This window comes from Muntiacus reevesi, chromosome 1 (genome assembly GCF_963930625.1).
Source record: "Muntiacus reevesi chromosome 1, mMunRee1.1, whole genome shotgun sequence".
In the NCBI taxonomy this organism is placed as follows: Eukaryota; Metazoa; Chordata; class Mammalia; order Artiodactyla; family Cervidae; genus Muntiacus; species Muntiacus reevesi.
In genome coordinates, this window is record NC_089249.1 from 72755815 (window position 1) to 72825765 (window position 69951).

Below are 69951 nucleotides of genomic sequence, written 5' to 3' on the forward strand. Positions count from 1 at the left end.
ACAATTAGAATAGTCACAGCAAATTATACATTTTTTAAAAAATCTGGCGAATACTGTAAGCATCATGACATCTGGAAGAATGACATAAGATTCGTATGAATTTCTCAACCACAAATTGACTCTTGCCATGGGTGCTTGCTATCCATTTCTGCAAGGATTAAATCACGTGCTGCTGCAGCTGCTGACCCTCAACACCCCCCGGAAGGAGTTCAGGGCAGAGAGCAGAAATGAGGCACTCTGTGCTCCTGGAAAACTGGCAGGACAGGTCTTTAGATAGATATTCTCAGAAGTTGATTTTATGAGTCCAGTTCTTCTATCCCCTCATATCTAGAAAAACACTAAAAACCTTCACAGTGATGACTGTTTCTTGTGACTAGCAGAACCTTTCTGAAAAATAAAGGGGCTTGATTGCATGTGTTTCTCCTTTACCAAGGTCACACACACATGACCTTCCCCTCTTCCTCTTTGGAGCAGGGTCTTGGAGCTCTCTGAGGTGTTGTCTCCTGGGAGGCAGTCCTCATTTTGCCCCCAGTAAAACTTAACTCACAATTCTCACATTGTACACTTTTTTTAAGTCAACAAATTCGCTGCCTGAAACAAGTGTAAAAGAGTTTTCGCCTTTACCTTTTTGTGGCTGCTTATTTTTTCTCCCTCCACATGTCAATGATTTTATAATATGAATATTACTTTTTATAGAGAATGGGCTTCCCTGGTAGCTCAGCCAAGACCTATCAGTTTTTCCTCTGGCATGATTTTGATCAGTCCTTTTATTATTGACAGATTAGAATGTTTCATTCATTTCAGTTTCTTGTTGTATCAGTTTTTTGTTTGCTGTCAAATTTGAGAAATCTGTGAAATTTCTTATATGAGTTGTAGGATTTGAGGAGATTGTTCAGTAAGTAATCTTAAATATTCTTTGAGTTGATGGCACTCATTGACCAGACTGTCATAAGTCCTCATTTTAGTGTACGAATGGGAATTTTATGCAGTCTCCATCAGTGTCAATCTTTTATGTCAAACCAACAAGAAATTTAATATTTCACCAATATATTCACATGATTTTCCCTCCTGGTAAGCTGGATTATTAAACAATTCAAGCACTTGTTTATTCTGTTCAAAATTTTTTTATTCCTCTTATTGAATTGGGGCTTCCCAGGTGACTCAGAAGGTGAAGAATCTGCCTGCAATGGAGGAGACCCAGGTTTGATTCCTGGGTTGGAAAGATTCCCTGGAGAAGGGAATGGCTACCCACTCCAGTATTCTTACCTGGAGAATCCTATGGACAGAGGAGCCTGGTGGGCTACAGTCCATGGGGTCACGAAGAGTTGGACAACTGAGTGACTAACATTTGTTGGATTGCCTTTTTTGATAATCTGAAAATTTTTGTTTCAATTTGCTTCTCAATTTCAAAATAATTTCTACTGATTTCATGGTTCATTTTTATTACTTTTGTTTCATAAATCCATTAATTTCTTTTATTGAAATATAATTATATAACATTGTGTTAGTTTTAGGAGTACACTACAGTGATTCCATATTTGTGTTTATCGTGAAATTATCACCACAATTCATCACCATGTATAGTTATAATTTTTTTCCTAGGATGAGAACTTTTAAGATCTTTAACTTTCAAATATACAATACAATATTACTAATGATAGACACCATGCTGTACATTATATCTCCAGGAAGTTTATTATTTTTTTGGCCATGCTGCATGGCAAATGGGATCTTAGTTCCCTAATCAGGGATGGAACCCATGCCCCCTGCAGTGGAAATGTGGAGTCTTGACTACTGGACAGCCCAGGAAGTCCCAGGACTTATAACTGGAAGTTTGTATTTTTTACCCCCTATTCTGCCTCTGACGTCACCAATCTGTTCTCTGTACCTATGAGTCCTCTATTTTTCAGATTCCACATATAAGTGACACCATATTGTATTTGTTTTTCTCTATTTGACTTATTTCACTTAGCATGATGCCCTCAAGGATGACCCATGTTGTTGCAAATAGCAAGATTTCAGTCTTCTTTAAAAGAATAATTGAATAATATTCCATTGTATATATACACACACCATATTTTCTTTATACATTGATGGATATTTAGGTTGCTTCCATGTCGTGGCTATTGCAATAGTGAACATGGGGTTCATATATCCTTTTAAGTAGTGTTTTCATTTCCTTTCGATAAATACTCATAAGTGGAATTGCTGGATCATATGGTAGTTATATTTTAAATTTTTTGAGGAACTTCTATACTGTTTTCCAGGAGACAGGGATCAAGACCATCCTCATGGAAAAGAAATACAAAAAGGCAAAATGGTTGTCTGAGGAGGCCTTACAAATAGCTGTGAAAAGAAGAGAAGCAAAAAGCAAAGGAGAAAAGGAAAGATATTCCCATTTGAATGCAGAGTTCCAAAGAATAGCCAGGAGAGATAAGAAAGCCTTTCTCAGCGTTCAATGCAAAGAAATAGAGGAAAACAACAGAATGGGAAAGACTAGAGATCTCTTCAAGAAAATTAGAGATATCAAGGGAACATTTCAGGCAAAGATGGGTTCGATAAAGACAGAAATGGTATGGACCTAACAGAAGCAGAAGATATTAAGAAGAGGTGGCAAGAATTCACAGAACTGTACAAAAAAGATCTTCACGACCCAGATAATCACAGTGGTGTGATCACTCACCTAGAGCCAGACATCCTGGAATGTGAAGTCAAGAGGGCCTTAGAAAGCATCACTACGAACAAAGCTAGTGGATGTGATGGAATTCCAGTTGAGCTATTTCAAATCCTGAAAGATGATGCTGTGAAAGTGCTGCACTCAATATGCCAGCAAATTTGGGAAACTCAGCAGTGGCCACAGGACTGGAAAAGGTCAGTTTTCATTCCAACCCCAAAGAAAGGCAATCCCAAAGAATGCTCAAACTACCGCACAATTGCACTCATCTCACACGTTAGTAAAGTAATGCTCAAAATTCTATAAGCCAGGCTTCAGCAATACGTGAACCAAGAACTTCCAGATGTTCAAGCTGATTTTAGAAAAGGCAGAGGAACCAGAGATCAGATTGCCAATATCTGCTGGATCGTCGAAAAGGCAAGAGAGTTCCAGAAAAACAACTATTTCTGCTTTATTGACTATGCCAAAGCCTTCGACTGTGTGGATCACAATAAACTGTGGAAAATTCTGAAAGAGATGGGAATACCAGATCACCTGACCTGCCTCTTGAGAAACCTGTATGCAGGTCAGGATGCAACAGTTAGAACTGGACATGGAACAACAGACTGGTTCCAAATAGTAAAAGGAGTATGTCAAGGCTGTATATTGTCACCCTGCTTATTTAACTTATATGCAGAGTATATCATGAGAAACGCTGGGCTAGAAGAAGCACAAGCTGGAATCAAGATTGCCAGGAAAAATATCAATAACCTCAGATATGCAGATGACACCACCCTTATGGCAGAGAGTGAAGAGAAACTGAAAAGCCTCTTGATGAAAGTGAAAGAGGAGAGTGAAAAACTTGGCTTAACGCTTAACATTCAGGAAACTAAGATCATGGCATCTGGTCCCATCACCTCATGGGAAATAGATGGGGAGACAGTAGAAACAGTGGCTAACTTTATTTTTTTGGGCTCCAATATCACTGCGCATGGTGACTGCAGCCATGAAATTATAAGACGCTTACTCCTTGGAAGGAAAGTTATGACCAACCTAGATAGCATATTAAAAAGCAGGGACATTACTTTGCCAACAAAGGTCTGTCTGGTCAAGGCTATGGTTTTTCCAGTGGTCATGTATGGATGTGAGAGTTGGACTGTGAAGAAAGCTGAGTGCTGAAAAATTGATGTTTTTGAACTGTGGTGTTGGAGAAGACTCTTGAGAGTCCCTTGGACTGCAAGGAGATCCAATCAGTCCATCCTAAAGGAAATCAGTCCTGGGTGTTCATTGGAAGGACTGATGCTGAAGCTGAAACTCCAATACTTTGGCCACTTCATGTGAAGAGTTGACTCACTGGAAAAGACCCTGATGCTGGGAGGAATTGGGGGCAGGAGGAGAAGGGGATGACAGAGGATGAGATGGCTGGATGGCATCACCGACTCGATGGGCATGAGTATGAGTAAACTCCGGGAGTTTGTGATGGACAGAGAGGCCTGGTGTGCTGCGATTCATAGGGTCGCTAAGAGTCGGACACGACTGAGCGACTGAACTGAACTGATACTGTTTTCCAGAGAGGCTGTACCAATTTCCATTCCCACCAACAGTGAACAAGGATTCCTTTTTCTCCACATCCCCAGCAACACTTATTGCCTCTTGTCTTTTTTAAAAAAAATTAATTTATTTTTTATTGAAGGATAATTGCTTTACTCTTGTCTTTTTGATAATAGCCATTCTAACATGTGTGAGGTGATATCTCATTGTGATTTTGATTTGCATTTTCCTGATAGTGATATTGAGCACCTTTTCATGTACCTGTTGGCTGTTGTATGTCTTCTCTGGAAAAACATTGATTCAGATCCTCTGTCCATTTTTCAGCCAATTTTTTTTTTTTGACTGGGCTGTGTGACATGCAGGATCTTAGTTCCCAGACCAGGAATTGAACCCATGCCCCTTCAGTCGAAACTCCGAGTCCTAATCACTGGAATACCAGGGAATTCCCTCAAATTTCTTTTGAAGCTTTGTTCATGCTAAGTCGCTTCAGTCATGTCCGACTCTGTGACCCCAGGGACTGTAGCCCACCAGGCTCCTCTGTCCATGGGATTCTCCAGGCAAGAATACTGGAGTGGGTTGCCATTTCTCCTCCAAGGGATCTTCCTAACCCAGGGATCCAAGCGGCATCTCCTGCATTGCAGACAGATTCTTTACTGTCTGAGCCACCAGGGACAAAAGCCTTTACCCTGCATTCCTTCGTCCCCCTTCTTCCTGAGTCAACCTCACACCTTTTCCTCAGAGAGGCAGCCTGGGTTGAGAAAAGAACACTAACTTTCGAGCTCGGACAGTTATCTCTCTTGGCCTTTAGTCTCCTCTTTGGTGATGGGGATAATAACCACCTCCATATAGATGTGGCTGTGAGAACCGGGTGGAAAATGTAGAGGAAGTATCCCAATCCACAGGGGACTGGTTACTTCATCTTCCTTCCTCTCTGGGCTCCAGGGAAGAGGCTGGGGAAGGAAGGGTGCCAGCAATAGGAAAGCCCAAACCCTTCCCCCATCACCCCTGGAGCTAGGAGGATTGTCGCTGGGAGGACAGCTACTCTTGCCTCCCCCTCCCTCTGATCTCACCTCCAACACTTTCAGCCTGCTCCACTCCCTCAATTTGTCCCGAGAATCCCAAAGGAGCTAAGTTGGGAAATCTGGGGAAGGAATGTGAAGCTTGCCAGAGTTGAGTCCTTTTAAAAACAGCTGGGGGTGACCTGGTTTCCCTTCCCCCACTCCCCTGAAGCTTGTAACGGCCCTCGGCAGCTCTAACTCCACAGCCGACCCTTCAGTCCCAGGCAGTGACTGGCTCTGCAACACAAACGTCAGGGTGGAGTGAACTCCAGAAACGTGGGCTGTGGAGAGAAGTCTAGGGGTGGGGAAGTGGCTCATCGGACTGCAGTCACCACTTCTTTTTGGTCCAGGAGTTCAGTTTTATCAGTAGTTGGTCGGGTGGAAAGGATTTTTTGAGGCTAGGAGCAGGTATGGCTGGGTGGGGGGGTGAGGGGGGGGTGGGGGGGTTGGGCAGCTCAATTCTCTCCCTGCAGGTTGGGAGCGGGTAGGGTTTAGTCACTAAATCCTGTCTGACTCTTGCGACCCTATGCACTGTAGCCCACCAGGCTCCTCTGTCTATGGGATTCTCTAGGCAAGAATACTGGAGTGGGTTGCCTGTTCCGTCTCCAGGGAATCTTCCTGACCCAGGAAACGGACAGGGTTCTCCTGCATTGCAGGCAGATTGGGAAGCAGAGGTGCCAAACCAAACTGCGAAAATCCTAAAAAACTCCTAAAAAGCTTTCCAGAACAGTTCATATAAACAGGGAAGCGTTTGGCGGGTTCCCAAAGCCAGGTCCATAGATTTCGATTTCAGATAGTCTGGTAGAGTATACATTTTATTTTGAATAAACTCTTCCAGGTAATTCTGAGCTGGAGGTCTGAAGTCAACATTTTAAGGACCTGCTCCTTAAACTACATACATATCCTCACTGCTGGAAGTCCTTTCTTTGGTCAAACTAGAATCTGCTGTTTTGAAAGTTTTTTCGGGGGATCCTGCTTGCTTCTCTGCAGACTAAATTCTCATCAGGGTTTGGCTTAGCTCCTCACACTGGGGCAACGGTAACCATGGTAACCTAAATGGGGAGTAGGGGAAAAATCGTGAACCTGGGCCTGGCTCTTGGAGGGGCTGGCGGCAGTTAGACCAGGACCCATGCTAAGGCCCTTGACAATTTAGATCTTGACCTAAGAGTTCAGCCAAAGCAAAGTGAAGAGCGGGGCGCACCAGAGAGGGTCATTCTTTCAGAGATACGGTTCCCGGCTTCAGCGCCGGCGGGAATGGACACGGGCAGAGGTTCGGGTTCCTGAAGCCACTGCGCTCGCCCCTCCGCCAAACTGGAGCGGAGAGGCGGGGCCCGAACGGGCCGGGGGCGGGGCCTGGACGTGGAGCGCGCGTTCTTGGTTACTATGGTAACACGTCAACACCCTGCGCGGAAGTGGTGTTGTGGGCGGCAGACGCGGTGGAGGCGCCGAGTTAGGGCGTGCGGCTGAGATGGTGAGGTCCCGGGTACGCAGGAGAACCTCGGATGGGGACCTCACGTGTTTTCAATTGTGTTGGGGTTCTGAGCGGGGACAATGAGGATCTGAGAGGGGGAGAGAAGTTGGGTGTGGGGGTCAGAAGGCCCAGGAACAAGGATGACAATCCTAGAAGAGGCTAGGGAAGTCCGGTGGGGGATCCAAAAGAGAAATAAGGAGTGGGGTCGATCGCGATTGGAAATGTAATCTGGGGCTGAGCCGAGGTGGAAAAGTGCTGTCGCAATCCTCATCCCCCTCCCATCTGGCTGGGGATTGTGGGATGTGACGTGGGAAAACCACTGGTGAGGAGGCCAGATAACAAGTTAGGTTCTGCCTATATGAACCTATGTGCAAAAGAGACACTGGATCCCCGGGTGGAGAGCACACCCAGGAAAAGGACAAGCCTTCGTCTTTGTTCAGTTGACAGGTGTTAGAGTTAACCTGTGCCCACCCTGTTCCAGCCGCGTTCCAGCTCTGTCTTGTTGGATTTGAGCTGAACATCCAGGATCTCAGGACATCTGGCGCTGCAGTTTTTTAAGGGCTGCACTCTCTGTGTTCAAGGTCAGGGCACCATGTCTGACTAGTAGTGCTACAATGTGTAAGTCACCTAATGTCCCTGAGCCTCAGTTTCCTCTTGTTAATGGGGCTCTGGGTCACTCACAGGTACTCAACAAACATTTGCAAACCAATAAGTGAATGAATGAATAGGGTACCAGATTTGAAAGTCCCTGGAAAGGGATTGGGGCTTCCCTGATAGTTCAGTTGGTAAAGAATCCACCTGCAATGCAGGAGACCCCAGTTGGAGGGATTGAGACTGGTCTAGCAGGCCTGCAGTTCCCTGGGGTGGACAGGCTGACAGGAGGGCTTGAAAGGACAGCATGCCTGAGAGAAGGTAAGAAAGTAATGTCTGGGATCCAGGGAGGATGGTGTGGTCCCTGAGGGATAAGTGAGATGGGGCAGAGGGTAGGTGTTGGAGCCTTGGGTTCCTGGAAATAACCTTAGAATTTCTGGGTGCACACACGATGGCAAAGGTAGCTCCTTCCGTGTACTTGTGGACACACTTCATGCTCAGAGGTCACTCTGCTTTTCTGGGACTAAGTGGTTCAAATTCAGGGTCCCCAAGTTGGAGTTTCTAGAAGAGCTTTGTTAATGATAAAAGAAACACATCTCCAGAGGAGAGCAGTTCCCAACTTCTGAGGACTTTCTGCAATGTTGCAGCGGGCGTCTCCTTTCACTTATGGTTTTTATGATGCATATTTATCCCTGGATCTCCATATTTATCTCCACCCGGGGATCTAGTGTCTCTTTTGCACATAGGTTTATGGTCCTGGTGCTGTGTCTGTGAGGTCCTAGCATCGCACTTGGCATCTAAGGGCTTACAGGAAGTGTTAGTTCTCTTTTTCTCCTCTTTCGAAAATGTCTTATCTCCAAGTCAAATGAATGAGTGAGTTGCACCTGGGTTAGACTTGTGGGCTTCAGCTCACCCAAATCAGGGACTCCCCATCCAAGGGCCGCTCAGAGTGGGGCTTTGGTTTGTTGACTGAACCCTTCTGAAATCCCTTGGACAGGACAGGGCATATGGGTACCTTTGAGAAGTAGTGGGTCAGTTTAGTGATCTCTGACCTTTGGCAGGCTAGGGATGTGTGTGTGTGTGTGTGCGTGTGGTGCTACTTACTAGCTTTTCAGATTGGAGGAGTGGGGAGAGGTGATGGTTTGAGACAGGGTCACAGTTAGGCACACCTCTAGGACTCTTACAAAAACAATAAATAACATCCCCCAGAAAGAGGGACAGGGCCTTGGTGTTGAGTAGGATGTCATCTTCAAATGGCAACCCACAGATGGCCAACCTGATCATATTTGAGGAGAGAGATGACCTTGAGTGAAAGGCAAGATGCCTGGTACATGGGCACCCCCACCTTCTTCGTAACCAAAGCCTACGGAAAAGGAGGTAGAATCAGGTCAAGAGCGTGAAGCCTGTGGTGAACCTATGTGCAAAAGAAACTCTCGATCCCTGGGTGGAGAGCACACCCAGGAAAGGACAAGTCTTGGTCTTTGCTCAGTTGACAGGTGTTACAGTTCCATCAGGGAAACTCCACACTGCTCTGTTCCAGCCCCGTTCCAGCTCTGTCTTGTTGGAATTGAGCTGAACATCCCAGATTTCAGGACATCTGGCACTGTAGCTTTTTAAGGGCTGCACTCTCTGTGTTCAGAGTCAGGGCACCAGGTCCACTGCTTTGTTTTGTAAAAACAGTGCCCCCTTCCCCTGTCTCAGCCATAAAGAGAGTTACCTTTTCAATGCAGATCATTATTCAATATGAGAAATACCTGAAGATGCTAATGCTCCCCTGAAGTTACTGTTAAACATTTTTGTGAACTTTCTTTCAGTGATACATTTCTGTTTCATAGGAGCGTTTTTACTGCAGTACTTGCTTATTTCTTATAATCTGCTTTCTTTCAAACTTGACACTTTAGGGAGATCATCCTGTATCTATAATGATGTGAAAATCATATTCTGGTTAACCAGTTAATCTTTCTGCATCAGAGTCTCTCCCAGAGCCCCGAGAAGGGGCTGAATTCTTACAGACCTAGGATGGGATACTGTTTGAAGAGATAAGGAGTCAGTTAGGTCACCAAAAGGAAAATGTAAACGTAGGGCTGGCATCTTTTTCTGTCCCAATCCTCATCTTCCCCAGTCATCCTCGTCTCCTCAAAGGTCTTCCCTTCCCTACCAGAGATGCCTTCCCTCAAGGGAGATGAGCACCCTAGGCACAGCTCAGCTTCTTGGGCATATTTATAATTTGTCAAGTCATGCAAGAAATAAAACCAGCCCCTCACCTCCTGGAAGAACCTCTTGGCTACTGCCTCTGGCCCCAGAGGGATCTAACTTTCCATTTCTGCTTGTTTCTTCATTTTTTCTAGTACTTTTACACAGTGACCTCCCTAATCCTTCTTGTTGCTTTTGGCAAAACTGGTTATTCTAACCCTGGTGTAAGGCTTGTGGCTTCAAAGTCAGCATTTCCCCAGTGAGGTTTCTCAGCCACCCAACCCCAGAGCTCAACGCTTCCTTCTGCTCTGCCCAGCGGCTGCTTTTCTGTGGTCATCATCTGTTTTCCTTCCTCTGTTCTGACTTCGAGGCTCAGGAAGTCGAGTATTTCTTGTGTGACTTCCTCTTGACCTGGGCACCAAGGGCACAGGAGGGAGGTGACACAGTCCCAGCCTTGGAGGATCCTACATTCTGGTGGACACCTGGGCCTAAGGGGAAGGCTGCAGGAGCCCTTGAAAAGAAACAGGAAAACAAATGCAAAACAACAATAATGCTTTCCATCTGTGCTCCAAAGCCCTTTCACATACGTTATTTTCCCTGGCGCAGACCACATACGTGATGTGGAAAACGTGGGGTGGTGGTGTATTCTGGAAAGGCTACCATCTCAGTCTGGTCTGCAGATCCCAAGAGGTCGTCTTGCTTGGTTTCATTCATTCGTTCTTCATCAAATGCATATCGAGGTCCTACTACATGCCAGACTCTGCACCTTTCCCCTTAGAACTGACACCATCTCTTTTGATCTTATGCTTTCCATCTTTTCAGGTTATTCCTAATGCTTTGCCTCAGTCCCACCTATTGTGGTTTGTATTCGTTTCTTCTTCTTCTATTTTTGGTGGAAAGGAGAGCTGTTGCTCCCCACTCTCCATATAATAACCCTTCAGAGTCTGTTATTAGGCATCGTTGGGGCTCCTGTATTTACCTTTTCATGAATTCAAGCTTTTCTACTCTGCTGTATTGGGGCTGACAGAGGCTGTAAAGCAAGGCTCCCTCTGTGAGCCTTTTGCTGGCTGTGCCAGGCTGGGACGGAAGGGCACACACAGCCCTGCTTGTATGGAATGGAGCCAGCGGAGAATAATCGCCCGATTTGGTGCGAAAAGCTGACACAGGTGGAACAGGTGCTGCAGGGAGTTCTATGTGGTCACAGCAGATTAGAGAGAGCATTCAAAACACATCGTCCAGTGTTTCGTGACCTGGAATGCATGGTCATTTCCCTGTCCTCCCTGTCCCCTTGACGGCTGCTCGTTCCCAGGCTTCGTAGACCTGACGCGTCCAGCCCTTTGCACCGAGGTCTTCCAGCTCCGAGAACTGCAGGAGATGGGGGCTCCTCCAGAATGAGATTTAGGGTAAGCCTGGCGTTGTCCCACAGTCCTCACAGAAACCGCCCCCTGGAGACAGACTTTTCTTTAGGCTGATCTTGGGGAATGGAGGTTGAATTAGTCAGGGTTCTTGGTTATAAACAACAGAGCCAGAACTCGAATTTAGAGAGAAGGGAATGTATGGAGAGAATTTTGGAGAGTGCACAGAACTCATGCCAAGGCTGGGCGGCTAGGCTTGGAAAATGAAAACACACAGGAACCGCAGCCAGAACTGAGGCCCAAATCACAACCCAGCACTGGCCTGGCAAAGACCCTTGATGCCACCCCCAGGGCTGGCACCTTCATCATGGCAGCTGCTCCTGGTGCCCTTATCAGCCTTGCCCCAGACACAGGGTGTGACCACCACTGCTGCCTTTGTCAGAAGGGGTTTCCACGTTCCCCTTCTTACATCACTAGTTCCCTATTCATCGTCAGGCTTGGGGGATCTGATGACTCACCTACGTCCTTTGCCCAGGCTTGGAAGGCAGCTATCTGATGTTTTCAGCCTCTACACTCAGAGATGATCCCTGTCTCCTTCAGCTCATTAGATGGGAGAGACAAGGATCAAACCTAGAAGAATACTGGATGGCTAAATACTGATTCGTGCATGTTGAAGGGGCTTCCCCAGTGCTCAGCGGTAAAGAATCTGCCTGCAGTGTGGGAGACGCGGGTTCAATCACTGGGTCAGGAAGTTTCCCTGGAGGAGGGCATGGCAACCCACTCCAGTATTCTTGCCAGGAAAATCGACTGTAGCCTGGCGGGCTACAATCCATGGGGTCGCAAAGAGTGAAGTGACTGAGCATGCGTGCACGCACATGCACATTCAAGCAGTCCTGGGAGTGCAAGAGCCTCGTGGTGGACACAGCTTCAGGGTGAACCTGGTTGCCTGGTTGTGGCCGGCAGTCGTTCATCCACTGAAGTTTATCAGGCATCAACCGTGCTGGCTGTGTGCTAGGTACTTTTCAGCCTTAGTGTCCTTGGGTCCCTACGTAACCTTGTGAGATGTGGGGACACGGAGGAGGTCAGCTGTGAAGGGGGCTTGGTGTTCAGATGAGGAGGCTGGAGGTGACAAGGACACTGTGCATTTCTGGAGAGGAGAGCCCCTGTGGCCTCACAAAAGACTGTGCTTGGGGGGAACGAGAACCGGGCTGACTCTGAATCATCCTCCTGCCATCCTGTGTCCTTCTGCCTTCCTTCCCTGCTGTGCAATGGCTTGGACCTCTTCAGCTCAGAAACCTCAGAAGTCCTCCTTCTTGCTGGGCTGGTGTCTAGGGAAGCCACGGCCGCTGTAGGGCATCTCCTGTGTTTCAGGATTTACCCAGGTGCTTTCCCATACTCTGACCCCACCTTCCCTCAGCACGGGCTGGTGAAGCGTCTGCCTTGCCCGGGGTGCAGATGGTGGTTGGTACTGATGAGCCCAAATTTCTGCCTCTCCCTGCAGCCATTAAGCACAGCTGGCGTGCTGAGCTCCGCCTCTACTGCTTCCAACAGGTCAAGGAATAGGTCCCGCTATCGGACCAAAGCCCTGAACTCCGAGGTGGATGAGAGCCTTTTTGGAGCTATCAAGGTAAGCCTCACTCAGTCCCGCCAGGGAGCTGTCCCCTGGAGGCGGTGACCTAACTGGCTAGTGTTGCTCAGGACAAAGCTAGCCCTGGACAGGTCACCCCCTCTCCCAGGGAACTCTCAGACTGAAGGCAGTGGGGGTCTGAGGCTCCAGTGGACAAGCTCAGACACTGTGTGGGGCCCATGTAAATAGGCCACTTGGTTTCCTCCACCCTTGAGGTCTTCACATCTGTGCAGATTTTGAAGATCTGTTATAATGCTGAAGGGAGGCTCAAGTGCTGAACACTCGGTGTTTGCTATTTGCTCAGCGAACGCCCTGTGATGGAAACGTTTGAGTGCCAGCAGCCCAGGCTTGCAGATATAGAACAACATAATTGTTGTTCGACATAATCCCCCCTCCATCCAAGAACAGTGCAGAGTAGAACCCAAATCATCCTTCTTTCCCAGTTGCTCAGCTAAAACAGTTACTTTGCTTTGGAAAACAAGCAAGTATTTATTTGTAAATATCACCCAGTCTAAGAGGTTGATGACTAGAGGAGAGCCAGAGAGTTACTTGGAGTGATCTTGGTTGCACATGACATTCAGAAGGTGGAAAGGGACACGAGAGAGAGAATGAGATGTGGAGAGAAGAGCGCTGAGAGACTGAGAAAGAGAAGGGACCCTGGAGTTATTAAGAGAGTAAATCCTAAGAGTTCTCAGCACAGAAAAATTTTGTCTGTTTTTTAAATTTTGTGTCAATATGAGATGATGGCTCTTCTCTAAACTTACTGTGATTATCACTTCACGATGGCAAATGGGATAGATATGCTATACCTTAAACCTCAACAGTAGGGTCGTCTAGTCAAGGCTATGGTTTTTCCAGTAGTCACGTATGGATGTGAGAGTTGGACTATAAAGAAAGCTGAGCACTGAAGAATTGATGCTTTTGAACTGTGGTGTTGGAGAAGACTCTTGAGAGTCCCTTGGACTGCAAGGAGATCCAACCAGTCCATCCTAAAGGAGATCAGTCCTGGGTGTTCATTGGAAGGACTGATGTTGAAGCTGAAACTCCAATATTTTGGCCACCTGATGTGAAGAGCTGACTCATTTGAAAAGACCCTGTTGCTGGGAAAGATTGAAGGCAGGAGGAGAAGGGGACACCAGAGGATGAGATGGTTGGATGGCATCACGGACTCAATGGACATGAGTTTGGGTAAACTCCGGGAGCTGGTGATGGACAGGGAGGCCTGGCGTGCTGTGGTTCATGGCGTCACAAAGAGTCAGACATGACTGAGTGACTTAACTAAACTGAAACAGTAGGTCAACTATGTCCCGATAAGACTGGAAGGAAAAAAAAAGTAGAGAAAAGGGAAAAAGAAGAAAGACACCAGTAGTGGTTTAAGTACTGGTGTGAATACCACTGGCTGCAGGTGGACCAGGGAGAGAAGAGTTGATGTCCACCCTTTGTTGCTGTGTTATGTCCAATTCTTTGTGACTCCATGGACTGTAGCACACCAGGCTTCTTTGTCCTTTACTATCTCTGGGTGTTTGCTCAAACCCATGTCCATTGAGTCAGTGATGCCATCAACCATCTCATCCTCTGTTGCCTCCTACTCCTGCCCTCAATCTTTCACAGCATCAGGGTCTTTTTGATGTCTACCCTTACCCTTCACTCTTCTCACTGTGAATCAAAAAGGACTTTCCAGATTGTTCCAGATGGGTATCTTTCTGCCTTTAGAAGCTGTTTCCTATTGACAAGGAAAGAATCAAAGCAATTCAATTTCGCTTACAGTCATGTTGTTTATTTGTTTTGAGTCCATGGGGACTCTTCTAGCTAAAGTGAAGACAGGTTTGGAAATGGCCGACTTCTCCAGATTTAGTTCTGCTGGCTTGCCAAAGGGGGCGGGTGACACATGGCTTGTTCCCGGCTCAGTCTTTTGGGCTTATTGTTGGACCAGAGTCTCGGAAGCCTCCCAGCCGGCAGTAGGGGGCAGAAGTGGCCTGTGGCCTGACTGAGCTGAGCCGCTTGGAAGCAGAGATGGGCGCCAGGTGGCAGCAGAACTCTGGGAACGGGTATGCAAAGTGACGGTCTCCAGACAGGAGGGACCTCCACCTACGCCATGCCCCTGCCTCCACTCAGGATCCCAGATACTGTGTTCAGGATGAATGAAATCCTCTCCTGTGTTAACAATTCCCTGAAACAGATGATTTCGTTTCCTTGTTATCTAACTCCTTCATGGTCAGAAAGTTTAAAAAATCTCATGTATCTAATTTGTGTTTTCCTTGCTGAATTCGAACTCACTGACTGCCTCACTATATTAGATTTAAGGGCAGATCCACCAGGCCATATTTCTAACTTCCCCCATAGGGCTTTTTTTGGCGGGGGGTGGGGGGGGGTGGGCAATCAAAGTATATGAATAATTAAAAAGGATTAAAAATAACAAATATCATAGATTGAATGTGTCCCTAAGGAACAGTATGCTTAAGACCCTCAATGTGGTCCAAGAGAGCTAATTAGTTTTTCTTTTGTAAATGATGGAGGGAGAAGAACCAAGAGACCCAAATTTTCCTCCCTGATGGTTTTAGGTTAGGAATGGACGCGCACTCACAAACCTCTCCCTGGGCCCCCATCCCCCTGGGGGTATCTGCACGAGTTGTAGAGAAGCCTTGCTCTCAGGAGAGCCGGTCGGTACAGAGCACAGCTGGCCACCACGCTGCTTGCTCAGTGCCCTGGCTTCTCCGGGTGGTCCTGCAGCCTGGGCTCCAGCTGCCTTCCCCTGACACTGGATGGGGTGGAGAGGCCACCGTCCACTAACCAGCCAGAAGTGGGGTGACCAGCTTCTAAGCTGTCTTTCCTGACCCTCCCAGCCACTGACCCAGAGTGACAGCCCCATCGTGCTGCTCCGAGATAAGCATGCCATTCGGAAAACTCTCCCGGCCCTGGGCTTGGACCACAAGCCGGAGACCATCCAGCTCATCACCCGGGACATGGTCCGGGAGCTGATGTGAGTACCCAGGGCACGGAGCCCTTCTCCTGAGGACCTGTGTGGGGAGATGGGGAGCCCACCTGGTCTCATCCTGTCACTGTGGACCCCACCTCTTTCCTATTCATTTCCTGTCTTTTGTTTCTTGGCTCCCATTTCTTCTCCATTTTGACCTGCTTCTCCCCGCCTCGTATCTATTCCTGCCACTGCCCTCGATTCCCAGCCTCTTTCTTCTGGCTGCTGTGGGTCCTATGGGGCTGGTAGAGGGTAGGTGCTTGGGGGAGGGGGTCCCTTCTGAGCCCTGAATAGTGCACTCGGTCGGGGAAATGTCCAGATGAGTCACTTCCTTCTGGCCGCGTCAAGAATCCGAAGCAAAGGAAAAACTGACCAGATGCCTAATTAGTCCCAGGGCTTCTTCCCAGGCTCTGAGGCCAGAAGAGGAAATTCCCCACAGCTCTGGGGTTCCTTTGGGATTAGCTCAGCACAGCTTCCTGACTGGAGCAGCCACCTTGCTTGGGCCCCTCGCGTGGGGTTTTGTCCAGCTCAGTCACATGAAGGGAGCCAGCCTGTCCCTCAGAGGTTTAGCTCTTCTGCTGGCGCTCCATGCTCTAAACCGTTCTTGCAACGATGGCTCCACTCACTAAACACTTGAATTCCCAGAAAATGCACCCTGAGTCATGATCTGGGGAGGCACAGCTGGTCCACAGGTCCAAGAGCACTGTCTGGTCCGCTCTGGCATTGAAGGGCCAGATGCGGTAGCGGCCCTGCAGACATGCTGGTGGCCCCAGAAAGGGCTCCTTCTCTTTATTTATTTATTTGTGTACTTAGCTGTATCGGGTGTTGGTAGGGGCACACGGGATCTTCCTTGAGTCCTGAGGGATGTCAGGTTCCAGTGTGTATAGTAGATGCCATGTGCCGGCTTAGTTGCTCTGCCAAATGTGGGATCGTAGTTCCCAGCTAGGGAAGGAACCAGCGTCCCCTGCATTGCAAGGCAGAGTCTTTTTTTTTTTTTTAATTTATTTGTAATTGAAGGATAATTGCTTTACAGTATTGCACTGGTTTCTACCAAACATCAACATGAATCAGCCATAGGTTTACGCATGGCCCCTCCCACTTGAACATCCCTCCCACCTCTCTCCCCATCCCACCCCTCTAGGTTGTTACTAAGCCAAAGCAAATTCTTAATCACTGGATGACCAGAGAAGTCCCAAGGGCTCCTTCTTGGACCAGTCCAGTCCTAAAAACACGTTGGAGGCGAAGTCTCGGGTAACCTGTCAGGGTTCTGAGAACAGCACGAGATGCTGTCTCAGATTCACATCATTCCTGGTCATTCCAGATCCCAGGCTGTTTGGGGCCACAGCACCCATTGAAACACACGGTCTTGGCTAAGCCTCAAGTCCACTTACTCGTTTGTCCACCTCCTGGACACCTCCCCCCAACCAGTTTTATGGGATGAGGTTTCACTTCCTGCCTCAGACCATCTGCGTCTCTTTGCCATGTGCCTGTTAAACCACCTCACCCAGAAGCAGCTTTATTCCCACTCCCCTGCTCCATCTTTAATGTATGTCATCTGTTTGTAATCATTATAATTACCTATTGGTTTGTTGAATGCGTTGGGCAGCTAGAAAAGTCTGTAGACATGTCTCTGGCTATTGTTGATCAGAGATTTTAATTAATATTTAGGGTTCAAAGCTTCCCTCTGGGCTGGAGGCACAGGGATGTTTTTATTTCTCCCTGGCCTCTACCTCATTCTCGTCCGGCGTCCCCTTGCCCTTTTTATGTCATTCTTGAGGAATCATCTATTTTAAAAGTTCAGTTCTGCAGCTTTGTTTTGAGTCCTCACTCTGTGCCCAGTGCCAGGCCAGAGACTGGGCTGCCCGTGGGGTTAGGACAGAGCCTGAATCCTGGAGGAGCTTGTGATCTAGCAAGGGAGACAGACGTTGCCCACAACACAGGCAGGGACGGTGGAGGGGAGGAGGGGGACTGTGTGTGTGTACATGGGGGCGGGTGCAGAGCAGGTAACGCATGAACTTAAATGTTCCTTTTTCAGCCGGTGATGCTACTCTGCCCTTGCCTGAGACTGCTTCTCCCCAGTGGACCCGTTCTGCTGTCTCTCCTGCCCCATTCTCTGAGGCAGGATGGGCAGTGATGGGGGTGAGGTAGAGAGCCGAGTAGCCTGCAGAGTAGTGCTAAGAGCTCCCCACCCCACCCCTGCCTAATTTTATTCATTCTTTCTGTCAGCATTCCCACCAAGGACCCTTCCGGGCAGTCCCTCATCATAAGCCCTGAGGAGTTTGAGCGGATCAAATGGGCATCCCACGTCCTGACTAGAGAAGAACTCGAGGCCAGGGAGCAGGCCTTCAAGAAGGAGAAGGAAACCATTGTGGTAGCTACCCCCGACCCCATCTCTGCAGAGTGGGGGTTGAAGAGAAGGGCTGGGGAGAGGCCGGCCTCCCCCAAGACTGGGAGCTTTAGTTAGGGGACCCATGTGCTACAGAAGATGTGCTCCAGAATAAAGATCTGGCGGGAGCAACTGTGGGGCCAGGAGAGGGGTGAGGCCGCCAGGCTGGGAAACCTCTGGGCTATGGCGGTGTGATGGGGTGATGTGAAAATCATCTGAGGTCACCCATGGCAGTCAGGCTCGTGCCCAGGGCACGGAGGCCTGGAGTAAGTCCCCGCTGACTGCAGCGTGGCTCTCCCAGGACACAGTGACCACACGCAAGAAGATCATGAAGCAGAAGGAAATGGTTTGGAGGAACAACAGGAAGCTCAGCGACCTGGAGGAGGTCGCCAAGGAGAGGGCCCAGAACCTTCTGCAGAGAGCCAACCAGCTGCGGATGGAGCAGGAGGAAGAGCTGAAGGACATGAAAAAGGTGGGCTCTCCGTTCTCCTTCCCTCATTTCTCTTTCTCCTTTTTTTTTTTGACCTTGCCACTCAGTATGCGGGATCTTAGTTCTCCAACCAGGGACTGAATTCATGCCCTGTGCAGTGGAAGAACAGAGTCCTAAGCACTGGACCACCAGGAGTGCCTCCCTGCTCTTGTCTCTTATTCACACACCTGAAAGCGTGGGCTAGAGACGGGGAGCAGGGCTGAAAGGTGAGGGGCTGGCCTTGGCCGGCGAGTGGGGTGGACTGGGCCGGGGAGAGCTGTGCCTCCCCAGTGCCGCTGTGTGATCTTCAGCTAGTCACTTGCACTCCCTGAGTCCAACTTTCTTCGTTTGTGAAATGAGGGTGGTGGAACGACTAAGCAGCATTATGAGGATGAAATATGCTAATATATGGGAGATACTTTGCGAACTGTGGACTGAAAAATGCATATTACTTGTATCTTTATCCTGCTAGTTCAATGCTGGCCACAGACAGTGGTGCGGACAACGGGGTTCTTTTTGTTGTGCTCAGAGTGCTTCCTTTAGCCAAGAGCATAAAGACCAGAGGCTCATTTGAATTCTATTGTGTTACTCATTTGCATGTGGTTCACTTCCTGGCCAAATGAAACATGCTGACTCCCCAACCTCTTCATCTAGAGTTTCTGTTTCTCAGGTAAATCTTCTCTCCTTAATGCTTCCTTTTATTTTCCAAAGCTTTTACTCCACAGCTCTTATTGATGGCTCGTGATTTTTTCATCTCCTTATGTGTCAGTTTGGGCTCTTCTAGCTTAAAAATCTAGTGGCTTGGCCTCTGCCACAATGTTTATTTTCCTGAAGAGTAGAATGGGAGGGGCCTTCATTTGAGATTCAGGGGTCCCTAAGGGTACCATGAACTTCTAAAGTTTTATGGAAATTTTGTGTGTATAGATGTAAGTGAATTTTATGGAGGAGAAGACCCATAACTTTCATCTTATTCCCAAAGAGTGATCCATGACCACCCCTCCTCTGCCCCCAAACACTAGACCCAATACCCTGAAAGATGCTATTGCTCTTCTGGGCTTGTGAGCACACTTAATAGGATTCTGCTCCCATTTCTCCACACTCCAGCTTCCACAGCCCTGTGGTGCACCCCCACCCCCACCCCGCATCCCCATCCTTACTCCCAGACCGAGTACCACAAGTTCGATTCCCCTCTCCAGATCATCCTCAATGCCAAGTGCCATGCCATCCGGGATGCCCAAATTCTGGAGAAGCAGCTGATCCAAAAAGAACTGGATGCAGAGGAGAAGCGGTTGGATCAGATGATGGAGGTGGAGCGGCAGAAATCTGTTCAAAGGCAGGAAGAGCTAGACAGAAAGAGGAGGGAGGAGAGAATCCGGTAAAGAGGTGGTTTTGGCATTTCCCTCTCTAAGTCTTTTCCATGTGTGTTTAGGTCCATATAGCCTTGCAGAGAGGGAGCACATGAGAAATGGTCATTATCGTCCTTTGTTATTATCGCAAAACTTTTATGGAATGATCCAGAAAGCCACAGAACTTCTTTTTTTAAAGAAACTTTTTTATCGTGTATTGGAGTATAGCCAATTAACATACAATGTTGTGATAGTTTCAGGGGAACCACGAAGGGACTCAGCCATTCATATGCATGTATTCATTCTCCCCTAAACTCTCCTTGCATCCAGGCTGCCACATAACACTGAGCAGGCTTCTATGTGCTATACGGTCGGTCCTTGTTGGTTATCCATTTTAAACACTGAGGTGTGTACATGTCCAATCCCAAACAACTATAGAACGTCTTAAAGCTTGTTTCTTTCTTTCTTTTTTTTTTTTAAAGCTTATTTCTAAGATCACAGCAGGTGTTTCACAATATGGCCTTGATTCACCCTCATTTTGCATCATTTCTTGCCATCCATTTTAGGAGGCTTTCCTTCATGTCCCCCAGCATGCGAGGTCTTCATATAATCTCATTATTTTTTTGTTGTTCCCTCGGCTTTGAATACCCTCTCTTTCCTTTCTTCCTCTCCCACCCTGGAAAATGCTCTCTCTTCCTTCATAACGTGGCCTTGCTATCCCCTCCCCTGAGAAACCTCCCTGACCTCACCGGGCAAGCTTCGAGCCTCCCTTCTCTGGGCCCTCTGCCCCATGTTTATGGTCTGACACTCCCCTCCTTGGGCTGTGGCTCCCTGGCCCTCACCAGGCTGTGTGCCCACTGAGGACAGAGCCCCTGTCTTCTTTCTGTAGCTTCTGACCTACCAGAATGTTTGAATTGTAGTAAATGCCTAATACAAGTTAGAATGAATCAATTCAATCCCCTCCATTTTGCAGGAAAGGACAAGTCCCGGAGCAGGTAAATTATAGAATCATAGTGTCCCAGATTTAGAATGCCAGCCGTATAATACAGGAATTACCCCTATAAATAGTCCTTGTTAAAAAAAAAAAAAGTCCTTGTACCACACTGAATGGCAGTTCTCTCTCCCCATTTGTATTCTGTTCTCTTGTGCCATTCATCTCTGTACTTCTAGCAGGTACCTGGTACACTACAGTAGGCTCCCATGAAAAGTTTATTTCATGGCTAAATGGCTCTTCGTCTTTTGCATGAATAGTTCCAATGAAGGGGAAATCCCTGCCTTTTTAGGCAGCTCTAATAATTTGACCTGGTCCTTATGTTGAGTCTAAATCTGCTTCCATGGAACTCTTTTTGCTCGTTGCTCCAGTGTATTTCACCTGGAGTCATGAAGCCATTCAACAGTTCTATCTGAATGTCAATGTCATACTCCTTCCCATAGATACTTGTCCTAACCTGTGTCTTCTCCCACTCTCCCAGCCTTTACTCATCTATCATGGGATCTCGATGCTTCCAAGGTTGTTGACATCCCAATAACACAGAGGGAGTCACTGGCTGCACTGACTCTAGAATCTGGTTTCTCTGCTTTCTATTGTTGAGCAAGGGTGCTCCTGAGTGTAGAGAATTCCTCAGACTCAGCCCTGTACACCAGCAGCTGATGGTCTTAAAAGATGAGATTGGATCCAAGAAGGACAGTTAACTAACTAGGCATAGTAGATGGAGTGGGACAAAAAGATACATTGGGTGAGAGCAGATGCTCCGGAGAAAGGAGTTACTGTGGGCTTCTTGACTCTGGGGAATCAGTTTGGGAAGGTCGCTCCCTCTGATTACTCTGGGAAGTTTTGGGAGGTGGTAGGCTTTCAGAAGATCTCAGGTACTGAAAGGAGAAGGTGTCTTATGATATGGGCACACTCTTGGACAAACAAATGAAGGGAGGGAGTCTCAGGAAGGGAGAGCCCCAGCATGAGGAGGTTGGAAGAGAAAGGACTGACCCTGCTCATGAAACATAGTGGTATTTAGGGGGCACTCATCACGCTGTCCCTGCAACGCCTCCCGTCGTGGGTGTCATTTGGGTGGAGGTTAGAACAGAGACCTGGACTCCTGGTTTCTAAGACACTGTGGCACTGTTTCTTCCCAGAGGAAGACGGCACATTGTGGAACAGATGGAAAAGAACCAGGAGGAGCGATCGCTGCTTGCTGAGCAGCGGGAGCAGGAGAAGGAGCAGATGCTGGAATACATGGAAAAGCTCCAAGAGGAGGATCTAAGGGTAACAGGGCTGCACAGATCAGGTCAAGTTCTGCCAGCAATGGCAACAAAGCCCTCCGACACTATGGGGTTGGAGGGTGTGGGCTGATGTTCCATCAGACACATGCTCATTTCACAACATCATTGCCATCAACTTTTTATTGCCATATGAGACACTTGTTTGGCTGAGGCCTCATGGGGATGAGCAGTGATTTGGGTACTGTCCCTGCCTTCCTGGGACTTGGGGTCCAGGATTGACATATCTATGTGAATGGACACACCAAGGAAAGATATTGCTGCATGCTTTGCACAAATAAACATGGGGATGTTTTATTGTCTTCCCTCAATTATCTTGGGATATTGTATACTTTGTACATGAACAGCAGCTGTCTTTTAGTTCCAGGCTCCCTGCTATTGCCTCACCCAAGGTACGTTGCATTCCAGTGTCATTAATTGTGTGGACAAGCCAAACCTTTCCTGTTAGCCTAACTAAAATTAGTAGGCATCTCCATTGCATAAGAAATGAATAACATACCTACTCAAACCAAGTAGGCTTAAAAAAAAATCTCCTTCTATTGGGGACTTATTGGATCTTTTGCAATATACGAAAGCCCCTAGCTCAGAGAGGAGTTACAATGGCCAGCATTTGGAGCATTTGTTCTTTGCCCCCTCAGTTTTTTACTTTTGAAAAATTTTGCACATGTAGACAAGTTGAAAGAACTGTACCACACCCATCAGTGCTTCACCTGTATTTAACGATTATTAATTCCATGGAGTTGCTTGTCTCTTTTAGATGTATATACATATTTTGTTATTATTAAGTTATTTGAAAGCAAGTTTCCCATATCTTGACACTTTGCCTAAATGCTTCCACTTGTATCTCTGAAAAACAAAGACATTGGCTTACTTGTCAGCAGTACCATTATCACATCCCCCCATCAAAATTTTGAGCCCGATGATTCTACAATATCATTTAATATTTAATCTACATTCGAATTTACCCAGTTGTTCCAAAAATGTGTTTTCCATGGTTTTCTCTCTTCCAAACCAGGATTCAGTCAGGGATTGAATCAATCAGGATTCACACACTGTATTCACCTAAGTCTCTTTTGATCTGGAAGAGTTTCCTTATCCATTCATTAATTTTAATAACACTGATATTTTGAAGTACTCAGGCCAGCTGATTTGAAGAATGCCACATGTTCTGATTTGCCAGGTTATTGCCTATTGGTGCATTTACCTCATGGAACATGTATTCTTTTATTGTTCTCCTCTTCCCCCCTGTTTATGATGTCTGAGTCGTCATCTCCCAGTGCATTTGATGGTGAGGAGTGACAGGGGGCCTGGATGGGTCTCATGGGGACCTCATAATTATGAAGGCTTCTCAGAGCACCTGCAGTCTAAGGTACAGTGTGAGAAGTGGGAGGCAGATCACTGGATGGCTAGGGAAGATGAGGGGGCAGGCAGCTTTGTGAAGGGGACCAACAAGGCCAAGAAGACAGACAAGACCTGGCCAAGCTCCTGGTTCAGGAAAGGGCCAGAAAGGACAGGTCTGGGGTAGACATGCCGAATACTGGAGAATCCAAATTCATTGTGGGGAATGGACATGGGTGGGCTCATTGTGGGGGTTTTCCAGGTGGCTCAGTGGTAAAGAATCTGCCTTTGATGCAGAAGATGCAAGCGACACCACAGGTTCGATCTCTGGGTTGGGAAAATCCCTTGGAGGAGGACATGGCAACTCACTCCAGTATTCTTGCCTTGGAGAGTCCCATGGACAGAGGAACCTGGCGGGCCACAGTCTATAGGGTCGCACAGATCGGACATAGCTAAAGCCACTGGGGACACACGCACGGGCTCACTGAGAGAGCTCCAGGTGTCACTGGGCCAACGGTACTCAGGTGTTACATCACTGTCCTTCTGTCCTCCTAGGCACTCCCTGAGTCTCCAGGAAGTACTGTGGGGCAGAGCTAGAAGCCCCTGCCTCACCAACTTAGAACTGCATTAACTCTTTGCAAATAGTGCATGGAATTCTCCAGGCCAGAATACTAGAGTGGGTAGCCTTTCCCTTCTCCAGGGGATCTTCCCAACGCGGGGATCAAACCCAGGTCTCCCGCATTGCAGGCGGATTCTTTACCAGCTGAGCCACCAGGGAAGCTCCATGGTGGGGCAGGGGCAGTTTTTCCCACCTTGCTAGCAAGGTGGAGAGAGTGTCGGGAGTCTATGTGGGGTTGCTTTGCAATGGCTTCAAAGATGAGAAACAGGAAAGTTCTCTGGTTTCTTGAAAATGAACCCGCAAAAACAAACCAAAGAAAGTCAATAAGCAAAAAAGTAAGAAATGAATACATGATTATATGTATGTCATAGATTAGAAGTCAGCAGCTTTTCTAGCTTTGAAGGTCAGTGGGTTTAAATACTGCTTTAGATGGTAAAGAACCCACCTGCCAATGCAGGTAGACCTAAGAGACACGGGTTTGATCCCTGAATTGGGAAGATGCCCTGGAGAAGGGAACGGAAACCCACTCTAGGATTCTTGCCTGGATAATCCCATAGACAGAGGAGCCTGGTAGGCTACAGTCCATGGAATTGCAAGAGTCAGACGAAGGATGAACACTTTTCCTTTAACTTTTTTTTTTTTCTTTTCCTTTCACTTTGAATACCAATGTCAGGCCTGAAACTGATGGGGAAAAAAAAAGGTAGGAAGGAAAGGAAGAAAGGGAGATGAGGAAGAAAGGCTGTGGAGCTGGAGCGGCAGGAGAGGGACTGTGGAGAGAGCCCGGAGGCTGGCGCGTGGAGACTGAGGGAATGCGGGTGGTCACGACTCGGGCGCCGCATGGCCCTGGCGGGAGGCGGACGGCATTGTGCTTTGCTGTCCAGGAGGCTCCCTGGAGGAAGGGCCCTGAACAGGGCAGTGAGCCCCGCTGGGGGTGGGCTGGCAGCGTCGCCTGGGATGCATTAGGGGAGAAGCTGGGCTGACAGGCCTGGAAGACTAGTGGGGGTTAGTCTTTGAAGACGTGGAGGCATCTGGGAGCAGTGTTCGAGGTGGGATGAGTTGATGGGTAGGAGAATTTGAAGCAAGGAGTCCAAGTTTGAGAGGATAGGGAGGACCCAGCACAAGATCCCAGTGCCTCTCCGCATCAGGGCCTGGGGATGTGCTCAGAAGTGGTCCGACCACCGGGGCTTTCAAAGGCTCCAGCTCATTTCTTGGAAGGGATCTCTTCACTCATGATGATGAGGACTCTGACCTCCATTACTCATTGCGCTTCTGAGATTTTTTTTTTTTTCTCTTTTTCACTTGCCTCTCACCTTTTCCCCCATCTTCCGTGCCTCATTCTTGAGTATTTGCTGTTTTCCTCTCAGTATTGGGAAAGAGAAGACGTGTGACACGTAGTCCCTGTCCTCTGGCTGGGACAGAATGAACACTCAGGAAGTGGGTGGGACCCAAAAAGCAGCATATAATCAAATCTTGGGAGGTATATCACCATCCTAGGTGCAAAGGAAGTTCAGAAATGCAGAGAGAATGAAAACTTGGGGCAATCAAGTTAAGAGTTCCAGAGACAGTTGGAACTTTAATTAAGATAGACCAGGTTCCACAATTCTGGGCTCTGGAGTCTATTAGCTCTATGGTCCTGGGTGAGCCACTTAAACTCTGGGCCTCAGTTTTTCCATTTGCATGAGAAAGATAACAGGACCTAATTTTCAGGGTTTGGGGGTACGTTTAGGTGTTAGAGGTAGGCTATATAAAGTTATATAAAGTACTTTCTGTTCATAAGAATAGACTTCCCTGAGATGTCCCTGGTGGTTCAGTGGTTAAGATTCTGCACTTCTACTACAGGGGACAAGGTTTCCACCCCTGGACGGGAAACTAGGATAATGTGGCATGGCCAAAAAAAAGGTACTCAATTAGTGTAATACTTTATTGTTTTAATCATCACTATTGAACACAGACCAAAAGTTTGGGTTAGAATAGAGAAGTGAGTTGAAGGCAGGAGAAAAACATTATGAACGAGTGATAGGATTTTGCCTGACATGTGGGTAGAATTTTAAGAGCCTTTGCTCCTTGAGACTGAACAGAGATCAACAGTGTCAAGGCTGCCACAAAGTCAAGGTGGATGAAGATTGCCAAGGGCTGTTTGGCTAGAAGAGGTCATTGATGACCCTGGAAAGAATAGTTTGAATCAAGGGCAATAATGAGAGCTAGACTGCATAGCATGCATCTCTCTCCCTGCCTCCATCTATGTCTCTCCATCTTGGTAGGCCAGTATCTTTCTGTCTCTCTTCTTCTTCTCTGAGGCTCTCTCCCTTTGGTGGCAGGACCTGGAACAGAGGCACCAGCAAAAGCTGAAGATGCAGGCTGAGATCAAACGCATCAATGATGAAAGCCAGAGGCAGAAAGCAGAGCTGCTGGCTCAGGAGAAGCTGGCCGACCAGATGGTGATGGAGTTCACCAAGAAGAAGATGGTAGGGACCCGCCTTCTGATGCCTGGGACTTCTGAGCAGGAATGGAATGTCTGTCTCAGGGAGGGGCAGGCGTGAGTCCCGAGTGAACTCAACAGAAGGCAGCCCTGTCATCAGCCTGAAAATTCACGTCCTTAGTTCAAGGGCCTGGCTTCTTTTTCCCTTTCTACTTGGCCAGTCTCCTTATTCATTACCAGAGAATAGCCTGCAAAGGACACCCTAATTAGGGTGTTATTATCCTTATTAACACCTTTGATTGGAAGTTGGGATGAGGGTTAGGTTCAGGCAGGGAAGAAAATTAAAACTATTGGTGAAAGTGAAGACTTTGTGGATTCCTCATGATCTGGATAATTATATCTCCAGTAATTATGAGTCAGCTGCTCTGTAAATTTCTTGTGAAAAGTCCTATCTTGGGCATTCTTTACTTGGTGCTAGATTTGGAAAGCAGAGCTTTCCACCACCAGAACAAATACACTATGGAGCAGAGAGCAATGCATGAGAACAGTTCCAGGGAGATATGCAGCTCGTGAATGCATGGATTCTTTCTGGGATGATGTCATGATTGGGGTCTGTGAGGGATGGAGGGCAAAGAAAAGCTTTTAGACATGGTCTAGATGGAGTGAACATGGATTTCTGTCAGAAGAGAAGGGAGGAAAGTTACTCAATTCCTCATGTGGTAGTCCTGTCTCCCCTCCTAGCTTTGAGGTTCTGTGATGACACCGTACTTCTCTAAGGAAGTCTTACTGGGGGAGGGTATAGGTACAATTGGAAAAGGCATGTTTGATATACCTCAATACTCCAAATGCAAACCACAGAAAATGAAGCTCAACAAAGCTTGTTTATTGGTTCTGGCTTCTTCATTGAATGCCAGGTATATGCAGGCAACAGTGAGAAAGCAAGACTTGGAACATGGGTTTCTGCATAATAACGATCATACCACTACCATTATCAGGTGCTTAGTCTGTGCACGGGGCTGTGTGCTAAGCGCTGCGTGTATGTCGTCTCACTTCTTGCAAACCTATTGACTGAGTGATGGAAAAGATCCTAAATGCCTGAGTGTCTGTCCAGTTATCAGACTAGGCTGAACGTACCTAGAATAATACCATGTACCTCATATGGACGTCAGCAACTGTTCCTGAGTGGACGATGGTGATGATAATAAGCCAATCACGTGTAGGAGTTGTGAACAGGTCTGTTGGCTGCAGCAGAGAGTCTCTGGTGGCTGTGATGGGAAGTGAGGTGGTGAGATGATGGAGAGCTGAGAGCAGTTGCTGGGGGAGGCCTTGGACCTTGAGCAGAGCTGCAAGTGTGGGATGATGAGGAACTGCCCTGGATTTCTGACCAGGAGAGGACAAGGTATGACCTTCATACACAGAAAGGTCATCAGCAGAAGGAGCTGAGAGAGATGGAGACGGCAAAGGGATTGGGCTCTTGGGCATGACCATGACCTATCATGTCTCCAAGGATATCACAAGCCCCTCCCTGACCTCATAGTGGTCACCCCTCTTACAGCTGAGGCTGCCCCTAAAGGCTGCCCCGAAGGTGGAGATTGGTGGTGGAAGCCTCCAGAGTTCCCGTCCCTGCCATATAGGGCAACGCTGAGCAAAGAGACCAGCTTGACACACATCCAGCCATGCTCACTTCACAACAGATAACTCACTGCGGTGCACAGAAGTCTGGACAGGTAGAACAAGGCTAAGGAACATTCCTTATGGGATGATCACATTCCCACCCAACTGAAGCCATTCGTCTTATGACTACTCCAGAATGGTAGTTGGGAAGCTGCATATGGAAAGTTTTTAGGGATATGTCTGCTCTTTCAGAGAAGTGGCAAAGGAAACTATTTTGATGGCTCACTCCTTAGGTAACTGCCAACCACTGGGGGACCAGACATCACATGGCTGGCAATTTGCCCAAGGACTAATGAGATAACTTCCACCTGCTGTACTTTATAAGACAGGCAGGAAGCCACAGTTATTATTTCTAGAAACTTGGCCCAGAGGCCTTTCAACTTGGAAATTGTGAAGTAGAGGACAGAGCATGAAGTCTGGGCTCACCTGTATATGAATCTGTCTGGTGGTTTACAAGCTGTGCAGTCTTGGACAGGACCCTTGAATTCTATGAGCGTTAGTTTCTTCATATCTAATATCTATCTCATGAGACATTGTGAGGACCCTCTGGGATATTATAGGAGAAGACATTTTGTAAGCAGTGAAGCATCTTACAAATGCTGATTAGTTTCATAGCTATGCATTGCTAGTCATGTTGCCCTACATTAAAAGGAGTCACACAATTATCCTTCAATTAAAAAGCAATTATCCTTCAATTAAAAATAAATAAATTTTAAAAAACAGAGTCAGGGAGGGGTAGGGGGCATACTGAACACTCAGGGGCTCAGTGTCTTTCTGCAAGGCTGGGGCAGATGGGAGCCATTCTCTGAGGTCTTTTCTTCCTGGCAGGCCCGAGAAGCAGAGTTTGAGGCTGAGCAGGAGAGAATCCGGAGGGAGAAAGAGAAGGAGATCGCCCGCCTGAGGGCCATGCAGGAGAAAGCCCAGGATTACCAGGCAGAGCAGGTACCTGTTCGATCTTGGCTTCCCTCAGCCCCTCACACCCCTTAACTACTCCTTTGACAGCCTGTCAAGTGGCCTCCAGGGTGAGCATATAGAAGAGAGGATGCAAGGTACCTTGACTTCAGTAGTTTGAGGATGGAGGGGTGCGCCTGATCCCACACCTGTGGCAGCAAGCATTGAGGAGTGCATTACCTGCCTAACATCCAAGAGAAAGTTTTTGCTGCCACATAAAGAATTTTCAACCCTAACTAACTATTGAAATGTGTCACGGGAGGAGGAAACTGTGGCATCTCCATCATTAGCAGTTTTTAAAATTAGAAGCAATTGCAGGACAGCCTGGAGGTGTTTGAGGTATAGGGGAAGAACTGGGATAAGCTGGTGGGGGGGTGGGGAGAAGGACAAGATGACCCTTCAGGGTATCTTCTGACCTGAAAATTCTATGACAGGTTTCCGTTTGTTCTCTCGTAGCATAACCTTGTTGCTAGAGAAATTCCGGAGGCTTCTTGAAGCAGGCTGGGTCAGAGTCTGGAGCAGGCATCTTCCTAAAGGGACCTGAGGGTGTTTTTGGCACCCTCACTGGCCTCTCCCACCCTCTTCTTTCTCAGGATGCCCTGCGGGCCAAGCGCAATCAGGAGGTCGCCGACAGAGAGTGGCGCAGAAAGGAGAAGGAAGACGCACAGAAGAAGATGGAAACCGAGGCCAAGCTGCGGAAAAGTCGGCTAGAACAAGTGGCTTTCAAAGAGCACACTCTGGCTGTTCAGGTGCAACGGGACCGGGATGAGTTCGAGAGGATTCTTCGGTAGGAGGGGCTGGGACCCTCAGCTTCCTTTCCGACCACTGTGGCAGGGATGGTCCATACTGGGCGGATGGGTGCTTTCTTGCATGTCCATAGGCAGATGCACTGCCACCTTGACCGCGTTGGTGCGGGGCATTCGACCTAGATGTGTGATTGAAATATTTCAAAGACACTTGAGCCAAGAATTTTATTAGAGAATGGAAATATATTAATAGCACCTGGAAGGGTTAAAGGAATTGGGGATTATTGAGATGATTTACCCAGGAGCATTAAAAGCATGAATAAAGATATAACTCTGGTCCTTTCTGCCACCCCCGTCTCCATGTTCCTCAGCAAGTTTGGGCAGAAACTGCAGCAGGAGAGGTTAAGGACAGAGAGAGAGAACTCACACGCTCTGGGTTGCAAGTCATCAGAGCAGGGCTTTAAGGGAGGTCTTTGCCATTCATTTGATAAATATATATTAAGCACGTAAATTCAAGGCTCTGTGCTGGATGCTGTGGTCTTGATATTAGAGATGAATAAAACACCATCCTTGCCCATTCATGTAGGAAGGATGTTAAAGACTCATATCTGGATGGACTTCACCTATATGCATCCATCTTTCCTGCCTTACCAGCTTGTTATCCTTTTATTTTTGTTCTCTCTGTTGGCTCAGTGATAATTCCAGCCATAAGTGGAAGTTAAGTGTTCACATCTCTCACTGTCTCTGTCTCCCTCCTCCTCCCCTGAGGCAGCCAGCAGTCTCAGAGGCTCTACTTTCTACTAGTTAGATCTGCCACCACCAGACCGGGCCCCTGCGGTGTTCTCCTAGCTCTAACTGTTTTGGCCTAACTGGGAAAGACTCTTCTTACTCTGATTCAGTACTCTTCAATCTATAAGATTAAAAAAAGAAAAAAAAATTAAAGGAAACAAACTGGGGAATTCCCTGGTGGTCCAGTGGTTAGGACTCAGCACTTCACTGCCTTGTTGGGGAATTAAGATCCTGCATGCTGCGAAGTGCAGCCAAGTTTAAACCAAAAAAAATTAAACAAATAAAGGAGACAAATGACATTTGAATTGGGGCAGAGTGGTACAGATCACAGAAATTATGCTCAGATAGGCAGAGATTGAGTGGAGCAGCCCAACTTTCTTGGTCTGCATGCTCTCGATCCCTCTTGCCACTGCCCCAGTTAGTTGCATGCAAGACCAAGCCCCTGGATCCCTGGGCAGAGACAGAACGGTCTGTAGGAATTGTCGTCCTTGCTGGAGCCAAGTTCTTGGACTTGTATGGAACTGTGGACCTTCAGCCTACCTCCATTGGCTGTGATGCCCTTTGGCTTTGGAGCTCTCCTTGCCCTCAAGGGTCATGCCATGGTCTCTACGTACCTTATAAAGAAGGCAGTTTCCTTAATGGCTCCAAAGCTTCTGCCCCTGGACTCCAGGTTGCCTTTTAGATATCTGTCCTCCCTAGCCTCTGTGCTCCTGGACATCTGGGTTGCCTCTAGCAGTCACTGCTGCTGCTGTTGCTAAATTGCTTCAGTCGTGTCCAACTCTGTGTGACCCCATAGATGGCAGCCCACCAGGCTCCCCCGTCCCTGGGATTCTCCAGGCAAGAGTACTGGAGTGGGTTGCCATTTTCTTCTCCGATTAGCAGTCACTAACACATGTTAATGGAAAGAAATTGAAGCCCTGCTGTTGCCACTGACCCACGTGTCCCTTTTTCGCTTCGTTTGCCTGGAGCATGTGGACTAGTCAGTTATTAAAGCTAGACCAGCCCTTTGGAGAAGTTCAATCTAACCTTTTGTTCTAGGTTAGCATCCAGACCTAGTGTCTCCAGGGCTACGTGACCACCATGGTGGGTGCCTCCAAGTGCTAGGAGCGTCTCTGCCATGGCCAGCAATTGAGCTTTTCCTGCTTCAAAAGCATGGACTCCTCTCTGGCCTATATATGGACTTCCTGCTTCTGGACAGAGGGATGCCTTTAACTGTCAGCCTGTTGACTAAGCAGAGATAGCTGACCTACCCTACCCAGTGGTTCTTGGAAATGCCTGGCAGCTTTCAAAAAAGTACTGGTGCCCAGGGACCACCGCCAGAGATTCTCACCGAACGCGTCTGGGGTGAGGCCCAGACATCGGTAGTTTTGAAAGTCCCCAGATGATGGTTATGCAGCCAGGCTCCAGGACCCTTGCCCCAATCCCGTGGAATGACTGGGCTCTTCCTGTTCAGGCTTCCGACTGCATGCCACCCCAGGGGCTGTCTGGTGACACATACAGGTCCCCCATTTCCACCCTGTTTCACATCATGTGAAATGATAGAAAACTGTTATCTATATAGGAAGTAATGGCAAGGCAAGGGGGAGAGTCTTCTGCTTTCATCGATGTGTCAGCAGTTTTGTTTTGATAAACTGAGAAGGCTCTGTAGAAGGTATAGAAATTTAGGAGGTATCTACATGGTGTAAAAGAGTTGCTGCAGGACTTCCTGGTGGTCCAGTGGCTAAGACTCCACACTCCCAAAGCAGGGGGCCCTGGTTTGATTCCTGGTCAGAACTAGATCCTGCGTACCCCAGTGTAGATCTTGTATACCCCAACTAAGACCTGGTGCAGACAAATAAATAAATTAAAAAAAAAAAAGAGTTGCTCGGAGTTGAGAGGACACACCATGCATGGTGGAGCTTGGAAGATGATGTGAGTCAATGAAGTGGTGCTCTTGGTTAGGGTATGAGTGACCTCAGTTGAGACATCCTGGCCTAAGATGATTTTACATTTTATTTTTGATTACACTGAGAAAGAAATAAGATGTTAGCTCACGATGGCCTATGATTGCATTTCCTCTGAGATGTGAATGCATTTCATTTGAGCTTTTCTTTTTTTTTTTTCTGAACATATCTTGTCTACATTAGCCATTTTCCCTCGGGTGTCAGGGTTCAATTAAGTTTTCTTGTGGAAGAGGCTCCTGAAAGAAACTTAGAGTTGGAGCAGTAAGAGAAGAGATAACAGGCAAAGTTCCTTCTTCTTCCAGCAATTAAGGAGAGCCAACATCACAGATTTGACTCCTTTGAACTTCCTAAGTATCCTCTTTGTTGGTTTTGTTAATGTCATTATTACTGATAATGGCAGGGAAGTAAAGGAGAGAGGGAAAGATATCTCAGAACAAGCTGGAGAGGAGTCGGGCATTGTTACCAGAGAGCAGAGGAGGGCAATAGCTCCCGGTGGGCCTTCCCTGGAGGCTCAGTGGTAAAGAGTCACCTGCCAATGCAGGAGATTCGGGTTCGATTCCTGGTCTGGGGAGATCCCACATGCCGCGGGGCAAGTAAGGCCATGTGCCTCAACTACTGAGTCTGTGCTCTAGAGCCTGGGGGCTGTGACTGCTGAGCCCACATGCCTCAGCTGCTGAAGCCTGCCCACCCTAGAGCCTGTAAGAGAAGCTTGGCAGTAAGAGAAGCCACTGCAGAGAGAAGTCTGTGAGCCACGGCTAAAGAGTAGCCCCTGCTTGCTGCAGCTATAAAAAAGAAAGAAAAAGCCCGAGAAGCAATAAAGACCCAGCAAAGCCAAAAATAAATGAATAAATAAATAGTTTCCAGTGGGTGAAATCCTGGGTGTAAGGCCAGCTACAAAATCTACAGGGCCCGGTGAAAAATGCGAATGTAGAGCCTTTTGTTAAAAAATTAAAATAGCAGAGCCTCAGGTCAAGCAAGGGGCCCTTCTAAACATGCCCATGACATAGAGTCACACGCCCATGAACCTGGGCCTGGCTGGGAACAGCCTTTGGGCTTGATCTCTGAGCCACAGAAAGGGAGGGCCTCCTTGGTCTCTGAAGCATCCTAGAGGATCCCACCCAGGAACTCCCCCAAACCCTTCCCTGGGTTGGGCCAGCTCAGCCTAGCCCATCGACAGCCCATGTCCCTCCTTCAGGGCCCAGCGAGAGCAGATTGAAAAGGAGCGGCTGGAGGAAGAGAAGAAGGCTACAGGGCGCTTACAGCACGCCAATGAGCTCCGGCGTCAGGTACGGGAGAACCAGCAGAAGCAGGTGCAGGCCCGGATTGCCACCTTCGATGAGGGCCAGCGCCTCAAGGAGGAGGCCCAGAAGCGGCGTGAGCGCATTGAAGACATCAAGAGGAAAAAGCTCGAGGAGCTGAGGTGCGCTGGGGTCCCTTCCTCCCCAGTTGCTCTCCCCTTCCCCAGGGAGGCAGCCTGGATGGTGCAGGGTTAGGGGAACAAAGGGATGGTGATCGGGGCGTGGGGAGGGCCTCCTGCCTGACTCCAGGCTCACATGGGCTGTTGGCCTCTGAAGGGGGCTCCTGCAGAATGTTCTGAAACTGGGACGTCCTTGATTGGCTCTCAGGGGAACTCCTTAGCAGGATGCTGGAGTCTTGACAGGGATGTGTTTGGGGAATGGGTGGTGGGACCAGGCTCAGGGATACAGGTCCCTAGGTTCTTTCAGCCTGCTTCTGCCGTCTCTTTGGTCCCCTCCCCACCACCCCCACCCCTTATGCCCACCTTTTGTTTTCCCTGCAGGGCCACCGGCCTTCCTGAGAAATACTGCATTGAAGCTGAGCGCAAAGCTAACATCCCAGCCAACACGTCTGTGAACTGAGGGAACCCCTCTGCCCCTCAGGATGCCTTCAAGGGGGCAGGTTCCTCCCCAGCTCTCGGTGTCCATAACTGCTGCTAATCTAGACAGTTCTGAGTTATAGATTAAATCTATTCTTCTCTAAGGAATAGTCCAGCTTTCTTGCTGTGGGGAATGTGGCCGCTATGGACTAAATGAGGAGCAAAATAGGTTACGGGGGCCCTGGGCTGTGGGCAGTATGATGGTCGGAGACAGAAATGAAAGGATGCTCCCTCGTGGTCAACCCTGGTCACTTTGTCCTGGGGTCTCCTGGCTTTTTTTGTGACCCTCTGGCACGCTGTCATCATGTCCACTTTCAGCTCAGTCTTATCTCTGCTCCCACTCCGCGCCCAGCGCAGAGGCATTTCGTGGCAAGGAGCTAGAGATGCTGTCTCAGGGAGGGGCTGGGGCAAGGGCCGGGGAAGGAGGTGCCAGAGCTCTTACAGGTACATGCCCGTGACTCAGACCCTGAGTGTTGAGAGGGTGATGTTTGAGCCTGGGGCTCACCCTCCTGTGTCAGCCCTCTTCTGCCAGAGCCCTTTCAACTCTGGGCAGTGTCACCACGCAGGCACCGGCCCCGTCTCCCATCAGGGCACACCCTGCCTGCCCGGTCCCCTCACCTGACACAGATGTCCCCTCACCCAAGTGGCCGGCTCCCTTTAGCCCCCCTCGCTCCAACAAGTGGGGCTTCCCAAAGCCATCTTTCTCAGTGTTAGCTTGCCTCACTCTCCCTCAAAATATTCTTCATTCATTCATTCACTTGTCCATGTATCTCTGAGGGCCTGCCAGATGCTAGGTACATTTCCAGTGAAGTCAATTTCCAGTGAACACAGCGAACCTGGTTCCAATCACAGAGAGGCATCTCATCGGTGTCAGTCAATCTGCTCTTGCTTCCCACCAGATTTCTTGTATCTTTAGCAGAGTCTCAGTCTATTTAGAAGGACTTGATGATCAGGCTCCCATTCTGGGGCTGTGTACTAGCTTCCAGAGATGGAGCCAGTTCCCCATTTTTGTATGCCTTTGCGGGGAGAGGGCCTCCACCCAGCTCCCAGCTATGGCAACCTCCCTCCCCCTCAGTTTCACTTCTCCAATCCAGAGCCCGATCTCGTCTTCTTCGGCGGGTCCTACACTGAGAGGAGGCCGAGGACAGCTGCTGGGCGCATCCCGTGTGTTTACAACACCAGGTTATGAGAGCCTCGGGCAAGAGTCCTTTATTCATAGGACCCAGGGAGAGAGGGCAGGCTGCTTCCTGTGCTGCCTCTGCCTCTGCATCTTCCCCAGGCTTCTTCCTCACCATCCCCACCAGGGGAGACTGCTGTCCCCTTCCTCCCTGAATCAGACGGGCAGCCTCACCAGCTGCGTGGGGAAGAGGCTTTCTCACCTTCCCGGCTCAGCTCCCCTAAGTGCATCCCTCGTACCTAAAGAAGTTGACCTCTTCCTCCCCAGGGGTCTTGTATAGATGTGGTGCCCAGCCTTGGATGGGAGAGAGAGCCTGGCAATGCCACTGAGACGGCTGGCCAACTTGCTTAGGTTCTAAGGATTCCTTGTCGTTCAGTCGCCAACTCTCTGTGACCCCATGGACTGCAGCACTCCAGGCTCCTCTGTCCTCCACTATCTCCCAGAGTTTGCTCAAATTCATGTCAACTGAGCCAGTGATGCCATTCAACCATCTCATCCTCTGTGGCCCCCTCCTCCTCCAATCTTTCCCAGCATCAGGGTATTTTCTAATGAGTCAGCTCTTTGGACTGCAGTCAGATTTCCTTGTCATCCAAGGGACTCTCAAGAGTCTTCTCCAACACCACAATTTGAAAGCATCAATTCTTCAGCACTCAGCCTTTATGGTCCAACTCTAATATCCATACATGACTACTGGGAAACCTATAGCTTTGACTACCTGGACCTTTGCTGGCAAAGTGATGTTTCTGCTTTTTAATATGTGGTCTAGGTTTGTCATAGCTTTCCTTCAAAGGAGCAAGCATCTTTTAATTTTATGACTGCAGTCAACGTCTGCAGTGATTTTGGAGCCCAAGAAAAAAAAATCTGTCACTACTTCCACCTTTTCTCCTTCTATTTGCCATGACGTGATGGGACTGAATGCCATGATCTTAGTTTTCTTAATGCTGAATTTCAAGCCAGCATTCTCACCCTCCTCTTTCACCCGCAACAAAAGGTTCTTTAGTTCCTCTTCATTTTCTGCCATTAGAGTGGTGTCATCTGCGTATCTAAGGTTGTTAATATTTCTCCTGGCAATCTTGATTCCAGCCAGGCATTTCACATGATGTACTCTGCATATAAGTTAAATAAGCAGTGTGGCAATATACAGCCTTGTCCTACTCCTTTTCCAATTTTGAACCAGTTGTTTCATGTCCAGTTCTAACTGTTGCTTCTTGACCCGCATACAGTTTTCTCAGGAGAAAGATAAAATTCTTTAAGAATTTTCCACAGTTTGCTGTGATCCACAGAAAGGCTTTAGCAGTCAATGAAGCAGATGTTTTTCTGGAATTCCCTTGCTTTCTCCATGACCCAGTGAATGTTGCAATTTGATCTTTGGTTCTTCTGCTTCTTTGAAACCCAGCTTGTACATCTGAAAGTTTTCAGTTCAGGTACTGCTGAAGCCTGGCTTGAAAGGTTTTGAGCATAGCTTTGCGCCAATGCACTATGTGAAATGAGTGCAATTTGTACCATAGTTTGAACATTCTTTGGCGTTACCCTTCTTTGGGATTGGAATGAGAATTGACCTTTCCCAGTCCTGTGGCCACAGTTGAATTTTCCGAATTTGCTGACTTACTGAGTGCAGCACTTTTACCGCACAGTTAATAATACCTGCAGGGACCAGGGAGTGGGTCCTTATTTGTTCCAGGGGAGCTTCTTCTCAGTTAGAAAGGGCCTTGGGTGCCTGGAGTTTGCCCAGCTCCTTACCTGTGTCATCCAGCTCAGGGCTGGGAGGAACAAGCTCCCTTGGAGTGAAGGTCAAGAAGAAAGGGGCTTCTGTGCCCACTGCTAACTTCTGAGCCAGGTAGAGAAAAATGGTCCAATTTTGTGGGTTAAAAGCAAGACCAACACTTCCTCAGAACTCTTTGCAGGTGAAATGGAGCCAGAGTTGTGCTGTGCTGAGTCGCTCAGTCGTGTCCGACTCTTTGCGACCCCATGGACTATAACCCGCCAGGCTCCTCTGTCCATGGGGATTCTCCAGGCAAGAATACTGGAGTGGGTTGCCACGCCCTTCTCCATGGGATCTTCCCAACTCAGGGATCGAACCCAGGTCTCCTGAATTGCAGGCGGATACTTTACCATCTGAGCCACCAGGAAAGCCTGAAATTAGAGCCTGACAGATCCCAAAGCCTAAAAGTGAGACTGTCTTGACATGGCCTGGGGTGGGCAGCTAGAAGTTACGTGACTGGGGTTTGGCTTTGGAGATGGGAGAATATAGCCACCTCTGATCAAGTGAAGATAGTTTGGGGGAATATCTTAAGAGTTCTCCCCTCAGAGTTGTCCCCTCTAGGGATTCTCTGAGCTGGCCCATGATGTGAGAGAGGTTTGATTTCTTCTCTCAGGATAACTGAGAAGCCCCACACAGGCTTCTGCGGCTTCAGGACTGGCCTGAGTCATCCGCAGGAATCTAATCCCTAGAAGTGGAACATTCCTGACAGCCAGGCAGGCAGCTGTCATCTGAAGCCAGCTGGCTGCATTTGGTCACCTTTTATAAACCCTCCCACTTTCTCACTGAGGAATGGCAAGGGGGATAATCACAGGGAAAGGTTCCCTGGTGTTAAATGGGGGCTGGAGGGTTCAGGCTGCCTGATATGGTGGAAGAGCCAGCAAGGAACTGTAGTAAGCCCAGCTTGCAGGGGGGTGGGGGTGGGACACAGAGATAAAGAGAGAAAATTGAAAGTGTTTTGAAAGCATAATGGATCTCCCCCCACGGCTTCCCACCTGCCCCATTCAGGAACAACCAGCTGCAGACTTGCTGCTTGATGCCGGACTTTTGGGTGGGCAGTGTTTTCTCCTAGGGGGTGGCTTCAACTTTCCCTCCTAGGGCTCAGGGGTAGAAATGAACTCTGTGCACACCTCCAAGCTGCTGTATCAGCTTAGGGGTCTCTGGGAAGCTGTGAGATTCCAAGCTGTGGTTCAGTGTGGAGGAAATCTGGGGGTGAGTAAGAAGCGCTCATTGGTGCATCGTCTTTGTTGATGTACAGATGTTAGAACCTTTTAAGGAAAAAAAAAGTGCCCAAGCTGTTAACTTTGTTGTATGAGTACCTGATTGACTTTGAGTACCTGAATGACTGTGAGTACCAGCTCCCTTTCTTCTGAACCTCGGGTGTTTTGGTTCTTGCAACATCAGACTGGGCTGGTGCAGCCTGGAAAATCCAGTGGCTGGACGCCACGGTGGAGCACTGAGTCAGGCCTGTGGGCGGCTGCCTCCTGGGCACGTGTGCCGGGGCTCCCGGCTGGGCTCCATGCGCTCCCTGCCCGCGTGTGCCCACTGCCTGTGTCACGCTGCCCTGGCGCTGGGAGGCGGTCTCAGAACCTCTGCCCCTGCCGCCGAAGCAGCACCGAGGGGGCACGGCTTAGGGGCCAGCTCTGGTGGCTGAGCCAGGCCGTCGCTGACTCAGTGGGGCCCTGAGGTGTCCTGCAGTACCCCCTGGAAGCCTCAGCATCCCCATCAGCGACTCCGGCCACCTCTGGGCATTAACTGGTCTCAATAAAAGTAATTTGAGTAAGCTCAGATGAAAGGGGCTCAGGATATTTCAAAGCCAGTCAGGGCTTCTGGGGTGAGGAAGGGTGGCGGGTGTTGAGGTGACAGTCGGGGGGAGATGCTGGAGCCTCAGACAAGAAGTCTGGGCGGAGAGTCCATGGAGCGCCTCACTGTTTTCTCACCCATCCATCCCCACCGCTGCTCCCGGGGACCTAGGGGCCTTGGAGAGGACTGTGGGGGACGTGGCTTACTCCAGACCAGAGGTCTCTCTCACATTCTAGGCTGCTGCCAAGGTGACTTGCCCACCTTTCTCTCCCTCTCCCTCCCTCTGAGAGAGATCCTGGCAAATCACACCAAGGTTACCTGGAAGAAACTCATTTCCAACATCACAGAAATCTAGAGTCCCAGAAAAGACGAAGTTATTCTTGATTTGACTGACTTTAAATAGCTTAGACCTTCCCTCTGTCCTCACTCCCCAAGCTCCCGACCTCCCAGCCCTGCATTTCTTCCCACCTTCTCCAAGTCCTCTTGGGAGCAGGGTAGCCATCACCTCCCTGCGATTGGATGACTTGGAGACTGTGACAGGAATAGGGTCCCTGGAAAGAAGAGTCAAGGGGCTGAGTGGGAGTGGGGAGTTGGAGAAACTGCCCAGAGCTCATGAGTTTTTTGTACAGATCCTGGGAAAGACTGCTTTGTCCCTGGGGCTAGTGGGAGTGAGAACCAAATCGTGGAAGGTCAAGGCTGGAAACGACATCCAAGACTCTTTTATCCTGGAAACTTCTTTGTAAACTAATCAAATGGTTGGAGCATCTGAGCTTGCACACCCTAAGGGCTATTCATTACCTCATAAAGCGAAACCCAAACTGTCTTAGATCAACCCCAATGCTCAGAAAGTTCTTAACATGGAGTCAGCACATGTCTTTCTGACCATCCTCCGGGGTTCCTAGTTCTGCTTCTTGGGATCACATAAAACAAGTCCACGTTTTCTTCATGATGCCCCTTCAGATATCTCCTACCCCAGCTACTGTGCAGCCTGACCCCCTGGGGGGAAGTGTGTGGAGTTCTGGAACACAGTGTTCTTCTTCGGATTTGGTACGGGGAGAGAGAAGCGTGTTGGACGGAGGACGCGGGGAAACTGGGAAACCTTCCATTTATCCCCTGGGCCCGGCATATTGCTCTCCTGACAGTTCACACTCCCACCATCCCAGGCAGCCCTGGCCAAGCTCTGTTGCCTCTGAGCCCCACCCCCTGGCACCACCTCCTGCTTTCCCAGTGTCCAGGCAACAGGAAACAAACAGGGAGGGAAGAGTGAGGGCTGGTCGGAAGGGCTTAGTGGGGAAGGCCTTGCAGCAGACACACACCCAGCTTTGCTCTGCTACCTGAAAGCTCCCCACAGCTTCCCTGGCAGATTCCAGGAAAACAAGGCAAGCCTGGAAACCACTCAGGAGCAGTGGGCAAGGGGAACCACCGCTCCCTCTGGGGATGTGTGTTGGGCAATCCAGGTGGTAGAACCCAAGGCAAATTTTACTTCTACAAAGTAAAATTATACTTTACCAAAGTATAAATACTGATACTGAAGCTCAAAGTCCCATTGGACATGTGGGGTAATCATCACAAGGTCTCTCTCTCTCCACATGCAAACATACACGGTCCAGGATGATCCGTCTTCGTTGCCTGGTTTATCCTGGGAGTCTGGCTCTGACCCCAGGGGGCACTCGGGCAGATAGGGTAGAAGGTCTCCAGAGGTTCAGTTCTCAAGGATCATGCCTTCTCACTCCAAAAATACCATCAGCTGTCTTTTCCAACTTCACTCTCTTCTCTGCCGTGTCTGCCAGGGCTCTGGTTTATTTTTCAATGACTGAAATACTCTGCCGGCCACCTCTTTCCATTCTCAGACAAACCAAGCACATCCTTAGTTATCTTTCAGATCGGCGTTAAAAGGTCATTTCCACCATGCCAGGAGGTCTTGCCACATATGATGGGAGGTCATCAGCCTGTGATAGAAGCTGGTGCCCCTTCCTTTATCTGTCTCCCCCTCCAGACTGAGCACTCTAGAAGACATAATTTTGTTAACTGTTGCTTCCCCAGGGCCTAGCCACTAGGCCCAGCTGGTTTGTTGAACGGATGAAGGTTCTGCAAGAAATGGTTGATCTCGTTGAGGTGAGTTCTCTTTTATCCTTGAGGTCTCTTAATTCTTCTTCAGGTTTGTCATCAGGGATTCACATAGTCTTTCAAAGTGAATTCTTCTTTCCCCCACTGTTTCCTTGATTACAATCCAGTTTATAGCGTTTAAGCAGTCTCACTTTGCTAAGATACTTTGCTGATAAAGTAGGTTAGACCACTCCTTTCAGCGATGGGGACAATTTCGGGGCTGTCTGCTCTTCTGACTCTGGGTCAGCTCCAGGATGTCTCCTGCTGGCAGAAATCTGGGTGTATCCAGGCTCCCTCCCTGGGTCCCTGTTCTTCTGAAGTGGATGAGCAGGAATCACTGAGCCTTGGGAAGCCTGAACTGAGGCGTAAGGAGACCCTGGGTGTCACATCTCAGAAACTCTTGCCCACTAGCCATGATGGGGGCCTCAGTGTCTAAACCCTAATTTTGTTCCTGAAACTGAACCTCACGTGTGGATCTTATCCTCCTCTCTCTGTGCTCGGTCGCTCAGTCGTGCCCGACTCTGTGTGACCCCATGGACTGTAGCCCGCCAGGCTCCTCCGTCCACCGGATTCTCCAGGCAAGAGTACTGCAGGGGTTGCCATTTCTCCTTCAGGGGATCTTCCCGACCCATCGACTGAACGTGCATCTCCGGTGTCTCTTGCATTGGCAGGGGGAATCTTTACCGCTGAGCCACCTGGGAAGCCTTTTCTAAACTGTTTAACTCTTCCCTGTCTGAACTCGACATGCTCCCATCACAGCACCTCTACCACCTCTGTGCACCTCCATTCTTCTCGTCCAAGCAGGACCTCACCTGGTGGATCTCCGACACCAAACCTTCACTGAGAGCTGGGCGGAAAGGCAGTCACCGCTGGGGTTCCCGGGCTTCTCTGTGACTGCGTACCAGGCGCCTCTGTCTGCCCCCTCTGAGCGTGAGACTGTCTGTCCCATGGCTCTCCTGCCACCAGACCCTGTCCTCAGAGGTTTTCTCTGCTCAGCACTCCCAGGGCTACTCTTTGCTCCCTGGATGTCACAGGGGTGAGCCTGGGCCCTGGAGGGGAGATGCGGAGCTTGAAGCTGAGCCTAGGAGGCCTGCGGGGAGGGGTTGGGGATAGGTCCAGGCAGATGAGGGGGAGCGCCTGTCCCTCCCCACAATGTTCTAGGGTTGGGTTGCCCCTCCTCTTAGAAGCAGCCTCTGGGCCTCTCTAGGTCCTTGTCCTGCCTCTTCTCGCTGCCTCTGTACTCCTGTTCACGCCTTTCCAAGTTTTTGTCTTTGAGTTTCTGTTTCTGCCTTAGAAGAGAAGCAAGTACAACCCAGTCTGGTGGGGTGTGTGTGTGTGCGCGCACAATAGAGGTGCCATTCTCCCCCAGGGAGCTACGGATTTCTCAAAGAAAAACAAGGGGACCTTTTGGAAATCGGGGTGCTCTGTTCCAGATTGTAGCCTGGATCCTCTGCCTCCTGTCCCTCTCTCAACTTCTGGATGGGCCACCTGGATGGCATCTGTGTTCCCTGCCCCCTTACTAACCACTGCCTCTCCCAATCTCTCTCCCTCTCTATGGGGGCACACAGGGAATCCCAATATGTCCCTGGATCTGCCCAGACCTTTATAGGACCTGAAAAGGAAGTGGGTGGGGCAACGGGATGTTTGGGGTGGAGACTGGTGGGGAAAAGGGAGGGAAGAGTTGGGGGAGGGGGCCTCCTCCCCCAGGATGAAAGTCACAGAGAATGGAGGGCTGTGAGCTGGTCCCAGAGGGAGGGGCTATGGGCTGGACTTGTGCTTTGAAAATTGAGCAGATACCCCAGTGCTACCACTCCAACACCACCCCTCAAAACCCCTGTAGGGCTCAGGGTGCCAGGCAGGAATGCCGACAGCTTCTTTTATGGGCCCCAGATTGCAAGGAGGTGGCAATTAGCCCTCAGTGGGTCAAAGGGTAACAACAATGTGTCCTGCCTTTTGAGACTTTGAGGAGCCCCTGCATGGAGACCTCAAAAGTGGCTGTTCTCCCAGGAGCATCTAGGTCCTTGGTCTCCCCCAGTGCCCATCTCCTCGAGTTCAAAACCAGGAACACCCTCACCCAAGTAAAATTGCCTCTGACAGACCCTATTGTCCAGTTCCATTTGGTGTCAGAGCCCCACTCCCTGATATAACTTCCTGCATCCCCTCCCCAAACGCCCTTCTGGGAGCTTGACCAGATGGTGAGCTTAGGTCATGGAGCAGAATTTAAGAGGTTGTATTTCTTATGGGGTTCAGTTGCTTTATATCTTTCAGATGGGTGTGCATGTATTTAGAACTCTTTCCAAAATTTTGAAACCCCGATGAACATGTGCCACTGGTATTCTCCCAGAAGAAAGGAATGAAAATTCTAGCCAAAGTTAGATTTAATGAATGGAGGCTGAGGTCTTTCTATATCATAAATACAACCTCATTTTTGGTCCCCATGAACCCTCTGTCCATGTAACTTTAACCCAAGTTTTAACTCTAACCACAACCTATTCTAACTCAAATCCCAAACTCAAGTCTAACCCAGCTGTAAATCCAATGCTAAATTAAGCTCAAGCCTGCCTTCGATTGTATTCCCAGGTAAATCTGTAAATGAAACTAAAACCCTGTTCCTTATCAAAACACGAATCCCAGCCATAAAGCCTAGCCTCAGTTCTAGCTGTAGTTCTATCCTTAATCTCAATGTTAACTCTCATCCCAAACTCAAATCTGACCTCAACCTCATTCATCATTTCACCTAACCTCAACCTTAATCTCAGCTCCAGTCTTCTCTCCAACTCCAACAGTAGCTAAAATTCAGAATCAGTAGTTGAACTCCAGCCCTACATTTCAGTCTAAAGGAGTCACAATCTTACTCCTCTCTTTTCAGACTCCCTCTTCCTGGCCCCACCTGTTCACCCCTCCACCTATCACTGACTTTGCCCACGGGTGGGTCTAGTAACCCACAGGGTCACTGTGCCCTTTTCTTGGTTCACTCTGGACAGACAGTCAGGATGCCTGCTTGTTCTCCACTTAGGCCCTAGCAGCATCACCTAGACTGAATCTTCGTGTTTTTCCACACCTCTGTTTCCCCATCTGTAAAGTGGGAGTAATGATTGGTGCTCTCCAGAGTGTGCAGGCCAATCCCATAATCCTTAAAGTGAATAAGGAAATACGGACATTTACAGTGTACAGCTCGTGGGCTCCGGAGCACCCTGTTATTGTTGGGAGTGCAGCGGGGGGGCTGGAAAGAAGAGATTCCCGCGTGGACTCCTTGTGCTTCCTTATTGCTCTGTCTTGTTTTTCCCAGAGGGGTGGGCCCTGGCAGCGTCCTGAGCCCGGGTTCTCTCTCCAAGACTCTTCCCCATTCCCTTCCTGGGCCCCTGTCAGCGATGGGGCAGGACCCTTAAGGCTTTGGAGAGGGCTGAATTGTTGAATAAAGCCACTCATGGTTGGGCCCCTACCACTGTGTATGGGGCAGCCCTGGAGCCTGCGGAGGCCCAAGGCCTGTTCTGGGACCCCCCCGCTCTGCCGCCCCGGGACCAGTGAGCAAGGGCTGGCCCTCCGTTTTCTCCCCCTGCCCAGCAGGCCTTCTCATCCCAGCTCCAACCTGCCTGGAGAGGTGGGGGCTTGGTCACCCTGATGGCCGTCCATGTCAGGAGGGTCCCTGGTCTCCCTGGGCACAGAAGCAAGGGCACCATTCGATCCCTAAAAGAAGGGTGTACAGGGGGCTTGCGACTCCTCGACACTCTGGGGAGGGGTGTACAGATACAAACGCACGCCCCTTCCCCTGCCTTCCTGGCGCGCATTTCCCCAGCAGCCCCTCACCCGCCCGGCCGCTCACCCCACGCCCTCTACACCCCCGGGCCCTCTCCTCTCAGGCCTCACTGAACTGGTTTTAGTTGAGTGTGGGAGGTGGGGGGCTGGATCCCCGTAACACACCTGGTCCTGCAGGGGCTCCCTGCACCTGGGGTGACCTTGCCTCAGGTATGGGTGCAGGGCACAGATCCAGAGGGGGCAGCCAGGGTGAGACCCCTTCCCTCCTGCTCTCGGCTCTGGAGGCCTGACACCCTTTGAGATTCTGGGTCCCTTTCATCTGGGGCCTCTCCTCCAGTGCCTCCCCTTCCCTGGTTCCCTTTCCCGCAGGTCATGGCCTGGGTGGGAGGGGGTCTGCAGGGTCAGGGAACGAGGAGGGGGTGGGATTTGGAACCCTGCGTGTCAGACACAGTTGCCCTGGGGTCAGCGCCAGCCTTCAGCTCCTGGTCACCCCTCCATCCCCAGCCTGGCTTCCCCTTCCTCGTCTCCATTTCCCTGAGGGAAGAGGCAACAAATGAGTGGTGAGGGGTGCTCCGTGGACGCCGTAAAATTGGGCGACTGTTGTCACCCCGAGGGATGGGGCCAGGAGGAAGTGGAAGTTTAACAGGTGCCTAATTACAAGTCCCGCTGGCCGCCCTGCGCCTCTCTCAGGTTAGGGAAGAGCTTGGGGAAGGGCTGGGTGATGCCTGGGTAGGCCACTCTTTGTCACCCTGCTAATTAGGGCGCCTGGGACTCCTCCCCAAGGCGGGGACCAGGCCCCCTCCCTCCTGTAGAAATAACTCCGGCTGCTCCCCAGCAGGGCACTTGCTGCACCCTCCTGCCACCCCCGGGCAGCGTCTGGGCCCTCCGCTCCCCTTCCCTCCACCTGTCCCCACACACCCACAGCCGCCGGCCTGCAGCCACCGGCCCTAGGGATCCCAGCCCAGGCGGAGGAAGCACCGAACCTAGAGACATGGGAGTCCGAGGAGCATTCCACCTCCTGCTCGTGTGCCTGAGCCCAGGTATGGGGCTGGGCAGGGGCGGGATGCCCAGCTGATGCCGCATGCACAGGAGAAAGGCAGTGAGGGGCGCACAGAGGAGCCTGGAAGGTGCGCTCGGGTTCCCTGGCAGGGTGCTGCCCACTCTCGCCCTGCTGGGCTGGGGTGTGGACACTGCCAAGGGGACCTCTCCCCAGGACAGCTCTGCACTTGAAGGCTTGGGGCATGTGTTCTTGGATGTCTCTTCGTTGTGTCTGTGAACCTGTGGGGCTCACACACGTTCGTACTTGCTGCAAATGGGAGCATAGGGCTCCCCGGGAGTTACTATGGGAACTGGGGGTGGGGGCTGAGGAGGAGCCTGGAAAGATCCCCTTTCCATTGGTCTGTGTGCTATTCCCAGTGGGAGGGCCTCTCTCCCACCCCACTGGCCTGGAGAGGGCAGAGCCTCAGGCTGGTGAATGAATGGGCTGCTTCCAGCAGGACTGGGCCCCTGCGCTGTGAGAGCGCCAGGGTAGCCCCCAGCCCCTCCAGCGTGAGCCTGGGGAGGGTGGGGAAGGTGACTCCCAGAGCCCCCTCCCTGGGACACGCCTGGAGGGCAGGGCTCCGGACTCGACATCGAGGCTGCCAGCCCAGGACGGGGCAAGTCCTAGCAGGAGCCCATCTGTGTGGGCATCGGTGGACATGGCTGAGATGCTCTCGGGGGTCAGGATGCAGGCTGAGGGGGCACAGGGGAGGAGCTCAGGGAGGGGGGAGCATGTGAGTGACTGCCTTTCTGCAACACCTGCAACACCTTCTCCGTCTGGTGGGAGCTGGCCTGGCAGAGCTTACTGTGGAAGCTGTGCTGTGGGGACCTGGCACATCTCTCTGTGTTGTGTGTATACCTTTTGTGGGGGCCGCCGTTTCTCCCCTCCCTTCCCTTCTCCCCCTTCATCTGCAGAAGGAGGGTTCATGGCTCTGGAAGCAGCTTACATTCACTAAGGACTTATAAGCTGAGAGTAGACCCGGCTATTGAGGCATCTGCCCTCTTCCTTGGCAAGCCTGTTGTGATTTCCCTGCTCCTCCTCCGAGTCTCTGCACCCAACTCTCACTCCTTCACTCTGGTCTTCTTCCCTCCCCCCAGCTTCTCTCTCTGCTCACATTCCCTGGAGGTACTTCCTTAGCACCACAGCAAGAGGAGTGAAGGTGAGATACCAGGAATGACTTCCCCAGGAGAGCAAGAGGGTGCAGAAAGGCTGGGAGGAGGTTGAGCGAGATTTAGGGAGACTAAAAGGCTAGGGTGAGGCTCCCTGACCTGGGACAAAGGCAGACACTCAGCCTAGGGCAGGGTGGAGACATTCTCTTTCAGCCCATCCCTCCCTCCCAAGCCCCCTGCCCAGAATACTTACCCTCCTGCTGGCTCCCAGGGTGTGGAGAGTATTCTCTGGTTGGTTGCTTTCGACAGTCCTTCCCCAGGGTGGAGTTCTGGCTCATCTTTGGCTTGCCTGGTGCCAGCCCAGGACCTGGCAGGTGGTGTTAGGATCCTTATCTCGGGAGTGGGCTGGTGTTAGCAAGGCCTGGGGCTAGGGAAGGCATCACCAGTCCCGTTAGAGCCCCGGCAGCAGCAGGGAGTCTGCCTGCTCTGGGTTACCCTGGAGGCTTTAGCAGGGGTGGGGGCGGGTTCAGGGCACGGCTGATGGCCCAGCTGGGATCCTGAGGGGCAGGTTCAGTGGTGCCTGCGGTGCTGGTGCTGCGGATGTCGAAAGGGCGCCTGCTGGCTCTCTAAGAACCAGACTAAGCTTCTGTAGCTTAGTCTTGAATGAATGCACATGGGGGATTGCCAGTGTATGCAGTGGGTGTTTCTTCTGGATTAATATGTACCTGTATTTGTGTGTAGTTGTGGGTCTGTACGGCTATGTGTCTGTGTGGATCTGACAGTGTCTGTGCGTATAGGAAGGTGGGACTCCATAGGTAGCTATCTGCATTTTGAAGGCGTATAAAAGTGTGTCCATGTGTTGATCTCTCTGGCTGTGACAGTGTGTAATCGTGTGTGTGTGGGATGCTCTCTAAGCATGCAGGTGGTCCTGGGAGAGAGCCAGAGAAGGGCAAGAGCAGGATGGGCAACCGAGACGCCAAAGGACTCGCTGATTCTTGCAGAGTGAGCCAGGCTGGCAAGGGGCCGAGGGCAAGGGGGAGGCCGGAGCCGGAGGCAGCACGCTGCCCGCTCAGCCAGGGTTGGGGCCCTTTGGGCACCGCTCCCCACCCCCCAACATCGTGTTCCTCTGTAGGTCCAACCGGTTGGGGCTAGCACCTGCCTGGGGCTTCAGGGGAGGGAGGGAGAGACCAGTCCTGAGCTTTCAGATCCTGGCTCCTCACCCCGGGCTGACTCAGTGAGGCTGGGGTTGGTAGAGTGGGAGTGGCCCCCAGTGGAGCGAGCCTGTGAAGGCGGCGGTTCCTGAGCCACACGATCACGCAGGGGGCAGGACGCAGAGCACACAATGCCACATGCCTTCATGCAAGGCTCACCCGTCTTGTGCTACAGACGACTGCGGCCAAGGCCTCAGCACCACCATTCACGGTCACACACGGGTGCAGCCAGGCTCCTGGCCACAGCTGCACATCGGCACTCACAACACTCAGAGCACTTCCACAGCCAGGCACACACTGTCACACAGGCACACAGCCACAGACATGAACTGGCATACATAGACACGCAGAGACTACCCATTCTTCTGCTCCTTGGGCCGGAAAGAGACTCCGGAGGTCATGGTGTCCATCCTCCTGCCTCTGGACATGACCACTTCACTTGGTCCAGACAGAAGTGGCTTTTAACCAGCCAGTCACTTCCATCAGAGCATTTAACAGCTCGACGTCCTCCAATGCCTCCACACACAGGCATGCGCTCACACCCACAGGGACTGTCATGTAAATATAGAAGCAGACACTCTACCTAGTCACGTGCATAAATCTCCCTACAGTACGCATAAGCAGCCACAAACACTCAGAAACACACAATGTACATATGTGAACATATCCACACATGCATATATAATCATGCACACATACAAGCATTCATATTTTATTTTAAAATTTTAGTTTGTTCCTTTTGACTGTGCTGGGTCTTCACTGCAGAACACGGGCTTTTTTGAGCTGTGGCGCATAGACTCAAGAGTGTGTTGGCTCAATAGTTGTGGTGGGTGGGCTCAGCTGCCTCACGGGGTGTAGGATCTCAGTTCCTTGACCAGAAATCGCACTCATATCCCCTGCATTGGAGGGCGAATTCTTAACCACTGAACCACCAGAGAAGTCCCATATACAAGCATTCTTAACAACTATATATATACAATATACAAACAGTACAGTTGCAATTCTACACAGTTACAGAATACAGACATGCTAACACAAGTCGGCACAGATATGCCACGATCAAATCATGCACACTCTGAGAGCAGGCCCTACTCCCTGAGGAACCCCCACTGAGGCCCGGGCCGCCACTGACAAGGCATGGTGAAGAGAAGGGGGCTGCAGCCGATCACCCGAGCCCCAGGCCCGCTCCCCTTACCCCGTCTGGCCTGCTTGTGTCCTAGCGCTGCTGTCTGCTGTACGGATCAATGGGGATGGCCAGGAGATCCTGTACCTGGCGGAAGGTGACAATGTGAGGCTAGGCTGCCCCTACATTCTGGACCCTGAGGACTACGGTCCTAACGGGCTGGACATCGAGTGGACGCAGGTCAACTCAGACCCCTCACATCGGGAGAATGTGGTAAGTGCTGGGTACGTGATTCCCCTTACTCCACACTTCACAGTATTTACTTGTTGGGCAGCTAGCACACTGCAGGGCAAATAAGAAAACCAAGCCCTTGAACTTTCCCCAAGGCTTCTCAGGGAATGGGGCAATGGGGAGGAGCTGTGCAATTTCCAATCAAGCCAGTCAGTCAGGCCACCTCCTCACCCCTCCAAAAGGAAGACGGGCACTGTCCTGGCCTGACCTTATACTTCCAGCTCAGACAGTCTTTGATTGAGTATCATCCAGCTTCTGTGTGTGCCTGTGGCTTTATTCATCTCATCCCATTTAATCCTCACGTGCCTCTGGGAGGTAGCTATTAGGCAGAGTGCCTGATTTCAAATGATCTCACACATTCTGTTAAAAGTCAGTGGATCAGGCATTATCATTCCTGTTTTTCATCCAAGAAAGCTGAGTCTCAGGGAAGTTCGGTGAATTGCCCAGACAGTCAATCCACAAGGGCTTCCTTGGCTCTGCCTGTCTCACCATCTCTGCTTTCTTCTCTTCACAGTTCCTTAGTTACCAGGACAAGAGGATCAACCATGGCAACCTCCCCCACCTGCAGCAGAGGGTCCGTTTTGCAGCCTCAGACCCCAGCCAGTACGATGCCTCGATTACCCTTTCGAACCTACAAGTCTCAGACACAGCCACCTATGAGTGCCGGGTGAAGAAGACCACCACGGCCACCCGGAGGGTCATCATCACTGTCCAAGGTATGAGCAGACTCCTCTGGGATCCCCTTCCCCAGACTTCAGAATCAATGGTGGCTTGGCCACCCTGAGCCTGGCTCTGCCTCTTGGCTGGGCCCTGGCTCACAACTACCCTCTCCCCTGTAGCACGGCCTGCGGTGCCCTTGTGCTGGTCTGAGGGCCACTTTACACATGGCAATGATGTGGTGCTGAAGTGCTTTGCCAATGGGGGCAGCCCACCTCTCACCTACAAGTGGGCCAAGATCAGCGGGCACACTCACCCCTACCGTGCTGGGTCCTACCATTCTCAACACAGCTTCCACTCTGAGCTCTCCTACCAGGAGTCCTTCCACAGCTCCATCAGTCAAGGTGAGGGGGCCTTGTAAGAGGGGAAGATGGGGATGCTGGGTCCTGCTGGGGCTTCCCTAGGTCCTCAGCAGCACCAATTGTGAGAGACTCCTCCTCTGACCTGTTCCAGAAGCTGCTATAGAGGGAGGAAGAGAAGGCAAAAGGGGAGAGTCAGTCGAAAGCAGTATGACTAATTTGGAAAGAGCATGGTTTCGGATAGAGCTGGGTTTGCATCCTGGCTGGACCATGACTGGCAGCAAGGCTCAGGCAAGTGGCTTGACCTCTGTGTGCCTTGGTTTCATTCTACAGTACATGAAAAGGGAAATAAGGACTATCCTCCAAGGGCATGTGAGAATTAAATAGGATGAGGTGTGTAAAGATGCTGGCACAGAGAGATGCTGACTGGTACTCACAATCAAAGACGATCAGAGCTGGAAGGAACCTTAGAATTCCTCTGGTCTAACCCGGTCCTCACTGTACAAATGAGGAGACCGAGGATCAGGGAGGGGGCATATTTCCCTAAGGTCATAGAGTGAAATCAAGGTCTCTTTCCTGTTGCTGGGAAAGGGGCCTTCCTTGCCTCTCTTTCAGCAGGGGAAGGTGACTCACCTGGACACAGCGGGGTGGACTTGTGTGTGTACACACACCCTCCTTCCATGAGCCATCCCGCAGTGGTCTAGGGTGGGGTGAAGCTCTCAAAGACCGGGCCCCTTGGCCTCACCACTGCCCTCTGATGCTCCTTCAGTTTCAGGCCTGAACAACGGTGACCTAGTGTTGAAGGACATCTCCTACAAGGATGATGGGTTGTACCAGTGCACAGTGGCCAACCATGTGGGTTACAGTGTGTGCGTGGTGGAGGTGAAGGTCTCAGGTGGGTGCAGGGAACGGCCCCTCGGCTGGGAGGTTTGGACGGGAGGAACCTGGGCTGTACTTTCGAGTCTCAGCAGGCTCAGCCTTATGGGTCTCATCAGTGCATGTAGCTCTGCCAAGGTCAGCCCGGGAGCCCTGGGAGAAACATGCAAATATGAGGAGTTTACTTGCCTCTCCCCATATATTCCTCACTGTGTGTCCAAGGGCCCTGAGACCCCCTGGGTCCCCTATTCTTTTTCACACAGAAGCCCTGTGCTTGCCACGCCGGGTTAGCCAAGCACCGGCCAGGCTGCAGAAAGCCTGACTAGTCTCCACTTTTCTCCCCAGACACCCGGCGCATAGGAATCATCATCGGCGCAGTGCTGGGCTCTTTGCTCGCGCTGGGCTGCCTCTTGGTGGGCATCTGGGGGCTCATCTGCTGCTGCTGCGGGGGCGCCGGGGTCGGCGGCGGCTCCCGCGGTCCCTTCGGCTACGGCGGCGGGGTCGGCGGCGGGGTCGGCGGAGGGGCCTGCGGCGACTTGTCTAATGAGATCAGGTAAAACCTGATGCATGCTGCATGCTGCTGCGCGCAGGGGACCGGCGCCCTGCTCCCTCTCACCCCTGCCTGCCACCGGCCGGCTGGGACCCCCACCCCCACCCTGCCTACCATCGCCACGGAGTGCTGGGACCACAGCATGTCAACCGGCCCCTCATCGCATGGCTTTTCTCTTTCCCCTTCCCCTGCCAGTCCTCTTCTGCTCTCCTGCCCTCCATCTCCCTCGCGTCTTTGCACCTCTCTTGTCTTGTCTAGACTGTAAGCTCCTGGAGGGCAGGGCCTGTATTTATTTTTTCACTTTTCCCTTGTATCGCGCCGGTGAGAATTCTTGGACATGCTTACTTAAGAAGAGTTCATTAATACTAAGAATAGTGCTAATAACTTATATTAGGAACAAACTAGAAATAAAAACAGAACAAGCCTAGTAGTGCTAATGATTGCAATGCCCTGGGGATGGAGAGAAAGATGGAGAAGATTAAGAGAGGAGAGGCGAGAAGAGAAGGAGAGAGCTGGCAAGGTCAGGATTAAGGAAGGAAAGAAGGTCAGGGAAAGCAGCTCCTTCTGGATCTCCAAGGTTCCCTTTCTGTCAGAGCCGGTGGTTCTGCGAAAACCTCAGAAGGGGACAGGAGGGCGCCTAGAGGGGGCGGCCTGCCCTGCCGTGGGCTGTCCGGACACGTGTGGACCAGCCCCGTCCGGAGGAGGATGGGGACGGTGGCTCCGGGAGCGCTGCGGTGCCGCGGGTCCAGGAAGGGGCAGGGAGGAGAGTAGGTCGAGGCTGAGGCTGAGAGGCGAGGGGAGGCGGAGGGAGGCGCGGGAGACGAGAGACTGCCAAGAGCCCCCGGCTCTGCCCAGGCCGTGCCCACGCCGCGCCGCGGAGGAGCCCGCTCACCCGCCCGCCTGTTGTTTTCCACAGAGAGGACGCCGTGGCGCCCGGGTGCAAGGCCAGCGGGCGCGGCAGCCGCGTCACCCACCTCCTGGGGTACCCGACGCAGAACGTCAGCCGCTCCCTGCGCCGCAAGTACGCGCCTCCGCCCTGCGGCGGCCCGGAGGGCGTGGCCCTGGCGCCCCGCCCCGCCCCCGCGGCCGCCGCCTGCGAAGCGGGCCCCTCCCCGGTCTACGTCCAGGTCAAGAGCGCCGAGCCCGCCAGCAGCGCCGCCGAGGGGCCGCTGCAGAGCAAGGACGGCCTCCTGGTGTGAGCGCGCCGCGCTGGGCTGCGCCCCGGCTGGGAGGGGGGCGCGGGGCTCTCTGCTCGCAGCTGGGGACGCGCTCGGGCCGGCGCCGACCTCGGCTGCTCCCGGCCGCGCGGCGGCTGGGGGCTGAGGACGTTTCCCTCGGGAACTGAGTCGAGCGGCTGAGCCTCCTCCTGTAAACGTGGGAGAGGGCGGGAGAAGGCAGAGAAAGGTCATCCGGGGCCTCTCCTCATCCTCGGAGCCCCATGCTCGTGGAGAGGGAGAGAGGAGGAAGTGTCTGAGAGCGCAGGAGGCCGGAGGCCGGTGTCCCCAGCCAAGGCAGAGAGCCCCGGGGGCTGGGTCGGTGGGGATCTGGACTGAATTGTGAGTGTGAGATCTGAGCTCCGAGGCGGCAGTGTTAGCACAATAAAGAAAATGTAAGATTCGAGACTGAGGTGGCTGTGGTTCCACGGAGGTTTGGGCGTGGGGTCAGGGTGGTGGGCCGTGCTCAGGGGTAGGGGAGAGGTCGTTGCTTCCTGTTGTCCAGCATCATTTCCTCACCATTTCCCCCTTCCCCTCCTTGATCGGGAGCCAGAGCTGGAAGGGGCTGTCTATTCCTACCTTTCCCTGGGCAGAGGGAGAAACTGAGACTCTTCAGGTTCGATTTTCAATCCAGAATCCCGCTTTTCTCTTTTATTCCAGAAATCAAAAGAGGAAACAAGGAACTGTCAGGCATGACCACTCTTTCTTCCTTCTCCTCTCACCTACCAAATCCTGACTCCCTGATCTCTCCCAGATGTATGCCATCCTTCTCAGCAACTAGGAAAGTTTTCGGAGTCCTACTCTGGGGTAGAAAAAATAAATTCATCTAACCTAGTCCCCTTTTTAATGGAAAGGGGATTGACTTTTTATTGGGCACCCTCTGAATGCCAGGTCATTTCTGATATTTAGTCTTATTTAATCCTGTGAGGTGTAGTATCCCATTATATAGATGAAGCAACTGAGGCTCAGAGGTATTCAGTATCTTAACCAAGATCACAGGTAATAACAGGTTTTGGTCCAGGTGTGTTTGACTCTCAGACATCGTGCTCTTTCCCTGACATTTAAATTCCTTCTTCTACATTCCTGACAAAAGATATTTCAACATCTTCTCGAATACCTGCAGTGGCACCTCCCAAATCAGTCCATTTGGCCTCTGCCTGTCAGAGGTATCTTTCTCCTGTTGAACTCAAATTGGGTCCCCACATCGTTTTTATCCCTTGGCCCAAGTGCTACTCTTAGTGAGCCCTAAGCATCACAGTCTCAATTCAGCTGCCCCTAATGGACCAAGTGGCCGTGCTCCATACTGGATGACTGCAGCAGGAACACAACTGAACCTGTGCCTGGTTTAGGGGTGGAGGCTCTTCTGAGGAGCATAGTACTTCAAGGTCACTCTGCTCTACCTGCTTCTGCCCAGCTGCCTGCCTCTTGAGAGCATAGCACTTCCTTTTCTCTTTTTTGGCTCCTTTTTTCTTAAGGAGAAGCTGGGCTCCTGAAGTTTTTCTGTTTCTACCCTGTGGCCATGTGAAGTGTGGGGGATGGATGGACCTCAGAGTTTGTTGATAGAGGAAGCCCTGAAACCTTGCTTGGTTGTATGTGACTAGGAAACCCTTCTTGTTGGCTTGGGTACTTGCGAAAGGGTGATGGCATCTCTGGTTCTGCCTTGATAGAGTTTGGGAAGAGAAAGGAGAGGTGATACTTACCTGGCAGGGGAGACACCATGATCTCGAAGGTGGTTTTCCCAGGGCAAGGCTCATCCATTGCACTCTGGATGTGCTGCCCCTGTGATTTACTCAAATGTGGGAAACTCGATTGCATAATTTGTGCTAGTGGGCCGACTGCATTCACACTTTCTCCTGAAGAAAAACAAAAGAAAGGAGAGGTGGTGGTGGAACAGAGGGAGCCAGGGAGAGATGTCTTAGAGTGGGAGTGGGGGGTGGAGGGTGGGGGTTGGGGGGAGGTGGGGATTCTTGAGGATGGATGGGGACACAGTGGGAGGGAGCAAGGGGACTAAGTGAGGGGAGCAGAGAACTGCAGGAATCATCCCTCCCTCATTCATTTGGAGACATTTAACAGCACCTATAGGATGATTTGTTCATAGAGAGAACTTCAGTAGGATGCTGGGCCTGGCACATGTTTGCCCTAAGGCTGGGGATTGAATCGGGTTACTTGGGGAGGGCTCTCCCAGTCTGAAACCCTCCAGCTCAGCTCCCTACAAGGAAGTGAGGTACGAGGCAGCCAGCTGTGCAGGTTGTGTTGAATGACATCATCTTCCCCATTCCAGGAACCAGGGAGCCATGCTCAGACTTAGCCTTCCTTTGAAGGGTGAGGACAACAAGGTGCTGGCAAGAAAAGCTCATTAAGAAGCAGTAAGAGATTTTAGAGAGACTTTGGAAACAACTTTCGGCAGGGTGACTCAACAGGGAAGCCCAGGAAGTTCCTAAATCCCTAAATAAATGATCACTGCACTCATCATCTCTGAGTGAGAAAGGATGGGAGTTTCTGCTCTGAAGGTTTTGCTTCAGGGACACCTTGGGCTTTTTCGTTTCTCCTGCTTGAAACCTTGTCAGTATTGGAGAACATTTATGGTGGTAAATGTTTACGAGTGGTTTTGGGAGCGAAGTTGAGCATGTAGGGGGCCAAAAGGCCCTAATGTGTATCATTTGCTATTGCCCTGATGTAAATTCTCCCACCATGGCTGACTTCAGGCTGTCGATGTGATGTCCTTGCAGTGGAGTCAGGAGAAATGTACACTATCACACCATCTCTGCAGAAGTAAATAACCTCAAGAATTAAGACAGTCATGAACTGCAGTAAACTAATTGGGAAAGGATGAATTTTGAATGCTTATCTCCTGTGTCTCAGTAGAATTCATTTAATTGTAAATTTTTATACTTTTATTTTTAATAGTGGTTGCATTTTTAACAACTGACTCGCAAAACTTAGGCAGATCGTGTCTGCAAGCAGGCAGAAGGTTGTGTACACAAATGTTGCTTCAAGCGAGGGAATCTTAAGTGCAGTCTCAAGTTTTCTCTTTTTTTCCAGAGACACACACAGCACCAAGTCAGTTGTCCTCATCCCACTTCCTAGTTCTGCCTTTTGGCATCCCAGCCAAAACTGAATTCTAGTTTCTCTAGTCAATGAAAAATTATTCAGATAGTTTATATGTCCTTGGTAACCATCAACAACATAACTTACCATCCACATATCTTCCGTGACTGGCTCTCCTAGAACATCCAACCCTGAGAAATCTACTCACGGCACATCCTGAGTCCTTCCTGACTCAGTTGCCTCTCTGATCCTCTGATTCAGGTTTTAGGAAGTCATTCTCTAGTCATCCTCTCTTAAGTCCCCAAAACGTAACTGTGTGAAATCCCAGTGATTTTTCTTCTGTGCTTCTGGTAGAATAACTATGCTTGCTGCCCCATTGCATTTCAATTACTCGAGGCCCAGTCACACTGTGTGACTCTATGGAGGGATTAATTGTTTCCCCTGCTTCCCTGGAAGCAAAGGAGTTTGGAGAGCGAATTACTCAATCACAGCCTAGGCAGCATTCTTTTGGAGGTTTAGTCCTGCCCCCTCTGCTTCCCAAGGGAGCCTCAGGTGAGGCTCTGGAATTCATGCTCTTCATCCATCCAGTCCACCTGCAGGACTCATTTCATTTATTCCTGCTGTGTGGAAACAAAATGGATTCCATTCAGTTTCCTGCAGTTATATTAGAAGAACACGCTGAAAGGGAAAGAGCGTTGAGAGATGTGGAATGGTGCAGGCGAGGAGATGGTGGTGGTTTTGGAGGATCTAGAAGAACATGGGCCAGATCACTATGCCTGCCAGCAGGGAGTGGACAAAACAGCCTTCTGCCACCCATCTGCCACCTGTGGCCATTGCCCTCAGCAGCCTTCCTGGATTTATTTTACTTATTTTATTCCAGGTGTATTTTAGAAGGACAGCAGGATGGAACAGTGTTAGGGAGGAGACCAAAGCCCTTGACAAAGGCAGGACACTTAGCAGAGGAGGATGAAGGTGAAACTGTTGAACTTATTTTTATAGCAACTGAGTTTGAGATGATGGTGGACCCATATTGGCTAGCTTGGGGAGAAATGAAAGAAAGGAAGGAGGAAGAAAACTTGTAGTAAATATTTATGATTTAGTCATGCCCACATATGTGGTGTTGGAGAAGACTCTTGAGAGTCCCTTGGACAGCAGGGAGATCAAACAAGTCAATCCTTGTTTGAAGGAAATCTACCCTAAATATTCATTGGACGGATTGATGCTGAAGTTGAAACTCCAATACCTTGGCCACCTGATGCGAAGAGCTGACTCATTGGAAAAAACCTTGATGTTGGGAAAGATCAAGGGCAGGAGGGGAAGAGGACAACAGAGGATAAGATGGTTGAATGGCATCACTGACTCAATGGATATGAGTTTGAACAAACCCCGGAAGTTGGTGAAACCCGACGTGCTATAGTCTATGGGGTCGCAAAGAGCTGGACACAACTAAACAGCTAAACAACAACATGAGAAAAAGCCCTAGTTTTAGAGTCAGACAGCCCTGGGTTCCTCATTATTACTAAGTTCCTAAAGTCTCAGTTTCTTCATCTGTAAAATGGAATAGTAAGAGGCTATTTTGTGTGACATGGTTTTAACAGAGCCTGGTACATAGTAGGGGCTTCCCTCATAGCTCAGTTGGTAAAAAATCTGCCTGCAGTGCAGGAGATCCTGGTTCGATTCCTGGGTCGGGAGGATCCAGTGGAGAAGGGATAGGCTACCTACTCCAGTATTCTTGGGCTTCCCTTGGTATTCTTGGCTCAGCTGATAGTCCCCCACAATGTGGGAGACCTGGGTTCAATCCCTGGGTTGGGAAGATCCCCTGGAGAAGGGAAAGGCTACCCACTCCAGTCTTCTGGCCTGGAGAATTCCATGGACTGTATAGTCCATGGAGTCACAAAGGGTCAGACACAACAGAGTAGGGGCTCTGCAAATGGTTGATCCCAAGCCCCTAGTCCTCAATATGTAATTTCAGAGGAGGGCAGACCTGGAGGCAGTGATTTAACCACACAGAGGTCGAGGTTGGAGGCTGAGGTAGTGGGAGGTCCACCGGGACGGGGAATAAGGGAGGAGAATGAAGCCTTGGGATTGAGTCTGGAGATGCTCACCATCTAGGGGATTAGGTGAGCAGCCCAGGGACCGGCAAGTAGTAAGGCAGGAGAGCCGGGCCCTGCCTCTGAATCCTGGAATGCACGTGCACATATTTAATATTTACGGCAATCCTCCTGAGTAATAGTGATACTAATAATAACAGGAAGCACCTGAAACACAAGCTCAGCAGGGCCTGAGCCAGGCCTGAGGGTGAGCTTCCAGGATCATCAGGGCCACCTCCCGGGACCAGGGTGTGCCCCCTATGACCTCTCACATCTGCCTGCTCGCGGCTCCTGGGAATCGGGCCACGTCGACTGCCTCCCTGGGCCCAGTGCAGACTGTGGCTCCCCGTGGAGGACTGATCTGATGGCCCCTCCAGCAGAGTATTCACACAGCTCTCCCAAAGCTGAGAAGGGACTCTCCCAGCAGAGGGCATGGAGATTTTCTTCAACATTTTCGGGAGAAGCAGCTCCATCTTCTCCTGGTCAGGGCACCCCTCCCCGCCACCCACCTTCTGCCTGGATGCCTCTTGCAGCCATGGGGCGCCTGCCCTCCCTGCTGGGACTTGCCTGAACTTGCAAGTGACTCCCCTTGCAATGCTCGGAGTCAGCTCCCAACCCCGGCTAGGTCCCAACCCCAACCTGGACTCAGTCCCTTGGTAGAGGCTGTTTTCCTTGCCTGTAACCCTCTCCTCTTCTCACATCCTCTTTCCCATCCTGCATCAGTTCTTCAGAAAGGCGGCCTAACTGTGTCCGTTCTATGACTGCAGTCTCCCAGATAAAGGGAAGTGGTGCTGACTTTGCCATCTCTGGCCTGTCCTGGGAATGTCCTGTCATCCTCTCATATCCGTCAGACTAGGCTTCCACCGAGGGCAGGGCTGTGTCACCTCTTTTCTCAACATCTACTCCTTTCAAGAGTTCAGAATCTCTCCATGAGCTGACCTGCCTTGAACTTAGTGTGATGGATGACAATCAGACAATCAGCTCCTCCCCCAACTTGGGGTGACAATAGCCAATGCCCCCGATGACTTCAGGGGCACGTGATGGAGAAAGCCACTAATATGCCCCCAGATCCTTCTCCAAAGTGCATGTGAAAACTGTCTTCCCTAAAAGGGCCTGGAAGCCAATAAGCAGAGTCAGGCAGGACCTGGGAAATCTCCCAGTGATGCTGCAGGCCTCCCTGGACCAGGGCAAGTGGACATCAGGCATGGCTCTACCGAACAGATCAAGGTGCCCCTGTTCCTTGGACTAACAGGCTTTAGGAAGCTCTTTCCTGTACAGTGTGCAGGCTTCCTGTTCAGTTTATTAAGGACTTGTGGAAATAGATTCCTGCAATTAAAAAATTGAGCAACAGATTCTTGGGCAGGAGCCTGATCTGCAATGATAACATTGTTCCTGTGGGGAAATAAGATTCCTTCCTTTCAATACCCGTTAGCCTTTCTAGGAATGTGTCACTCAGTTAGAGAAAGTGAGGAAGGAGGGTGGGAATCATCTCCCAGTTGGCCCCTACCTTTCTATCTATCCATCCATCTAAAATGGATATGCCCAATGACCTCTGTTCAGTCCAGAATGGCTGTGGTCTTTCCTTCAATTGCATAGCTTGGCCCTATACTTGTGTTCCTGAGTGTTTAGAGTTATATATAGTTATACCATCCCCTAGATTGTCTTTAATTGTTGAATACATTGTACCTTGAGAACTGCCTGTCCATTTATCTTTATATCAAATCTGAATGTATGGCCAGTATATGCTTAAGGTCATTGTTTGAAAAATAATGTAAAAAAAAATAGTATACCCCAAATATATAAATAAAATCGATATGCCTACAAAACCCAAATTTACCCACCCAGGCCAGGCCTCTCTCCCACACTGCACACTCCCCTACCTACTTAGATATGTAACAGACATCTCAAACTCACCATGCCCCAAACCCTGCCCCTGATCCACTTCCCCCAGCATCTTGCCCACTGCAGTTGATAGCCACTATGTCTTTCCTTAAAACCTTTCTTACCCTCACCTGTCTCCCCAACACATCCAATCTGTTAGGAACTGTCTCCCTTCAGAGTGGATCCGACACTGACCAGCCTCTTGTCCACCGGTGTTATCTGCTGGCTCCCAGCCACCATCATCTCTTGCCTGGGTTACAGCGATAGTGACTCCATGCATCCCCCTGCTTCCCCGCTTTTTCACTTGCACTTATTCTCAATGGAGAAGCCAGGGTGACATAGAATCTTCCAACTGGACACTTTTGGCTTCCTTGCTGAGGGCATGTCTGAAGCATGGTCACTTGTCCACCTGTATGTCCCCAGCTTCTGCATTAACCACTTAGCGCATTACAGCTTACTGTGTGTTGGTGGTAGGACCAGGGCATTAAACCCTTTCAGGGTCTCCCAGCCTCCCTAGGGAGATCATGAATCCATTTGGAAAAATTGAAGAGTGATGCACATGACTATTGATTCACTTTCATGCAAAGCTGGGAGAGGTGATGCTCTGAGATCCCTTGAAGGGAGGTTTCTTAGAGAAGGAGTGCCTAGGGCTGGACTTCAAAACTTCGATTGGAGAACAAGGTGGATAAAGGGATATGTTCTAGTCTGGGAGGTAGGGGAAGAACCTGCAAAAATGATCAGAGTGCACGAGCTTGTCGGATTCAGGGACAGGTAAAGCCTGGGCCTGTCTGGAATGGAGGGTGTGGGCTGGGGCTGCCAATTGCTGAGTCATCCCCATCTTAAGGGCTCCCAGGGTGGGGCTGGGGGCAGGGGCGTTGGGCTGTGTGTCAGCGGCTATGCTCCCCAGTAAGGGGTGTGTCCTTCTCCGCGCTCCAGACTGAGGGCCTTATGTCTTCTGCTGAAAATGACCATGAAGCCTCATCTGTCCAACACTCCAGCTTCCTCTCCATCTTCCCAGACTTCCCCGACTTTCTTCTTAGCTTTAGCATAAAGGACTTGGCGGACCCAGTTTTCCAGGAACGAGGTTGTGCTGTGATGGCAGCATTAAAGCCATGTCGTTCCCCCGAGAAAGAGAGGCAACTTGGTGATGAGAGGTTTGTGTGTCCCTCAAACTGGGTGCTCAGACAGTCTCAGAGGAGACTGTGTGTCAGGGGAAGGATTTTTACTGCGGCCAGTGATGGCCAGATGGCCACAGCTTCAAGGGATGGCGCACAGCAGATCACTAGTACCCTCCTCTCCCGGCCTAAGAGCATCCCGACCCCAAGGCCCTGACTCACGCTACCCCCGACTCTTGGTCTCCTTTTGCCTAGGTACCCACTGGCCCTTCAGAATGATAAGGATCATTCCGGGTTCAGAGCACTAGGTACCCAAAATGGGTCTCTGCGTTGACCCTGCTCCAACTCTGGGGCCGAGAGCCCCCTGCTGGCAGGCACTGGTCTCTATCCCGGGAAGCTCTGCTTTCCCCAGCCAGCCTGATCTGAGGGGGCTCCTCTCCAAGTCCCCTTTCCTGTGCCCCGTCCTCCACCGCCCCCACGAAAGGATGCCCTGAGCTGGTTGGTGAGACTGATCTCTGCAGGACAATCATGGTGTCTGGCAATGACTCCTGTGGAGTGAGTGATGAGCTGCTCTTCTCTGACCAGACTGGCTCTGCTTGGAAAGGCTCTCCTGAGACCTCATCGGGGCTCCCCCGGGACAATCTAGGTGGGACTCTGAATGCTGTAGGGTGGGCTGCATTCAGAGAGTGTTGGGGTCCAGGGTGGCCCCTCAGGGCCAGTGAGGCATCTCCAGCTCACCCTCATCATTATCAACCTTGAGTCTCGAATGTTTCAGGGCTTTCTGGGGTGAGTAGGCAGGACTCAGGCCAGGTGGCGGAGAAACAAACCAGGACAGGATCAGCCGGGGCAGTCTGTGCCAATGTGGGAGGCCCTGTCTGCTGAGATGTCTTACCGTCCCTGCAACCTCAGGTCTGTGTTGGCGTCTAGAATGTAATTCTGGATCTGAATGGAGAAATTTACTAGTTACAGGCATGAAACGGCTGTCCTGAGAGGGAGTGGAGCCAGGGAAAAGGGATCAATGGCTTTTCTTCCTTAAATCAATTTACATTTAAATTATAAGGTTGCATTGTTTGAAATTACCTACATTTGAGCATTTTATTTTCACATGATTTCACACAATACATTGTTCAGCCTCCAAATGTCTTGTTCCTTTTAAAGTCCTATTCCCTGATAATTAAGGGACAATTAAGTGAAGAAAGTGAAAGTGAAGTCGCTCAGTTGTGTCCAACTCTGCGACCCCGTGGACTGTAGCCTACCAGGCTCCTCCGTCCATGGGATTCTCCAGGCAAGAATACTGGAGTGGTTGCCATTTCCTTCTCCAGGGGATCTTCCCGACCCAGGGATTGAACCCGGGTCTCTTGCATTGCAGGCAGACGCTTTAACCTCTGAACCACCAGGGAAGCCCAAGGGACAATTGACTTCCCCCTAAACTTGCCCTTCTTTCTGTATTTCTGGTTTGGGTAAGTGGCACCTCTGCCTGCCTTGTTCCTCAAGTCAGACATCCCGCCCAGGTACCCCTCACATATCCCAAAATCTTGTGGTGGCTCAGAGAAAAAAGAATCTGCCTGCGCTGTGGGCAACCCAGGTTCAATCCCTGGGTCGGGAAGATCCCCTGGAGAAGGGAATGTCTACCCACTCCAGTATTCTTGCCTGGGAGATCCCATGGACAGAGGAGCCTGGTGGGCTACAGTCCATGGCGTTGCACAGAGCCGGACATGACTGAACTATTAACACTTTTCACACACTTTGTCTGCTGTAGCTCCTAGATATTTCTCTAGTTCATCCACTTCTCCACCCAACCCCCTGCGCTTGTACACCTTAATTGCAAGCTGTCATCACATCTTGCCAGGATCCTTGTACTAACTTCATCTTCCCGCATTCACCCTCCTCCCCCCAAACCACTACCCCCCCCGCCCCGTCCCTGCAATCCATTCTTCACAAGGCCCCCAGAGGGAATTTTTAAAAATGTAAGTCTGATTATGTCATTTCCCTTCTTAAAACTCTTCAGTGGCCTCCTTTTACTTTAAGAATTAAATTTTAAACACTACCATGTCCTACCAGACCCTGCGTGCTCTGATCTCTGCTGTCTTCTCCCAGAGTCCCCCTTGCTCATTACTCTCCATCCTTCAGACATTCATATATGCCAAGGTCTTTCTAGAAGGGTTTCCAGCTCTCTTATCCTCTGCGTGAAGGACCTCCCTACTTTGCATCACTAAGTACTGTCCAGGCCGGTCTCAGAGGGACTGTCCCTCCTCAGACAGGGCCCTGGGGGTTGCCCCTTACCAGCTCTGTTCTTCTCCTTCATTATTCTTGCTCACAATGTTCAGTTCTTTTCCTCTCTAGAACTCAGCACAGTTTTAATGAAATATTTGTGTGTGTTTGTTTGTTTCATGTCTCTCTCTCTCAATTAGATGGCAAGCTTCCTGGATGCAGAACTCTCTGTCTGTCCTACTCACAGCTGTATTCCCAGCATCTCTGGCGTGGCAGCTGCCTACAAGAGGGGTGCTGAGTGATGAGCTGGAGACACATGGCTCAGTCCTGCAGGAAATTAGGGGCTGATGTTCCTCCACATGATTCCAGAACAGTTTGATGCTGCAGTGTGAGCTGGGGCTTGCTCTTCATCATGGGGCGGCAGGCGGAGCTTCTCCGTTCAGGAGCTGGATGGGAATCACGACAGGAAAAAATGATTGTGGTCCGGTGGCTAAGACTGTGAGCTCCCAATGTGCTCATCATTGAATCCAGGAGGCCTGGATTCAATCCCTGGTCAGGGAACTAGAGCCTACATGCTGCAACTAAGATCCGGCACAGCAAATAAATAAGTAAATAAATAAATAGAAAACAAAGTCCAGTGAGAGGGGTCCCCATATTCAGGCCCACTGTTAACTTTTGTAATGATAAATAAGGCTAATAAATAGTTACATAAAACATGTCCTATCTTCTTCCTTTGACACCTACCTATACCTTCAAAATGGCCTGGAAGGTTAGAAATCTTGGACTATTGGGGTTTCATATCAGAACTTGGAAGCATAGGAAGAACTGGCCCTTTGCCCCAGAACCAAGGCCAGCTCACTCTTTTCTTGGGAGCTTTAATCTTTAGCGAGTAACACGGGAACAGAAAACAGGACAGATTTATTCCACGGTAACTCCTAAGGAGGTGATCCTGAGGCCTACACTCTCCAGGGCCTCCTGGCTTCATCCTTTCCAAGGCCAGGTTGGTCAGGATTTTCTTTAGTTCTCTGAGTGCTATAGACTGAACGTTTATATTCCCCCAAATTTGTAGACTGAAACCTAATCCCTAGTGTGATGGTATTTGGAGGTGAGAACTTTGGGAGGTGATTAGGTGCTGAGGATGGAACCCTCAGGAATAGAACTGTGCGTGTGTGATCAGTCATGTTCAACTCTTTGGGACATCATGGACTGTAGCCCACCAGGCTCCTCTGTCCATGGAATTTTCCAGGCAAAAATACTGAAGTGGGTTGACATTCAGGAATAGAATTAGTGCCCCTAAAAAGAGACCCCAGAGAGATCCCTCACCCCTTCTGCCATGTGAGGACACAGCAAGAAGACAGCTGTCTGTGACCCAGGAAGTCTGGGTCTCACCAGACACTGAATCTGCTGGTATCTTGATCTTGGCCTTCCCCGCCTCCAGAAACATAAATCAGTTTCTGGTGTTTATAAGCCACCTAGACTGTCGTATTCTTTTATAGCAGCTTAAACTGACTATGACACTGAGCTACCCACAAGTTTCTAGTAAATTCTTTTACTTGCCTTAGTTAGAACCAAAGTTGGTTTCTGCTGCTTGCATCTGAAGATAGCATCTCATTATTCTTAAATATTTTGAAGAATGCGATTTTTTAAAATGCTACATGTATTACATTCACTTATTTGGCTGATATCCCGTTGTTTTGTGCTTTCCTGCCGATAGCATTACTACTTCTGACCCATCTCTCTTTTTCAGTTCTGATGCATTTCCTGAGCACATAACATACTTAGCAAAATGGCAGAAGCAGGCAAGTTAGAGTAAATATTCTTTATAGGAAGCATGGCTTGTTTTTGACACCTTGGTGGAATCCTTTCATCATACATTTTCCCCACTGTTTACTCATTCATTAACTTAGAATTTATTCTTAAGACTGGGAGGAACTTAATGTTGTTGGATGTTTGTCCTATGGTTTGTCTAGGGCAGGAATGGCATCTTGGCTTCCAGCTTCAATTGATTGGTCAGAGTTACATGAGTGTTGCATAAAGACTCAGTGGGAAAAGCATGTCATAATTAATTCTCTGGATTTGACATGGTCATGGAAGGCAGAAGTCTGGATATATGTACCACGTATTTGTCATTCCCAATCTAATGCAACTTCCCACCTCGTCTGAAAAGTCTCTGGTCTATAATATTACTCTGAGATGGTTTCTGCTTCAGCATGTTCATTGGAACAGATCATTTCACGTTTGGATTTCTCCATTTGTTATTAAGTTCTTCCCTGGGAGTATGGTGCAGGTAAGTGGCTCGGTTGATTTAGATAACCTAAAGCTAACTCTGACTCTGCCATCTACTAGTTATGTGACTCTAGAGAGTAACCGTCTCTTTGGGTCTTGGTTTTCCACCTGAGAAATGAAAAACTTGAACTGAGTAACCACAAAGTTTCCTTCCAGGTTTAAGATCCTATTATTCATATGAGTCAATATCTGCCTCACAGAGACATGTTCCATGTGTTCACTTACACAGCCAGGCTTCTGTGAGAGCTCTTCACATATTGGCCTTCTGAGTTTTCTGTTCTTGCTAAACATGACCAGTTTCTTTAATCATGTCTGATATGATGAGGTTTCTAGACTTTTCACCATTCTGGTTATTCTCCTGTGGACATGAGTTTTCCAGTGTTGCCCTGCAGGTGTGGCTCCCAGAACTAGACCTGGGTTAGTGGTGCAGTGGGATATCTCCACTCCTTACCCGTGTGCTCAGCCTCCTGGCCAATGGGACCCACGCTGACCAGTGCGTAGTCCACTAAAACTCCCTGAATCCAGGGTTATATTATATATTTTAGAGGCCCTCCTTCAAGCTGCCTGCAGAACAGATGCAGGGGTCCATGGAGTCATATCTCACCGGAGATGGTGCTTCCCCCAAAGACCAGTAAGTAGCCAAGTGCTGAGAACTGAACACTGCTACTTCTTGATAAACACAGAAGAAAGATTTGCCAGAGATGGTGTTAACGTTTGCAGTGGTTGGTTTTAATTGATCAATTTTTGAAGTTGAAGTATAGTTGATTTACAATATATTTCAAGTGTACAAGACTGCAATTCAATATTTTATAAGTTGTACTCCATTTAAAGTTATTCTAAAATAATGACTATACTTTCCTATGCTGTACGGTATATCGTTGTAGCTTATTTATTTTATACACAGTAGTTTGTACTTCTTAATTCTCTACCTTTATCTTGCCCCTCTCTCCTTCCTTCTCCCCAATGTTTTTTTTGGTTGTTGTTCTTTAAATGAGGCATTGGGTGCTTATATCTCCACTGGTGAGAACGTGTCTCTGGCCCTTTCCTTTTGCCATTCTGCTCCCCACGCTCATTCTCTCTGACTTTGTGGCACATTACTCCTTTCCTTAGTGGTTCTTGTATTTACACAGAAGGACAGGTGCGAAGGCTCTTGCTCATGGGAAATACAAGGAGAACAAGGGAAAACAAATGCAGGTTTGGAGAGGATTCTGCTTTGCCCTTGAGCCTACTAGAGATGGCGATGCCAAAATCATTCTGGGAGGACCCTGGCCCTCAAACAGAAGAGGGCCCTCCGGCTTCCTAACCCCAGGGACAGGATGTTCTGAAGACCACAAAATCCCAAGTGCTGTGGCCCTGCACCATCACCCTGGCCCTCCCTTTTCCTTCGCCTCCCCCTTTTGTTGACCCAGTTGCCCTGGCCTCTGCTCTGCTCTTCGTAAACCCCAATCATGATCCCACTTCAGGGCCTTTGTATCTTCTGCTTTCTGGAATGTTCCTTACCCAGCCACTTCGTGGCTTACTCCACTGCATTTGGACTTCTGTTCATGCATCAGCCCATTTGTTCTCTGAGGTCCCCTTCTCCCCAACACACCATTCTCTTGTCATCTACTCTGCCATCTACTGTCTTAATTTCTTAACAAAGCCTGTCCGCATGTGAATGTGCTTACTTGTATTATCTAGAATATAAACTCCGTGAAGGAAAGACATTGCTTTATTCACTACTGACTCCTCAGTGCCTTGAAGTGTACCCAGCTCATGCTGTGCCCTCAATATTCGTTCTTATGTGACGTCAACCCCAATGCTGATCAACACAAACACTCTTCTCACAGAAGTGCTTTGAGGTTTTCAGTAGCTGGTTAATTAGTCCACTGGTGGGCAAGTGAGTCACAGGGGATGGGAACCTCCGTTGATTTGAGCAGCATGGATTTGTTCAAAGGCTCTGGTGTACCACTCTACAAAACCACCACCTACGTGAAGTCACCAAGGGAGAACTGTGAGCTCCACCTCATCCAGAGCTGCTCTGATCTGAGGCGAGGCCCCAGAGATGAAGGCAAGAGAGAAGGCGAGTGGTGTGCGTGTTCTTCCCCCATACAGCCTCTGTGGTTCATTGCCTGGGCTTTCTCTTTCACAGCAGTTGTACAGACCAAAGCCAGTTTTGCATGACTCAGTGACCAGGCAAGGGGAATGCCCCTGGGGAGCTGGTGGGAGCAGTATTAGCTGCTGTGGCCATGTGCACTGTTCATGTGGACTTGGAAGAAGGTGATGAAGGAGAAGTGGATGCAGGAGAAGCATGAGGTCTAGGTGAAGCTGTTGAGCAGCAGAGGACCTCTGAGCAGAGCCAACAGACAGGGAAATTCCAGGACCAGTCGAGTGGAGGAGTGGTCATGTTACTCTAGAGTCCAGTCGAGCTGACCATTTGTCCAAGGTGAAGTGACTGCCCAGGAACTGGGGAGAAGAGGGAAGCTCCTTGCACAGAGCTGACATCCTGAGAGGAGGGATTGAAGCATCCCTGGGAAAATACTTCAAAATCTACCCCTGTTTCTTCAATGCTTCCTTCCTCTATCATCAAGACTTGAGTGAGGTCCCAGAAAAAAGTCCTGTTACACCTGGGAGGAAGTAACTCTGAATCTTACCATTTACTAATTCCTAAGTGTCATGTACAGTTGTGAGAGTTGGACTATAAAGAAGGCTGAGCACAGAAGAACTGATGCTTTCAAACTGTGCTGCTGCAGAAGACTCTTGAGTATCCCTTGGAAAGCAAGGAGATCAAACCAGTCAATCTTAAAGAAACTCAACTCTGAATACTGTTTGGAAGGACTGATGCTGAAGCTGAAGCTTTAATACCTTGGCCACCTGGTGCGAACTGGAAAAGACCCTGATGCTGGGAAAGATGGAAGACCAAAGGAGAGGAGGGTGACAGAGGATGAGATGGGTGGATAGTATTACCAATTCACGGGACATGAACTTGGGCAAACTCCAGGAGATGGTGAGGGACAGAGAAGCCTGGTGAGCTGGGGTCTCAAAGAATCAGAATTGACTTGGTGACTGAACAAGAAGTGTAAGTTTAGCTCTTCAATTCTTTTTTTTGTTTTTTCCAGTGACAGTACTCCAGAGCTTTTCTGGATAGAACTGCTCAGTGGCAGGCTGTGTTTTGCAAAGATGGCTGCACTAATTCCTTCCATTCCACATGCGCTCCTTTCAAAGTGACCTTGAACATCTTTCCATTGAGTGGAGAGTCTTGAACTTGGGAGGATCGTTTGCGCTTGCATCTGAAGATGAACATGACAGATACGAGGATGCCTCAGAACACTTTCCCTCCATAGTTTCCCTTCTGCTTAGCTTTTCCTGGATCCTCCCTCTCTTAGTGTCAGACAGAGACACTCATTCTGAGCTGAGCTGCTTTTCTTAAAGTTGTGCAAGAATTTCCTGTTGGCTGGGCAATTTTTTATTTTTTGACTGTGCACAACGTACAAGATCCCAGTTCCCCAACCAGGGATTGAACACATGCCTCCTACAGTGGAAGCATGGAGCCCTAACCACTAATCTGCCAGGGAAGTCCCATGGCTGGGGCAAATTTAATCCCTCTTTTTCTGATCACTGTGCTAGACAGTGAGGAGAGAATATCAACCCCGTCCTCCCCGCCCCAGCTCCTGCAGGAGGCATGATAGTCAGCCTTGAGGGTGAAGATGTCAATTAAAATTATGTTACCTGCAAAATGTCAGCCATCCCAAGCGAGAGATGTCAACCATTCCTTGATCATCTAGAACCTATGAGGACCATGAATTTGGATGACCTGCAAGTCCTTCAAGGCCAGAAAGAGAAACCCTTGATCCCCATTTCTCTTCATCAGGTTCTAGACCTTTTCTTATGATAATTCCCTGGCTTGGGGGAACCATTAGGGTCTCAGATAACAGGGGCTGGGGTTGGGACTGGAAGTGGGTGATTTTTCTAATGTCTTTTAGAGGCTGG

General features: G+C 49.9%; 2 protein-coding genes and 1 non-coding gene across 3 annotated transcripts; all 3 read left to right on the forward strand.

The window, feature by feature from the left end:
* Positions 1-6701: 6701 nt before the first annotated feature.
* Positions 6702-34356, forward strand: CFAP45 (cilia and flagella associated protein 45). The gene is made up of 12 exons (XM_065925521.1): positions 6702-6745; positions 12374-12499; positions 15343-15479; positions 17700-17844; positions 18161-18331; positions 19525-19703; positions 21805-21934; positions 26224-26370; positions 28827-28940; positions 29543-29736; positions 33623-33847; positions 34226-34356. Exons 1-12 carry the CDS (start codon positions 6731-6733, stop codon positions 34302-34304), a joined length of 1662 nt encoding a protein of 553 aa, XP_065781593.1. The 5' UTR covers positions 6702-6730; the 3' UTR covers positions 34305-34356.
* An 11557-nt stretch (positions 34357-45913) lies between these two features.
* VSIG8 (V-set and immunoglobulin domain containing 8) lies at positions 45914-53336 on the forward strand. The gene is made up of 9 exons (XM_065941745.1): positions 45914-45962; positions 47059-47120; positions 48072-48198; positions 49502-49677; positions 50210-50411; positions 50535-50756; positions 51487-51606; positions 51933-52140; positions 53054-53336. The coding sequence occupies exons 1-9, from the start codon at positions 45914-45916 to the stop codon at positions 53334-53336; spliced, it is 1449 nt and encodes a 482-aa protein (XP_065797817.1).
* A 1707-nt stretch (positions 53337-55043) lies between these two features.
* Positions 55044-55207, forward strand: LOC136156521 (U1 spliceosomal RNA). Its single transcript, XR_010661061.1, has one exon. It is a non-coding gene; the product is annotated as a U1 spliceosomal RNA (small nuclear RNA).
* The last annotated feature ends 14744 nt before the right edge of the window (positions 55208-69951 follow it).

What these genes read in the sequence shown, in the direction of transcription:
- CFAP45 (XM_065925521.1), top strand. An exon ending in AGGAGAAGGAAACCATTGTG is followed by an intron (nt 17,845 to 18,160) that starts GTAGCTACCCCC and finishes TGGCTCTCCCAG; the next exon opens with GACACAGTGACCACACGCAA. An exon ending in TCCAAGAGGAGGATCTAAGG is followed by an intron (nt 21,935 to 26,223) that starts GTAACAGGGCTG and finishes CTTTGGTGGCAG; the next exon opens with GACCTGGAACAGAGGCACCA.
- VSIG8 (XM_065941745.1), top strand. Translation starts at nt 45,914, where the DNA reads ATGGGAGTCCGAGGAGCATTCCACCTCCTGCTCGTGTGCCTGAGCCCA. An exon ending in CCTCACATCGGGAGAATGTG is followed by an intron (nt 49,678 to 50,209) that starts GTAAGTGCTGGG and finishes TTCTCTTCACAG; the next exon opens with TTCCTTAGTTACCAGGACAA. An exon ending in CCACAGCTCCATCAGTCAAG is followed by an intron (nt 50,757 to 51,486) that starts GTGAGGGGGCCT and finishes CTTCAGTTTCAG; the next exon opens with GCCTGAACAACGGTGACCTA.